The sequence below is a fragment of the Microchirus variegatus genome (genome assembly GCF_963457635.1).
Source record: "Microchirus variegatus genome assembly, chromosome: 10".
Taxonomy (NCBI): Eukaryota; Metazoa; Chordata; class Actinopteri; order Pleuronectiformes; family Soleidae; genus Microchirus; species Microchirus variegatus.
In genome coordinates, this window is record NC_139811.1 from 8530320 (window position 1) to 8602408 (window position 72089).

General features: G+C 43.0%; 3 protein-coding genes across 3 annotated transcripts; 1 reads left to right on the plus strand and 2 right to left on the minus strand.

Moving 5' to 3' along the window:
- The first annotated feature begins 10492 nt into the window (after positions 1 to 10492).
- Positions 10493 to 15865, plus strand: LOC310932607 (epithelial membrane protein 1). The gene is made up of 5 exons (XM_083895932.1): positions 10493 to 10591; positions 12213 to 12300; positions 13376 to 13487; positions 14043 to 14183; positions 15291 to 15865. Exons 2-5 carry the CDS (start codon positions 12223 to 12225, stop codon positions 15449 to 15451), a joined length of 492 nt encoding a protein of 163 aa, XP_083752058.1. The 5' UTR covers positions 10493 to 10591; positions 12213 to 12222; the 3' UTR covers positions 15452 to 15865.
- Positions 15866 to 18018: 2153 nt separating this feature from the next.
- gsg1 (germ cell associated 1) lies at positions 18019 to 24870 on the minus strand (the record flags this gene model as incomplete). Its single annotated transcript, XM_083896536.1, has 5 exons — positions 18019 to 18487; positions 19708 to 19819; positions 20920 to 21084; positions 21192 to 21239; positions 24576 to 24870. The coding sequence occupies 5 exons, from the start codon at positions 24868 to 24870 to the stop codon at positions 18019 to 18021; spliced, it is 1089 nt and encodes a 362-aa protein (XP_083752662.1).
- Positions 24871 to 30658: 5788 nt separating this feature from the next.
- tcf20 (transcription factor 20) lies at positions 30659 to 40273 on the minus strand (the record flags this gene model as incomplete). The annotated part of the gene is made up of 5 exons (XM_083897028.1): positions 30659 to 30883; positions 32445 to 32545; positions 32657 to 32720; positions 32804 to 32897; positions 33089 to 40273. 5 exons carry the CDS (start codon positions 40271 to 40273, stop codon positions 30831 to 30833), a joined length of 7497 nt encoding a protein of 2498 aa, XP_083753154.1. The 3' UTR covers positions 30659 to 30830.
- Positions 40274 to 72089: the final 31816 nt, after the last annotated feature.

Sequence of the window (72089 nt, forward strand, 5' to 3'; positions counted from 1 at the left end):
AGAGGAGTGCAGAGATATGGGATTATTAACCACACACATGCACTGTTTGATTGGTTGAAGTACACTTAAAAAAAAAAAGAGAGAGAAATAAAGAGTATGGGGGGGGGGGGGGGGTTAGGTGGGGGCGTGTGATCAGTTGATGATGGGTGCGGCAGTGGGATGACTCATATTTGGAGTTGCCTAGCTACAAGCCAGGAGTTGTTTTCTTTGTACCCTGAGTGTGAGCACAGTGTGCATGTCTGGATTTCATTGAGACAGAGAGCGAGCGAGAGAGAAAGGCATTGTGGGGGCAGCTTAAATGCAGGGGTGGCTCTGAGCAGGAAACAGGAGGAGCAGAGAAATGTTCCCAAAGAAGACAAGAAATCACGTGGAGAGAAACCAAATGTAGTAATGTCAGCGAGGGAGGGAGGGAGGGAGGGAGAGAAAAGTGAGATCTACAAAAGACTGCTTCGAGTGAGGAAGTGAGTCAAGAATGAAAACCCGTGGCCAGTAACCATGGAAACGGGTTGGCTCGACTTAATATGAGGAATTCTTTTTTTTTTTTTTTTTTATTATTGAATGTAAACGGTGGCTAGGGCTCCACAACTGACTCAACTGTACAAGAGTAAATGTGGGCAGAAGTGCTGTCAGACAAACGGGCACGCGGCCAACAGGACACATGCAAATACTTTGAGAGGAATTCTCTCAGCTCTGTGCTCGGCATATTCTTTCATCTCTTTAATTTAATTTTCATCTCCCCCCCTTCACTCCCCGCTTATCTCTGCCGGCTTGTTTTGTGGCGTTGCATTCAGCCCAATTATACGTGTTATTCAAACATGTATCAACATATCATAAAAGTTTAATTTACAGTTTGTATACACGACCGTTCAAAAGTTTGGGCTCACTTAGAAATGTACTTATTTTTGAAGGAAAATCACTTTTTTTTCAACATTAAATTAATCAGAAATACACTCTATACATTGTTAATGTGGTAAATGACTATTCTAGCTGCAAACGTCTGGTTCTTAATTGAATATGTACATAGGTGTACAACATTGCGCGAGTAAAGTGAGACGGCTGCAATTACAGAAGTTTGGAGTACGACTGAAAACACAGAAGAAGAAGAAGAAGAGCCAACAAAAAGTTTCAGGAGTGAATTCTACTACACAAAAAAACTGTTTTTTGGCACTGCTAGTGTATACACACAAATACATCCTCTGTCAGGTCTGATAGTATTGCTGGACAGAGTCACTTAGAAATGTCCTTAATTTTGAAGGAAAATCACTTTTTTTTTTTCAATTAATATAACATTAAATGAATCACAAATACACTCTATTCATTATTCTAGCTGCAAACGTCTGGTTTTTAATGGAATATGTACATAGGTGTATAGAGGCCCATTTCCTGTGTTCTAATGGTACATTGTGTTTGCTAATCATGTTAGAAGGCTATTGGATGATTAGAAAACCCTTGTGCAATGATGTTAGCACAGCTGAAAACAGTTTTGCTGGTTCTTTTACGAAAAAGGGCAAATGTATTATTTTTAATAAAAATCATTATTTCTAATCTTGTCAATGTCTTTACTATAATTTTCTTTTCGTTTTGCAACTCTTTTGATGAATAAAAGTGTGACTTTTAATGCAAAACACAAAACAAATTGTATAGGTGAGCCCAAACTTTTGAACGCAGCAGGATACTATATTTGAGAACTTTAAAAACTTAATTTTACAATATGTATAGCTCTGTGTCATCTGTATATGTGTAAACATTGTGGTGTGTTTTTGTGCAACTTCCCAAGAATAAAAACACACACACACACACAAACCCAAGAGGACCAAGTATAGCGCCCAGGGGGACACCCTTTGTAATGTGGGTCATAGGTAATCCTAAATATAATTTATGACTTATGACTTATAATTTATGGCAGCAGCACAAAAATAATGACTGCGATGTTCCTCGTAGAGCTGTGACAGAACAACTTACCATGCTAATAAAGATTCAATGAAATTACACCGAGGTTGACTTGAAAGAGCTGTAGGACACGGGGTGGGTGGGTTATCCTTTCCTGGAAAAACACAACAAAAACAACAACAACTGATAATCGACTCAACCATAAGCAGCAGACAGTGCGACATGGACATGTTGTTTTCTTTCTTTCTTTCTTTCTTTCTTCAGTGCCTGTGGCTAAGTGTCACTCCCTTTGAGGTTGATGAGTTTGCAGAATATGTAAATGTGTGTTTGTTCATGTCAAATGAAGTGGGGCCAAGTGTCACTACTATGTTCCATGTAAGAATGTGACTTCATACTCTACTCACCAAAAAGGTTTTGGATTCAATTTCAAAATCCACCTAAAATGTACATAAGTTAAACTTCTCTAAATCCTTGAATGCACTTGTTGTCTAATTGTTCAACGTTTCAGTAATTATTGAATTACATGCCGTTCTCTAACAAGGTGATTAACCGCAAAAAATCACAACAACCGTCTGATGTAGTGGTTCAATTGTTGTTATTGAACCACTAAAAGTTCTGGTTCAATGACAACTTGTGTTCAAACAGTCGTCTTCATCGTGACGTTCAAATGTTGACGTCATGAGACCAAGACAACACTTTCAAATTGATCAAGTTATTGAGACATTGAGATGTTTTGTTGTGGTATTAGTGAGTGTTTGAGATAAAGAAATGACCATTGCGTCCTTCTAAAATGCCCTGCTTTCACGGTACACCCTTATAAATAAAAGTGCTAAGTAGAACCATATATGGTTCTTCTGCTTGTCCTCATAGGAGAACCCTTTTTTGTTCCACCCTTAGTGTTACCAAGAACCCTTTTAAAACCCTTTATTTGGTGAAGGGTTTTTCAGAAGCAAATGGTTCCAGGTAGAACCTCAGAACCTTGCAGAAGGACACGTTTGGAACCCTTATTTCTAAGAGTGTGCTTCCAGTGTCACTGGGCTGGTTTTGACGATAAGACAAAGTTAGACACACACACACACACACACACACACACACACACACACACACACACACACACACACACACACACACTACTCACACAAAGTTAGGGATATTGGACAAGAATATCACCATGAAAAGTTCATGCTCCAGTGATATTCTACACTCTTAGAAATAAGGGTTTCAAAAGTGTTCTTCTACAAGGGCTGATGTTCTGCCTGAAACCATTTGTTTTTCAATGGTTCTTAGTAACACTAATGGTTCCAGTAAGAACCATTTTGATCCAGAGAACCCTTTAAAACCACTTTCCTGTATAAAGTGTTTTAAAAGGGTTCTTGGTGGAACCCTCCAAAAGGGTTCCAGGTGGAACCTTCTACCTGGAGCCAAAAAGGATGAGGACAAGCGGAAGAACCTTACATGGTTCTACTCAGCACTTTTAAGAGTGCAGAGACACACGGCTGATGGACAACTTTTCCAATTAGTCAACGTTAGCCTGGAGTCAGGTGAGAGTTCAGCACCAACAATGGCTGCTTTTGTTTGCTCATCATTTAAACTCACAATCTAAAGTCTTTGAACTTACTCAACCCCCCCCCCCCCACCCTGTATGTGTGTGGGAGAGTACACTCCGCCCTGGCTGTTTTCGTTGTAGACGTTAAGAAATCCCAGGGCAGGGTGCTAACGTTGTGTAAGACAGGGGACGGAATGAGCCGAGCGAGACAGGCATCCTCAGACAGAGAGCTTTACTATTGTGTAAAAGCAGCAGCAGCAGCGACTCAGGCTGCGGTCAGGCTCACTCCTCTGGCATGTGGGCACACTGCGCTCTGCAGGGCTTATAGTTTCACACAGTCATGTTGAAATCACTCCTCCTCATAAACACCTTAATTAGGAAATTACTCGACACAAAAATAGCAGCCTTTCCTGCCGCATGAGCCTTGTTTGTCTATTTAGGTCAAATTCATGTTCGTGTTCGCTGATGCTCTTTTCCGCGCCGACCAAACACACGTCAAGGAGATTGATGACGGTATTGATATCGCCAATTTAAACATCCAGTCATTATGGTCGGGAGAGTCGGTGCCGTCGCTTTAAGACAAACTGTGACGGAGTGAACTATTTTGGAAAAGTTACTTGCCGATTCAGCTGGGCTTTTAACGATCGCACTGTGCAACTGGAACAAAGTGAACCACCCTGAACTGGCAGCATTTTTGAAATAATCATGATTAATACGAGTGCATAAAAGCCCTTGGCGTTCCAGACAATGTCACGACTGTTCCAAGTGATCCTTTATGACTCTGGTTTTTCCAGTAGTGATCAGCGATGGCAGCAGGACAAAGATATGATTGTTGAGCAAGCCTCGCTATTGGTCTTCTTCAGCGGTTGTACAAACATGTGATTTGTAGACTTGGGTTTTGGATTCAAAAAAACATGTCGTAGCTGTGGCCACGCCCCCACCACTGCTACACAGAGCGGTAAAGACAGGGCTGTGGCCAAAACACCCACTGAGTTTTTACTCTGAGACAAAAAAAACGATAGCTGACTAATGAACGACTCATGCTATTTCCTCTGCTGAAAATAAAAATCTTGCCTGGCACATACAAAAGTCTGGGGTCACTGAGAAACGTCCTTATTTCAATGAATATAACATTAAATTAATCAGAAATACACTCTATACATTGTGGTAAACGACTATTCTAGCTGCAAACGTCTGGTTTTTAATGGAATATGTACATAGGTGTTACATTGCGCAACATTGCGTGAGTAAAGTGAGACGGCTGCAAATACAGTAGGTTGGAGTACGGCTGAAAACACAGAAGAGAAAAAGCCAACAAAAAACAACCCTGTTTTTTGGCACTGCTGGTGGATCCACACAAATGCTTCCTCTGTCAGGTCTGATAGTATTGCAGGACAGAGTCACTTTGAAATGTCCTTATTTTTGAAGGAAAAGCAATCGTTAATGTGGTAAACGACTATTCTAGCTGCAAACGTCTGGTTTTTAATGGAATATGTACATAGGTGTATAGAGGCCTATTTCCAGTGTTCTAATGGTACATTGTGTTTGCTAATGGCGTTAGAAGACTATTGGATGATTAGAAAACCCTTGTGCAATGATGTTAGCACAGCTGAAAACAGTTTTGCTGGTTCTTTGACGAAAGGGCATAATAATTATTTCTAATCTTGTCAATCTCTTGACTATATTTTCTATTCATGTTGCAACTCTTGATGAATAAAAGTGCAACTTTTAATGGAAAAAACACAAAAAAAAACCTCAAACTTTTGAACGGTAGTGTAACTGAAGTAGTTTTTTTTTTGCAGCGCACTTTAGTTGCTGCTGTAGAAGGAGTGCCGTATAAACCTGAATGGTATAGTACAAACTCTGGCTCAGCTCAGGTGCCAGGTGGGGGAAAGAGGACACGCCCCAGAGTAGAATCAGGTCCATCCACATTCTCCGTTCATCACATCTTTATTTTTCTCTCACTGTCTTCTCCTCTCTTGTGTTCCCTCCACATTTGCACATGCATCACTGGCTGTTTGTGTTTGAAATGTCGCGTCACATTGTTCAGGTCCTGATGTGAGCACACACACACACACACACACACACACACACACACACACACACACACACACACACACACACACACACACACACACACACCCTTTAACGCTGAGCTGTGTGAGATGGTGAAAGATTTCTGGCTCCTATGACCAGATGCAGTGTTGCTTCAGAGAGAGAAGGTTAAATAATCATAATCCAAACCTGATTTTTTTTTAATTTAGAATATTACAATGGGCACACGTTCTTTCCCATGAGGAATTGGGGCGTGACACGAAGGAGTTAAGTCGTACGATCGGGGTGTGGCGTCTGAAATTCAGACGATTGAATTTTGAAAATGAGTGGATGAACAGAGGCGGTTCTACAGTCTGTAGGGGCCCTTAGCTAAAAAAATTCACGGGGGGCCCTTCCTTTCAACCAGTGCTCATCACCATTATGTTTCAAATAATCTGACACCAACGAAAAATGTATGAGTTCAAAATATTTTTTTTTTCCCCCGAATTGAATGAAATAACATGGAAAAACCTTGTAATTAAAAAGAATGTGAAAATATAAATGTAAAGAACAATAAAATACTGTAAATAGCTTTTAAAAAACTATATAAACTTAGTAAAAAAAAAACATTACACTGTAAAGAACCCACATTATAAAACAATATAGAACAATAAAATACTGTAAATAACTGAAAAAAACATATGTAAACTGAGTAAAAAAAGATATGCATTACACTGTAAATAATCCTCTTCATTTTCCAACTTGCAGAATGATAACTTCACACAGGTTAAAGTGAGGTGGGGCCCCTTTAGGGAGGTTTACTACTGAGATGTCATTGCAAATCGCCCATTGTTGTTTAAGGGGGACGGGGATGTAAAACAGCCCTCAGGCTCCGAGTGTCGGGGGCCCCCTATCAGCTCGGGGGCCCCAAGCAGTTGCCTGTTCACAAGCTGCGCCTCTGTATATGAACACTATGTCAGTGCTTCAAACACAGGTTGTGTGTATTTACTCCGGCTGCCATGGAGATGGATAGCGTTGCCATGTCAACGGGGAAACCAGAAGTTTCCGACATTGCTCATCTCAACAGTGCGGCTGTTTAGCATTCCGTCTGTCTGAGTCCGTCTGTCAACGTGTGTTATTTACCATGAGAACAGTATTTAAATACACGCGGCATTGTTCTCCGCTTTCATCAAAGAAGTCGGGGCCCTCGTGGCATTTCATTCTGGGCAGAGATTGTCAGGTTTGGTCTGCGTATGTGTTTACATGTGAGTAACCCTAACCTCATGAATGTGGCCCGGCTATAAACACGGGCAGGTTCTGTGGTCTGCGTATTGGCAGCTTTAATCGCCCTGTTATTATCCTGCCGGCTCACACCTGAGGCTGAGGCAGGCTGACATGATACTGACCAGGTAGTTTTTTAAAATCGCACCAAAGCAAAAACAAGTGAGCTCAGTCTCCATGTCAGCAGTCAGTATTTGTGTGATGATGCACACTCATCTGCTCTGTATTTATTGTCATTATTCTACTTCCTCTTTATCTAGATGCTTCTTTTGTGTGTGTGTGTGTGTGTGTGTGAGAGAGAGGCTGTCACTTCCTCCTTCTGTTTCCTAGAGATTCAGACATTCAAACTTCACAGTGTCGGCTCATCAGAGACATCTGTGCACCTCGTGAGATTTTTCTCTTTTTTTTTTGGGAAGAATGAACAAGAATGCCGTGTCCACATTTGAAACTCAGCGACAGACATTTAGTTCCACATTTTAAACAGCATTCATATGAGTCCATAGCTGTCTGTTTGTGGGCAGCATCATTTAAACAGTAAAGGGACGACATGTGAAGCTAATTATTAGAATTTGGATTCAGGAATTGGGAAAAAAAGTATATATATATATATATATAAAGTATTTTGTACTTATTTAGTTTTTTTGTAGTATGTCACTCCCATGTCATGTAATTTAATTTCTATTTCTACATTTTTTTGTTATTTATTTCTTATGTGAGCAATATTAGCATGGATGATATTATATGTATGTAAAATGTGTATTTTTATTTGACTCAAAAGCCCTACGAGGAACAAGTGTTGTGAATTAGCTTTAGCTAAAAACACTATGATGCATCAGATGACTGTTCAAACTTGTCTATGTTTTTGTATCTGTCCCTATCTAAATAAACCTTATTAATATTATTAATAATAATAATAATAATAATAATAATAATAATAATAATAATAATAATAATATGTGTATTTGATTTGCTTTGTCTTATTGTATGAACGAGAAGGGAACATTAAAAAGTGTGTATGTGTATATATATACATATACATATATACACACACACATATATATATATATATATATATATATATATTATTATTATTAATTTTTAAAGGAAGAATTACATTCATGATGTTTGGCTTCATTATTTGACATATTTAAATGTTTTTTTTTCCCACCTGATAATTCAGATTATATTACATTTACACTATTACTAATTACTAATTTGATAGTTTAAAGCTTAAACTTCAAGATGAAATATGTGCTAAAGGGTTGTTTTGTTCTATGCGATGGATCAGGAACTATTTTGGGTGGGTATACCTTGTTTTGCAGTGTGATAGTGATGGGCGGAGTGATATGGAAAGGAAATATTATTATGGCTGTTATAAAATTAAAAAGGTCAATGCCACCATTCACATTTTCAGCACTTCCACTTCCACTAAAAGTCCACTCACTTCAACCTATATTAGCGTTTCACTTCTACATTTCATCTGAGAATTACAGTTTAAAAAAAAAAAAAAAAAAAAGGAGTTAATCATCTTCGAGTAAACCCTTCAACACCTACACATACGTATGTGAGCTGAGCTTTTAAGTGTTTTCAGTCATTAAAAATAACCTGGCACGGCGTGTGCTTCACATTTAGAGCTGACACTTCCTCTGCAACGACTACTGACACACACACTCTAACAGTGAGTTTTACTACTTATTATACACTACTTATAGTGATTTAATATTAATATTAATATGGTGCTTATAGTACACTGCTGTTCAAAAGTTTGGGGTCACCTATACAATTTTTTTTTGGTTTTTTTCCATTAAAAGTCACACTTTTATTCCTCAAAAGAGTTGCAAAATGAATAGAAAATATAGACAAGACATTGACAAGATTAGAAATAATGATTTTTATCCAAAATAATAATTTCACACTTTCATCAAAGAACCAGATAAAACTGTTTTCAGCTGGTTTTCAAGGGTTTTCTAATCATCCAATAGCCTTCTAACACAATTAGCAAACACAATGTACCACTAGAACACTGGAAATGGGCCTCTATACACCTATGTACATATTCCATTAAAAACCAGACGTTTGCAGCTAGAATAGTCGTTTACCACATTAACAATGTGTAGAGTGTATTTATGGTTAATTTAATGTTATATTCATTTAAAAAAGTGCTTTTCCTTCAAAAATAAGGACATATCTATTATTTTATGCTGCGTCCTTCCTCTGGAAACAGGATCTGTCCAGCAATACTATCAGACCTGACCAGAGGAAGCATTTATACACCAGCAGTGTCCAAAAACAGTGTTTTTTTGTGTGCAGTAGAATTCACTCCTGAAACTTTTCTGTCGCACTCCAGCCTACTGTATTTGCAGCCGTCTCACTTTGCTCGCGCAATGTTGCTGTCGCTCCCTTATCTGTCTTGATATAGAGATCCACCAGCTATACTGAAAAACGTCATGAACTTGTTTGACAACAGTTTGAACGTTTTAGATTCCAAACTTACATACTACGGTTTTAAAAGCACCGTCACATAGTAAAACTTTAACTGTGGGTGAAACGCGTCCTCGTGTGCCGCGTTTAACCGACTGCATCCGTGCCCTTGTGTCGACGGGAGACACTTTTCTGTGGCCTCCTCCTCGCTCTCTGAAGACAGATCTGTTAAAAAAACACTTCAGCTCAGTCGTAATCGATCGAGCAAACATCGACGCGCGTTCTTATGACGGCGATAGCGTCGGATTAAAGGTCCGATGAGCCGCCAAAAGCTCCCTCTAAACACATGAGAGCGATCTGCTTCAGATAGCAGATTCCTTTGACTCACTGGAGCCTTCAGGGTCGCGGCAATGAAACAATGACGCTGAGTAATAATCAGTGAACTCACAGCACCATGAAATGTCTCCAACACACACACACACACACACACACACACACACACACACACACACACACACACACACACACACACACACACACACGCACACACACACACACACACCCCTCCTCCTTCAAAACCTGCCAAATTCCTTTCTCTCTACCTTTGTGTCTCTTTCCATCTTCCCTCCCTCTCTCCCTCCCTCCTTCTCCTCTCCACTCGTGCTATGACTTGTACTCGTTTGCCCCCTCCCTCCTTCTCCCTCCTTCTCCCTCCTTTTCCCTCCTTCTCCCTCCTTCTCCCTCGCCACCATAACATTCCTTCATCCGGTCTCTGTAACAAAAGCGGGAAAAGACTTGGGGGCGGCGACGGCGATGATGATGATGATGATGATGAGGAGTAAGAAGAAACTTTGCTGCACTGGTGCTGCTCATGTGTGTGTGTTTATACTGTAAATATATACATATGTGTGTGTGATTGTGAGGTCTGTCTCCATGGCAGCATGCGTGTGTGTGTGTGTGTGTAGGGCGACTGTCAGTGAGGTCCAGTGTTGTGGGAGTTTCCCTCCTCAAACACCAGTGAGTCATCAGCGTCTCTGCTGCCCTCGTCGTCCCCACAGAGACTCGCCATCATCAGCTGAGTGACAAAGACGTGACTCCCTCCCCACACCCACACCCACACCCACACCCACCCTCTGCCCACAGGAGCTGTTGAAATGAAAATGTGTAAAGTAAACATACAGAATGAGAGGGTGGGACGAGGAAAAGAGGAGGAGGAGGAGGAGAAAAGAGCAGAGAGAGGCAGAATGAGGAGAACAAGCCCCCGTGAGAGAGAGGTTTGTCTGGGGTGTGGACTTTGAAAAAAGAGGGCAGGGTAAAAGTGGGCGGACTGGTTGTTTCTGGAGTTTGAGCATTTAGACTCTTGTATCATAGAGAGAAGGAGGAATTACACTTGAAGAGACAAACGGACGACAGGCAACAGTAAGTCAAAGACTCTTTTTTTTTCTTTTCCCCTTTCTACTTTTTTCATATAGTATTTTATCTTTGTTTGCAACTTTAAATAAGTTAGAAAAGCAGTCTATGATGATGTGTTTTTTGGGGGGTGTAGGAGTCTCACTCATACTTTACTGAATAACAATAACTTCTAAATGATGCTGGTCATATTCTGGAGTAGTTTGTGTTCTGAGGTCACTCAACTGAATATTAAACTGTGGAAAAATGGGCTTTTTCTTCCTTTTTTTGGTGTCTATGGCCACGTGTTGTCTGTTACACGTCATGGAAATGATATGCCACATCCAGGCCGAGGGCTTTTTTCATTTTGATGCATGTTTTAAATTAAAGCCTTGGAACCTTGCTCGGCACACTCACTTGTGTTATTTTTGTTCCCCCGTCCACAAGTTGTTGGTTTAAAAAAAAATGTGGGCAAAAAAAAACACTTCAGGCAAAAAGTGAAGGAAATATTGACAAAGCGCTGCTGAAGCAGAGGGAAGCAGGTTGAGCTGTGTGTCAGGTATAGGGTCACGTGTGTGAGTGTGGTTGCGTGTGAGAGAGAGAGCTGGCTAGTGTGTGTGTGTGTGTGTGTGTGTGTGTGTGTGTGTGTGTGTGTGTGTGTGTGTGTGGACCCAGCCCTTGACCACTCCTTCACCATGGAGAGAGAGAGAGAACCAGCACATTCCAGATGTGCCTCTTCCTCAGTTCACACCCAGTGCAGCCTCCGCACATACTTTAAACCTACTTAAACTCAGACACACACTTTTGATCCACGCCAAAGTGCGATTCCAAACCTCTGACCTCTGACCTCAGAGCCGCTCAGAACCATCGTACTTTAGGAGTTTATTTGAAGAGATTTGAGTTATATGAGAGAGAGAGAGAGAGAGAGAGATAGAGAGATAGAGAGAGAGAGAGATAGAGAGAGAGAGAGGTGAACCAGCGAGACAAGAGGAGCAGGTATTCGCTTCAGTTAAGGAGTGGCGGCTTTCTCGGAGGCACAAGACAAGCCCCAACTCATCTGCCTGCCGCGAACAAAACACTCTCAGCTCAGTATCTTCTCACGTATAAAGTGATCAAATTCACAGCTTAGAGAGAGAGACACAGAGACACACACACACAAACACACACACACACACACACACACACACACACACACACACACACACACACACACATAGCGACGCCTCTGTGTTTGCCTTACGCATTTTCTATTTGCAGCCTTTTCGCTGGGGCAGCGTGAACAGTAACTCTGAGTAATTAGAAGTTGAGAAGCCACACCCTGAGTGGGTGCCAGGTTTTGGCCACGTTTTGAGTGTGTTTATGAAGATTTGTGTGTGTGTGTGTGTGTGTGTGTGTGTGTGTGCTGGAGGCAGTCATTAATGACTCCCTCTGTGCAAAACCAAGCAGGAAGTGCCTTTGTTTTAGGTCTCATTTATTATTATTTTGTTCTTGTATGTGTGTGTGTGTGTGTGTGTGTGTGTGTGTGTGTGTGTGTGTGTGTGTGTGTGTGTGTGTGTGTGTGTTTAAGGCTTGAATGTGTGGCTTAGTTCCTCAGTCGTATGAAAAGTGTGGAAAGTGGTGTAACAAGTTCTCTCTCTTTCTCTCCCTGCAGCACAGTCATCATGCTGATTCTCCTCGCTGCCATCTTTGCCCTCCACATCCTCGGCGTCATCCTCCTCCTGGTGGCCACTATCGACAATGTAAGCCACACACACACACACACACACGCACACACACATTCTTGTACTTGCTGCATACTGAGGACCGGGTATAAGTGCTGACAAAGTGAGGACCAGTGTTTCCACTTTATAAATCAACACAATTACAAATATCCACTTCATGAATGACATTCAATACAATAAAGAACTACTGGGTGCAGTACCATAAAATGTCTGCAGGTGGAGCGAAAAGTGTGTGACAAAGTGAGGACCGGCCAAAATGTCCTCACTTCGTAAAAACGACCTCACTTTGTTGTTTAAAAACCCTCACTGGTCCTCACTATGCTGCAAGTACAAGAACACAAACGTACACACACACAAATTCTTGTACTTGCTGCACACTGAGGACCGGGTATAAGTGCTGACAAAGTGAGGACCAGCGTTTCCACTTTATAAATCAACACAATAACAAATATCTACTTCATGAATGACATCTATAAGGAACTACTGGGTGCAGTACCATAACATGTCTGCAGGTGGAGCAAAAAGTGTGTGAATCCACAAAAAGGGTTTTTTTCTACCAAATTGAGGACCTCCGTTAAAATAACAGTGTATAGCATGTTTACAACCTAAGGATGTGATTTCAATGAAGACAAAGTGAGGAACGGCCAAAATGTCCTCACTTCGTAAAAACGACCTCACTCTGTTGGTTAAAAACCCTCACTGGTCCTCTCTCACACACACACACACACACACACACACACACACACACACACACACACACAAACAAGGCAATAAAAAGCTGCAACTGCCCGAGGGCAAAGCTCCACTCCAACTTCCTGACTGTTAAATAAAATGACAGCGAGGACGAGCTCACCTGTCTTTCATCAGTCAGACTCCGTTCCTCCTCCTCTGTTCGCGTCCACATGTTTGACATTTCTCGGTGACAGATGAACCGGCCTGTAGAAGACAATGCAGGCGAGGCGTCAGTGTGACATGTGGCGTGCTGCACACTCTTACGTTGAAATATGTGACATTCTTGCATGCCGATCCTCTGCGTACGCAGATGGACGATGGTTTGAAAAGTAAAACTTTTTAAACCCCTTCTCCTCTCCAGGCCTGGTGGGTGACTGACACCGTCTCCACCGACGTGTGGGCTCGGTGGATACTGCAGAGCAACGGAGTGTGGAACTACACTGACCTCCCCACAGGCTCGCATTATCCGGAAGGTAAGGAAGTGTGTTTTTTTAAACGTTACAAAATCGGCGTTAAAAACAAATATTTGGTGGGTGCAGTTTGTTTAAGATCAAGTGCTCAAATCCTCTCGAGGCAAATCTGCCTCTCGTCAGGTGCCCTTGTGGTGGGTGTGGTTCAACAGATTTTGACAGCACAGAATAACAATGCAGCAGCTGCCTGTGATTCTGATTCGAACCGACTAATAAAGAACCTGATTGGTGTGAGTCAGATCTCCAGACACAGTTATGCACACAAACACCTTCAAGTGACCATAAGAAGTTTGTAATCATCTTCAAATGAAGTGTGTTTATCTCCAGAGCTTCCACGTCTACAACAAAAATCCTAAAATGTTTGGAATATTTGAGCGGCGCATTCTTGCCTGTTCAGAGAGAGAGAGAGAGAGAGAGAGGTGCAACTGCCTTACCTGATTTTCTAAAGTGTAAAAACCAAAGTGTTTCCTGTGGGCGTGTCAGCTGTGTGTGTGATGTTTGGCCAGGACCATGCACAGTCACTCACACTCATTGTTTCTGCTCTGGCTCCCCCTGCAGATTACCTCCAGGCAGTGCAGGCCAGCTCCATCCTGGCGTGCATCTTCTCCATCCTCGGCATCTTTGTGTTCGTGGCTCAGCTCTTCACCCTGGAAAAGGGCCAGAGGTTCACCATCTCCGGGATCTTCCAGTTTCTCGCCTGTGAGTTGTGTTTTATTTTATGCTGATTTAATTTACCGGTCAAAATATACACATTTTTTGTGTGTGTTTTCCATTAAAAGTCACACTTTTATTCATCAAAAGAGTCGCAAAAAGAAGAGAAAAATACAGTCAAGACATTGACAAGATTAGAAATAATGATTTCTAACATCACTGCACAAGGGTTTTCTAATCATCCAATAGTCTTCTAACGCGATTAGCAAACACAATGTACCATTAGAACACTGGAAATGGGCCTCTATACACCTATGTACATATTCCATTAAAAACCAGACGCTTGCAGCTAGAATAGTTGTTAAAAGTGACACGTTAGGGTTTGATTTGGTGCAACGAAGAGTTGAAGAATTCTACACTAGCTGTCAAAAGTTTGGGGTCACCCATACACTTTTTTTAGTCACATTTTTATTCATCAAAAGAGTTGCAAAATGAATAGAAAATAATGTCAAGACAATGACAAGACAATTCAAAATAATAATTTTGCCCTTCAAACAAAACTTTTTTCATTGCACAAGGCTTTTCAAGGGTTTTCTTATCATCCAATAGTCTTCTAACGCGATTAGCAAACACAATGTACCATCAGAACACTGGAAATGGGCCTCTATACACCTATGTACATATTCCATTAAAAACCAGACGTTTGCAACTAGAATAGTCGTTTACCACATTAACAATGTATAGAGTGTATTTATGATTCATTTAATAATGTATTCATTCATTCAAAAAAAGCGCTTTTCCTTCAAAAATAAGGACATTTCTAAGTGACTCTGTCCAGCAATACTATCAGACCTGACAGAGGAAGCATTTGTGTGTATACACCAGCAGTGCCGAAAAACAGTAAAATTCACTCCTGACACGTTTTGTTGGCTCGTCTTCTTCTTCTTCTTCTGTGTTTTCAGTCGTACTCACTTTACTCGCGCAATGTTTTCTTCAAAAAACAAGGACATTTCATTTCAAGTGACCCCAAACTTTTGTGGGCAAATTGGACACTCTCTTAATGGACCCCAGCATCCACTGTGTACCCCCTAGTGTCTGTTTTTTTTCATATATCTTCCTAAATCTTCATTCATTCTTTTCCCGTTTCCCCCGCAGGCTTGTGCATCATGATCGCGGCCTCCATCTACACAGACCGCTTCCACATCAACGAGCAGTTCGGCTGGTACGGTCACTGCTTCATCCTGGCGTGGATCTCCTTCGCGCTCACGTTCATCTCCTCCATCATTTACTTTGTGCTACGCAAGAAGACGGCGTGAGAAGGACACTAGAGAGCTCACTAACCCCATCACCACCACCCACCACCCACTGTCCGGCCCATCGTCTCCATCTGGATCCACTCCCTTCAGCTCAGAATCTTAAATTACAGTTCATGTTCTTTGTGTATTGAACGTTAGATCCGAGCTGCCCGCCGACCCCCACACACCTCCCTCAAATACATTACTTGCGTTTAATTGTGTCGGCTTCGAAATGATCAGGATTCCACCGTGTGTGTGTGTGTGTGTGTGTGTGTGTGTGTGGAGTCAGTAAAAGGGCAAACTCAATCAATCACTGCTGTATTTGCGTGGAGGTTTTGGCCTGGATGGATTAACTGTGGGCATCTAAAGGATAAAGATTATTTTTTTGTAGTTATCTGTCTAAATAAAATAAAAAAAAATAAAAAAAATAAAAAATGAAGACCTAAAGGTTTAAATAAGATATGATAAATTAAGATCTAACGTTGTGTCTGACAAAAGCGGAAAGAGGAAAATGTGTGGTCTTTTTTTGTTGTTGTTGTGATGTACATTTATATATGAATATGAAAGTTGGATAAAAAAAACGGTGTGAGTTAATAATTTTAGTACATTGTTTTTTTTATATATATATATATATTATTATTATTATTATTTTGTTCCCTGCTTTGTTCTGATTTTATATGATAATGACAACAATGTTCACCGTGCTGAGTGAAAATCATCTGTTTAAACTTCAAAAGTCCATTTGACATGTCACACGTGCGTGTGTGTGTGTGTGTGTGTGTGTGTATTCTACAGATAAGAGTATGCAACGACATCGTGATAATGTTTAATTTACTGGTGATAAGGTAAACCCGTTCTTTTATTTTATTTTTTATCATTTTAATACAATGTCAAATGATATACTATATAAACTAGGAACTATTACACTAATAAAGTGATATAAAGAGGAACTTTGTGTCACATTCACAGGTGGATATTTTTCATTTGCACTCATTAACTCATCATTTAACGTCATACAACGAATCAAACGTGGATTTAAATCCAAAACCATAAACCAGTCATATACCCATCCTTCATATATATATACTTTAAAGTCTGATTTTACATGTAAATATGTCTCTTTTTAACCTTCTTATGATTCATTTTCACCCCTTTAAAAAAAAAAAAAAAAAATTCTCAGTATGGACAACAATGACTTTTACAATATTAAAACTTGACTATTTTTAAACAGTAACTGAAGCAACTGTTTGTTTCTTTTTCCTTTTGCCAAATCTGCATCACGTTCTATGTTCAGTAAATATAAAGGAGATTTCCAGTTCGTCCAGTAAGGTTTTCATTTTTTTCAGCCATTTTAGTCAGCACATTTAATGAGTCTTTACTCACCTTGGGCGATAGGCAGGGTATACATTGGGCGATAGGCGGGGTACACCCTGGACAGTTCGCCAGTCCATCGCAGGGCCACACATAGAGACAAACAACCATTCACTCACACACTCACACCTACGGTCAATTTAGAGTGAACAATTCACCTAATCCCCATATCGCATGTTTTTGGACTGTGGGAGGAAGCTGGAGAACCCGGAGAAAACCCACGCACACACGGGGAGAACATGCAAACTCCTTGCAGAAAGGCCCTTGTTCCAAAGTTGTTCCAAACGGGGCTCGAACCCAGGTGCTGCAAAGGCAAGAGTGCTAACCACTACACCAACCATGGGCCCATTATAACTTCATTTAAAACCATCAATAACAACAGACTCAGTTTTCTAACTTATTAGCTTTATGATTTGGAAAATAATAAATGTCCTTTTTAAGTACATGCTATGATCATATAGTGCAATATAGAAAGTACACTACACTCTTAGAAATAAAAGTGCTAAGTAGAACCATATAAGGTTCTTCGGTTTGTCCATCCATTAGTGTTACCAAGAACCCTTGAAAAACTATTTCTTCAGGAAAAGGGTTTTTCAGAAGCAAATGGTTCCAGGCAGAACCTCAGCCCTTGTAGAAGAACCCTTTTGGAACCCTTATTTCTAAGAGTGTACCATATTGGGACTGAAAATGAAGGTAATACCATATTTTTTCCTATTTACCTATCCAATTTTTGTTGGTTGTTTTTCATTAAAAGTCACACTTTTATTCATCAAAAGAGTTGCAAAATGAATAGAAAATATAGTCAAGACATTGACAAGATTAGAAATAATGATTTTTCTTTTGTCAAAGAACCAGCAAAACAAAGGTTCAAGGGTTTTCTAATCATCCAATAGCCTTCTAACACGATTAGCAAACACAATGTACCATTAGAACACTGGAAATGGGCCTCTATACACCTATGTACATATTTCATTAAATAACAGACGTTTGCAGCTAGAATAGTCGTTTACCACATTAACAATGTATAGAGTGTATTTCTGATTCATTTAATGTTATATTCATTGAAAAAATAGTGCTTTTCCTTCAAAAATAATGACATTTCTAAGTGAGCCCAAACTTTTGAACAGTAGTGTATAGTATAGTTTAGTATATAGAGTGAAAATTGGACTGATCCAGATCACGTTACAAAAACATTGACCTGCCGTGCACAGCATGGTTCACAGTGGGCTGTAGTCGTCCTCCGACTCAAAGTGGTCCTCCTGGTGTCCCAGAGGACTCGCGTGGCCAGAGACGGACGGTGTGGGCGAATCAGACGGAGAGGGAAGGGACAGGCGGTGGTGAGGGGACGCAGGAGCTGGACGACAGGGGGGAGGAGCAGGGAAGAAGTCAGAATCGGGGAGAGGCAGAGAATGCGAGTGCGTGAGCCTCCGTACCTTCGCTGGTGGGGGCTCGTAGTAGGGAGACAGGTGGGAGATCCGCGGGGGAGACGGGGGACGGGCCAGGGTGAAGGCGGTGGTGTTCGGAGGCGTGTAGTACGGAGCCGGAGGCAGGAAGCCCACGATGTTGAAGCTGCAGGCGTTGAGGCCGGAGTTCTGCCTCGGCCCAACCATCAACACTTTCTTGGTGTAGTTGTTCAGAGTGGAGACGCCGGCCGACATGCAGACGGTGAAGGCGAACCACGCCACGCTGACGACACAGAGACAGAGAGAGGAGGAAGATCCACACAGTTTCTTCTTAAAGGTGCCATATGTAAGAATGTGGCCAAAAACGGTTACTACACTCAAATTCAAAATACAGAGGTCTTTTAGGTTTTGTTTTCTGACGTAACTGGCAACCCGTGGTTGCTCGGCAGCTGAGACTCTACTGACTGCAATGATTGGTAGACGGCGGTAGGTGGCGCCACATACCAAAACATGATTTCAAAACATAAACATGATTTGCAGTCTGCAAAATATTTTTTTTTATGCAAATATTTTGTCTGTACTGTTGTTGTTGGTGAGTTCAGTTTGTTATATGAACATTATTCCTGAGTCTCTGTGACATATTAGGAGGATTTTATGGCCAGTTGATTTAGATTTATTACATAATGCACCTTTAATTGTTTGTGAATTTGATTTAAAGCCATTTTACAAAACACTTTTTTCCCCTTCCTTTTTTAAATAAAAATATTTGAAAACCTCTTAAAGGAGGATCCGCCCTGGTCCATCTTACCAACATGAGGAGACACTGAACTATACTTACTATACTATACTAAACCACTGGAATTTGTCAATCTGGATTAAGTAAAAATTAGATTTTGCGTTCTTATCTTATATTGTAATTTTTGCAATTTTTTGCAATTTTGGAGCAACCTGGAACAAGAATTTCCTTTGGGATTAATAAAGTTCTCTCTTAATTTATCTTATCTTAAACATTTATTACATAAGCCCAAACTGTCATCTTCTGTTATGCTCTCTCGTTCTCGTCTTGCTTTTTGTAAAACAACAAATAAATATCAAATAAATATCAAATAAATATAGAAATAATGTTTTTCTCCAAGGTAAATCTGACATGAGCTCTCCTACACTGGGCTCTCAGCAGTTGTGGGCGGAGCTTTGACAAAAGAGCAGGATTTTTTTGTGTGTCGCCTTTTCCTGACCCCTAACTCCTGGATTAGAAGAGGATTTGCACAAATTACATAAAAAAGAATTGACTTTTTTTCACTTGACCGGCCCCCGACTGACCAAACCAGTGGCCCCCAGGTCATTCGGGTTAAAGGAAGGAAGGAAGGAATTATCACGCCCCCAAACTGCTGAGCGTGTTTTCAGTCATACTTAACCCTGTTTACCAGCTCAACGCTAACGACTGCTAACGGCTCATATCAGGACAACATGACAATAGGAACAAACTGAGGTCGCTAAACTCACTAAAAAGCCCAGGAGTAGCCGTAGCTGTGAGGTTTGAAATCCTCCGGTCCCATCGAGACCGTGGTCTGAAACACCTGCATGAACATCATGTGACCCACCATGCCGAGCAGACCTGAGAAGACACAAAGATGGAAAATGGTTGCTTACACTAAGGGGGCCACTAAAAAATGACTGAGTCATAGTTTTTCACACTTTGGGGACTGGTATGGCCTCCAGAGTCCCACATATAAGTATTTAAATTATTAAAATTGATAAAGTTGATTTTGCATAATATGTCCACTTTAAAGGTGCCATATGTAAGAATGTGGGCAAAAACGGTTGCTACACTCAAATTCAAAATACCGAGGTCTTTTACGTTTGGTTTTCTGACGTAACTGGCAACCCGTGGTTGCTCGGCAGCTGAGACTCTACTGACTGCAATGATTGGTAGACGGCGGTAGGTGGCGCCACATGCCAAAACATGATTTCAAAACATAAACATGATTTGCAGTCTGCAAAAAAATGCAAATATTTTGTCTGTACTGTTGTTGTTGGTGAGTTCAGTTTGTTATATGAACATTATTCCTGAGTCTCTGTGACATATTAGGAGGATTTTGTGGCCAAGTTGCTTTAAATTTATTATATAATGCACCTTTAAGCTGTAGTTTTTGTTGTTTGTGTCATTATTTTTTGCCTCTGTTTGGTCTTCGTAAAACAGAAAATATGTAGTATTATTTATATGCTGTGTCTCTCTGAAAACAGGATGTGTCAGGCAATACTATCAGACCTGACCGAGGGAGCGGTAAAAGTAGCTTTTATCTCGTTCAACTGATAAATGAGATGAAAAAAAAAAAATTTTGGAGCAGAATTTACTTCTGAACCATTTTGTGGGCAGCCTTACTTTACTTTACGTCTGTCTTGATATAAATACATATATAAATTCTTGAATAAATCATCTTTTGCATGCACAGATGAATAATTTCTATGAAACCATGAGTCAGATCCTTTCAGTGTGCATCCACTGTGGCATCAAGATGAAAATATCTCAACTTTTTGGAACGACTTTTGATACTTTGATACCAAAGGAGTAGATGAAACTGGTGCTTGTTGACCCTGAAAATACTCTGAACCTCCATCATGCAACAAAGGAGAGGATTCGCAGACATGGAAATCAGCATTGTGTGAACTCATTGAACAATGGTTTGACTGTTACAGAGATTTGAGGTGCAGTACCTCCCAGGACTGTGAAGACGGCAGCGAACGCGTTGAGGAGCTGACCGCAGCGTTGAGTGGAGGGAAACCAGGCGCTGATGCACAGCTGCACAGACAGCAGCGTGCAGCTGATCAACAGCAGGCCGACGTACATGAGCTCCAACGACAGCGACAGCCACATCATTGCTGCAGAGGGAGGAAGAGAAGAAGAAGGAGAAGAAGAAGAAGAAGAAGAAGGTGAGGTGATGTGGAAGAGCTGTGCCCACAGAAGTGGTAAATTAATCCACTAATACCTTTTTCCGATCCAGGAGTCAAAGTGTAAAACCCTCGACACTTCTCCTCTGCAAATCAAAAGACAAGATTGTCAAGGGTGGAATAAGCTCATTTGACGAGACAGCAGTCTAAGGACTAAATGTTATATTTATTTGCAATGGAACGGCTGAGGTGAAGACCTCAGCTGGTGGTGATATGTGAAAGATTGCAGTGATATTTAGCGATGCAGGGGCAGCATCATGAGAAAGGTCAGTGTTGTACATTTAAAAAAACACTGACTGTTTTCATTTTACTCATTACTTTCCACATTTAGGTTTTTTTTGTTTTCACCACAACATCATTTTTTTTTACTCCTAAGAGAAAGCCGGCAGCAGCAGCAGCAGCAGCAGCAGGAAAACAACAATCTGTTGTGCAGCCTGTTTAAGCTTCTTTGTGGCTTGTTTACCAGTGTGTTTACATGACAGCTGCAATAAACAAACGTATTTTGGCTCTGAATTACCGAGGTTGAGAAGGCTCCAGAAGCTGTGACATTCAAATGCTAGTGGAGCAAAACGAGAAAATAAATGGCAAAAAAACAACAAAAAGACACCCGTCAACAATAAGTAAACTCAACAAAAATATAAACTCACAAACTTGAAATGGTGAACAAAAATAGAACGTCATGACATTTGCTCTGATTCTCGATGCTTGATTTGTTTATGGAATGATTTGTTTTGCTCAAACCCAGTAGTCCAGTGTCACTTGGCCACTCCTATTGACGGTAATCTCAGATTGAGTATTTCAACTCATGGAGCATGGCAGAGTGGTGGTCAATATGTGTGACCACAGGACACAGACACTCCTTATTGTGTGGTCAATAAAAGGGCACACCAAAATGTGGACTTTTGTCACTTGTCAAATACGTCACAGATGTCACAAATCACGAGGGAGCGATGACTGTCGCTGTGCTCGTTCTGCAAACACTAATCTGTCAACGTCAGCACGCTTGTAGCTTAATCTACATCAGAAGGACTATTTTAACAAACACACCTTTAATATACTCTGCCCAAAAATTTTTGTCATGTCATTTTTTGTGATTTCATTTCATGGATGCTAACATTATTTTGAATTGAACAATTTTATAATATAGAGTACAGTTTTTCGTGAGTGATTCCCTTTATATCCCTGAAATGTATATATATATATATATATATAATTTTTTTTTTTTGAATGAGCAAAGACGAGGACGAGGATAATGGACGAAGCAGCAGCGCAGGCGTCTGAAAAGCACAGGGAGCTGAAGGACAGTGCAGCAGGTTGCTATGGAAGCAGGTCCAACTCCACACAACCTGACACACTGCTTCATTTAGTCGAGCCAGTATTAAAAAAAAATTTTTTAAACAACATTTTGTATTAAACTATTAGATTTTTTTTTGCAAGTAGCCGTATAATAAGCAAGATATTGTCGCATTTTGCGTACAATGATTCAACGTTAGTGTAAAACATTTTACAGTATTTGTCATTATCCACTATAAAATACAATCTCTTAGCAACTACATTTCTTTTTTTAGTCCCGTCACAAAAAAAGTGAGACATGATACCATTAATCACACAAGGTTAACTGGAGCATAGAAGTATAATGTTGTCTGAAGAACTTCAGTGTCATTTAGTGTCAATCCTTAAAATCAGCTGCATATGAGACGTTGAAACCCCAGCTGATGTTTGTGAATCCTATTAACCTTTCCTCTCTCTCTCTCTGGGTTCCTAATCCATAATTAAGTCCTGCTGTTGAAGTCTAAATCTCAGCGAGCTGTACACACACACACACGCACGCACACACACACACACACGGATAATAATCCTCTTTGGACTGAGAGCGTGTACGCACACACACACACACGTCTATGACCACAGTTCATATTAACAATTTCCTCCCCTCTCGTGACCTATGTTTCAGTTGTGTTGATCTCATGTCACCTTGGGTTCACCCTTCAGCACCTTTGTATAGTTATGTCACTGCTTCTGTTCTCAATGAGTCAGAAAAACAACAACAACAACAACAACAACAACAACAACAACAACAACAACACTGCAGGCCTCCCTCTGGTGAAAAACCTGTTAATCGTGCGTTTATCACTCGCGATCGCTTCAGGAATTTGTAATTTTCCAGCTCACGTTCACTCACGGTTTCACCTTTTATTGAACAACTGCAACTTAACGTAAAATATAAAAGCACACGATGTTGTCCACTGGGTGTAGGAATTAGCGACACCTAGTGGTGAGACTGTATAGGCCCTGGTATACTTGTGCGCCAGGGTTCCTGTAGTATCAGTGGTCAGATATCATCGCTATTATGGCTCATACATATTGTGATATACTGTAACTTTAGCCGTATTCATATTGAAATCAATAAAGCTAGAGCGTACCACTGTTGTGTATTGTACTGTATATTGTTTGTGTATGTTTTACCTGGATACAGATTGACGTTATGCTAGGCTAACAAGGTAAGCTATCGTTGCTAGCCTGCACGGGGATCTTGCTCACAATTTTTGGAGAATGGAAAATCTCCTCACTTCTTCAAACATCGCAGTAAGTTAGTTTTTTCTCCGCTCTCATCCTCAGTTTGCTTTCTTTTGGTTACTAGCTTAATGTTAGCGTGGTGCCAGGCTAGATGTTTGGTTAAATTACTTATGTGCTATTTTGCGAGGTTGACAGATCTTTTGGTTTCGCAAACAGTGAACATGAACATGTTTCTCTTTAAAAAAAAAAAAAAAAAAGTAAAATGAAACTTAAGGGACAGGAAATGACATCGACATCGATCAGCCACAATGGCTACTGTGAGCTAACAGCAGTTAGCATTTGGAAAAGCGATCATTTGCAGGCACATTGCCGTCATATATAACATGTATCCACTGGACAGATAAATCCTCTGAGGCTGGAAGTTTTGTGTAGAACTCTGTGCTGCACTGTGGAGCCAAGAATACTTGTGTGTTTTACGCACAACAATTCCAGGAATTTAGCGCATTGTGACGTCCCAAGAAGCGCGGAAGTCAACATCATGCATTTTATCTCCTGTACTTAGACTGAGGAGGACCACAAAAACATGACTGATATATTATATACACTTTACCGACTGATAGGACCTCCTGAGTCCCAAATATATGGATTTAAACGATTAAAAAGTTGATTTAGCATAATATGGGACCTTTAACTATAATGTTCTTCATATCCTTGTCTCTGATGAGCTGAGAATAATTGAGCGTATGTCCATCTCGCGAATGTAGAGTCTTAATATTGCGGGGTTAGGCATTACTGAGATCTGACATTACCTCGTTATGGCAAAAGGTAATGCATTATAGTAATTATTCAATATATTAGCAACATAATTGCTAACGGTTCGACGTATTTTCCTCGTCGTCTCTCACCCCACGTGTCCGTGTAGATGTTTTCCTCACAGGTGACGAAGAGGCCGGTGTGAAACGTCGGGAAGACGAATCGGTCGTCGCCCGTCTCCCAGGAGAACAGGATGCTGGAGGAGTTGGAGATGCCGGGCACGGGGATGCAGTTGCTGTGCTTGGTGGGCGAACAGAGCGGCTTGGGCACCTTTTGTTTACCCACGCACCAGTGGGAGGACATGAGGGCCAGGCCGCCCAGGAAGAGGGAGCCCACCGTCTGGAGGAAAGAGAGGCGAGGGGAACGCATCTGCTGCAGGAACGCCATCATCGGAAAAAAGAAAGGCTTTGGGTTTCTGGTGGAGGAGAAGGAGAGACTTTTAGAAATGTTCATTATATTACACCAGTGTCTTTCAAGATGTGTCCCTTCTCCAGCACACATGATTCAAATGTTCAGCTCGTCACACAAGCTCTACAAACGACCCATTTATTTAAATCAGGTGTGTTGGAGCAGGGCAACATCTAAAACATGGCAGGGCTAGTGTTCCCTGAGGACCAGGAGTGGGGGAAACACTGTACTGGAGGATACAAAATAACGTGCCACTGTTTCTGTATAATAACGACAACAGAATTCAGCAAAGGTCGTGTACTGCAGCGTCAAGTATATGAAATGTCAGGAGGATGAGTAACTTATGGTTTTCCCGTGTTAATCTACTTGACTTTGGCTACACCTACGCTCTCTGATGTCACTAAAAATACCAGCGGCTTGTTATTAGTTTCCAAGGAGAAGCAGCGATGATTAGTGAGACGTTTGAAGGAGAAATTGCAGAGGAGTCAGCCATTTACAGATTTTTTAAAAAAAGGCAGAAAAAGTGACAGAAAAGCAGCCACACTGGTGTTAATTGGGGGAAGAATGACAGACAGACAAATAAGAGGAGTCTTGAATGAATGGATAAATTAAAATAAATAAAAATAATAATAATAATACAAATAAAGAGCACTCACCCCCTCAGCTTCTTACTTCTCACTCTGCTCCCTCATCAAGTCAAGTGAGCTGAAGGTGAAAATAACATTGGAGTCCTGCACCTCTACAGTCTGTGTCACAAGGATTTTGGCCGTCGGTGTGCGATTGTCAGCCTTCATGATCCAACCCCTGAAACACAAGTGTGAGCACACACGCACGCACGCATGCACGCACGCATGCACGCACGCACGCACGCACGCACGCACACACACACACCCCTCCTTAATCCAATCCGTATAAATCCAAAACAAAATAAATCCGTTCCATCTGTTTTCATTTCCATTCCTACACTTCTTTTTTGATATCATCATCCCCTCTTCCTCCTCCTCCTCCTCCTCCTCCTCCTCCTCCTCCCTCACACAAAATCATCCAGTCGATGCCAACACAAATCTCTTTGTTTCAGTGTGTAAACGACACCCACTTGACCTTGACCTGGTGAATAATGGCGACAGGTGCACACGACTCTGTTACACCATGGAACGTCTGCAGCTCCATACATGCAGAGAGCGCTCGACCCTTGACCTCTGCGTTCAATTTAATAACTGCAACGCTTTTAAGTTTAAGTTTTTTTTTTATCACTTAAATAACTTTAACTGAAGTGTAATTAGGGCTAAATGACTTTGGGGGGGAAATATACAATAGCTATTACAATAGCACAATCAAACAATGTGATTTGCTTATTGCGTTATTTAAATTCAGTATGAAAATGATGTATTTGCGTATTTTAATTAGTTATTTTAATGCTAAAGACCATTATCACAAATCACTTTCCAACCATTTCTTCTGCTAGCCATTTTAAACTGCAATTTTTTCCCCCCACAGACGATAATAAAAAAAAAAAAGGCACCATCATGTATTTCCTGCACATTACAAAATAAAAGTAATACAACTCTTTTTGTGATACATTCTCATACATATACAGACAATACTGTATATAAAAAGCTTAATCTGGAAACTATTAATGGACTTCATGGCTCTGTGCCACAGACTTCATGCACTTACAGCGATTACCTCTCACGACTCCGCTCCGCTTTTTATTCCTCACTCTTTTTCGAATCACTTTATTAGAGCCGTACATCATTTTGAAGCAATTTAGTCGCGACTTTAGACGACATACTCGATGTAATAACCTTTCTGTACAAGTGTTTAATTATGCAGCGTTTCTTCATCCTGCTCCGGCACACCTGATTCTAACCATCCGCTCATTAGCCATTCACTTGAATCAGGTACAGGGGAAACATGTAAAACGTGGCATGGCAGTGGGTCAGCAGGATCGGGATTGAGAAATCCTGGCTTCATGGATGTACAGTATTTACAAATCTGCTGTTTTTGCACCAAATTGTACTTCAAGGATCGACTACATACAATCGTCTCTTTCCACCATCCTCACGCAGAAGTAGCCTCAGTTTACCCTACCAGTCAAAAGTTTGGGGTCACTCAGAAATATCCTTATTTTTGAAGGAAAAGTACTTTTTTTTCTGGTTTTTAACGGAATATGTACATAGGTGTACAACATTGCGCGAGTAAAGCGAGACGGCTGCAGAAGACGACACTCTCCTCAGAAGACGACACTCTCCTCCATCGCCGGTGTGCATCCAGGAAAAGGACATAGAGATGGTGACATCTTACAAATACCTGGGTGTTCACCTTAACAATAAACTGGACTGGTCTGATCATGCTGCTGCGCTCTACAGGAAGGGTCAGAGCAGACTCTACCTGTTGAGGAAACTAAGGTCTTTTGGAGTTCAGGGAGAACTCCTGAAGACCTTCTACGACTCAGTAGTGGCATCAGCCATTTTTTACGCAGTGGTCTGCTGGGGCAGTGGCATCACAGCCGCAGACAGGAAGAGGCTGGACAGGCTGATTAAGAAAGCCAGCTCTGTCCTTGGATGTCCCCTGGAACCAGTGGAGGTGGTGGGAGAGAGGAGAATGGCTACCAAGCTATCATCTCTGATGGACAACCTCTCCCACCCCCTGCAGAACACCATCGCAGCACTGGGCAGCTCCTTCAGTCACAGACTAAAACATCCAAAATGTCTGAAGGAGCGTTATCGCAGGTCGTTCCTCCCTGCAGCTGTTAGACTGTACAACAAGTACTGCTCTAAGTAGACCCCACACACACACACACACACACACACAAACACTACACTCTCCATGTGCAATATACTGTTAACTCTCATTGGTGTAATATACTGTATATATTTTTTCATAATGTAAATTTTTTTTTTTTTTTTTTTTGAAGTGCAATATATTGTCATTTTTCATTTTTTTTTTATACTGTAGTTTTCTCATCAGTGCAATATCCTTATCCTTATTTATTATCCTTATTTAATAGCTCAGCCTTGTTTCCTTACACTATAAATACCATGTGCATACTGTGTATATTCTGCAGACCGGTTGTAATGTACATTCTATTTTTAAACCTATTTTTATAGTCAGTGTTAATATCTTTATATATTGTACTTTATATATTCTATTTCTTTTTGGTAATGCATGTTTATTATTTATTATCCTTATCCTTACTGTCTTGCTGCTGAAACACTGTAAATTTCCCCACTGCGGGACGAATAAAGGACTTCTTATCTTATCTTATCTTAATTACAGTAGTTTGGAGTACAGCTGAAAACACAGAAGAAGAGCCAACAAAACGTTTCAGGGGTGAATTCTACTGCACAAAAAAACAGTTTTTCGGCACTGCTGGTGTATACACACAAATACTCCCTCTGTCAAGTCTGATAGTATTGCTGGACTGTTTTTAAGGAAAATCACTTTCAAAAAAAAAAATTATTAATATAGCATTAAATGAATCAGAAATACACTCTATACATTGTTAATGTGGTAAATGGTACGTAATATGTACAGTGTTCTAATGGTACATTGTGTTTGCTAATCGTGTTAGAAGGCTATTGGATGATTAGAAAACCCTTGAAAACCCTTGTGCAATGATGTTAGCACAGCTGAAAACAGTTTTGTTTGAAGGGCAAAATTATTATGTGGAAAAAAATTCATTATTCCTAATCTTGTCAATGTCTTGACTATATTTTCAATTCATTTTGCAACTCTTTTGATGAATAAAAGTGTGACTTACAATGGAAAAAACACACAAAAAAACCTATAGGTGACCCCAAACTTTTGACCGGTAGTGTAGAATCCCTGTCTTCGTTGCACCAAATCAAATCCTAAAATGAGTCACTTTTACATCTGAAAATAAGGACGTTATGTAAGACATTTAAACGTTCACTTTAAGAGAAATCAAAAATTACATTTGAATGATTTGTTAAGCTGCTCAGGATATTTAAAAGTCCACTTCTTGACAGTTTGACGTGTTTTTAAAAATGCGTACCGACAGAGACATCGAACCCTTGACCTGGTCCAATTTCTTTTAGAGTGAAGATAATGCAGAATGGTGTTAAACTGCACTCTATTCATAGTAAAAAGAGGACACGTGCATTTAAGAGATTGAACCTGCCTAACATGCACAAACTCCACTGACCACGAACATGAAAAAGGTTCTTTTTAAGAAGTCAAAAGAGTACAAAAAACGGTTTCAGAAATAAGAAAAAAGGGGAGCATCGTTGAAGCATTTTTGATGTGTATTCATAATTCATATACATATTGACAGGTTTCTAATACAGCATGGTTTTTGATAGTGTAACTTTTCTTCTCAGCTTTTTTTTAAGTTTTTTTTTTTACAAGAATAACAATAAAAAAAATGATAAAGACGACACCATGTATGACTCACTTTTTTTTGTTTGTTTGTTTGTTTAAATTTTATGGCAATGCTTCTTTTGAATGGATTTTCACATCTCCCGATCACACACACACACACACACACACACACACACACTCTCACGCTGCTGCTGCTGCTGTCACTTACAAATGGAACCATTCAAAAGTACTTGGTTAGAATCTTGCGCTCCACTGGCCAGTGCAGATGGCCGATCACAGACTCTTGTATCGACACTTTCTCTCCTGGGTTTTCAAGATCCCAAAAAAAAAAAAAAAAATCATCATCACTGTCTGAGGGACCGACAGTCAAATGCAACTTCCTATGCAGAACATTCACACTCGTGCACCCAGTACACGAAAACTCTTCAGCGTCCGCCTCTTTTCTCTACAGATAAAGACGGCAGACGCGCATTCGTCCATAGTGTTATCTCCTCTTCTTACAAGGCTGTCCTTCTCTTTGTACATTACAAACAATTTCTTTGTACTTGAAAAATAAGACCGTCCATCTGATTTTTCATGAATACTATACTGTACCGTAAAAATCCCCAAGTTGATGAAAAATAAGAACACTTTTCAAAAAGGACCAAAATGGAATCAAAGACTCAGATATTGGCTATTTCTTTTTTTTTTTTTTTCATTTTCTCTCTCACGCTCGCACATACAGACGCGCAACTTCGCACACATACACGTGACTTTTTGAAAAAAGGCAACAGATGTCCGTTCTCTTCAAGGCAATAATGTCTTTGTGGCAAACTCCACCCCGACAATCCAAACACTCTGGCTCCTTCCTCCCTCTCCAGAAATGGGAGAGGAAGAAAAAAAAAGAAAGAAGAAGAAATAATCCAATTCATGTGCTGGTTAACTCAAGTAAAATACATCCATTTCATTTTGATGAGTAAATACAAAAGGAGGATACAAAATAATAATAATAATAATAATAATGATGATGAGGATTAAAAGAATAATTGTGACCATCCTTATATCGTGAGATAAAATACTAGACGCGAGAGGATACAACGTTCTCGCCTCGTCTTTTCTGGACGAGCTTGCTCCCAATGTTATGCAGCTTCAAAGCGAACAAAAGAAAACCTGGAAAAACCTTTTTTTTTCTCTTGAATTAAAAAAAAAAAAAAAAGGTAAACAATAATAAAGACGATGATAAACAAGTGTTTAACACTTTGATGGCGTCGCAAGAAAATCAAAGTAAGCCCAGAGAGTTTGCTTCCTTTGTTGTTTTAACGTTCCTTTAGTTCCTCCATCAGTCATGACATCTCTTTTTATTCCACTTTGACCTTTGTAGTTGTTGTTTTTTTTGTATTATATTTTCTTGTAGCTCTTCCTGTGTTGCATGTTCATGTTTTTTCTTCTTTGTTTTTTTTGTTTGTTTTTAAGAGCAATTATTTTCTCCAAAAAAAAAAAAAAAAAAAAGGGAGTTAATTTTCCGCCATTGTCTTAAATGTAAATAATGCTGATTCCTGTGGAGAAATTGTACATTCCCTTTCGTTGTTCTCCATCACAGATGCCAGTCCTGTCCTTTACATGTACGGAGCCGCATCAGGATTCTCAGTCTTCCACTGTCCAAAATAGCCTTTGGCAAGAAACACAACAAAAACAGAGAAGCATCATCATCGACATCCACGTATAACAGTTTCTTCAGCAGAGAAACAATAATAATAGCTTTGACACACATCCACCGGAAACCTATGAAAGTTTAGCGTACTATTGTACCGAGACAAATTTGTACAAAGGGGGTCAAACAAAGTAGTGCTGGCGTTCTGACATTTTGATACGATAACCGTCTCTCTTGTTTCCGAAATCCGCAATTTTTTACTAATAAAATTGACTCTACGACTCAGCACTTCACTAGCGTCCACGGGAAATCACAACGACAACACGACCTACCGGCAGCCACTTGTGAACAGGGAAGGCAGGCAACTGCTTGGGGCCCCGAGCTGATAGGGGGCCCCCCGACACTCGGAGCCTGAGGGCTGTTTTTACTGAAATGTGCAGTGACCAGTCGCCTCCCCGTCCCCCTTAAAAAACAATGGGCCGATTTGCAATGACATCTCAGTAGGAAACCTCCCTAAAGGGGCCCCACCTCACTTTAACCTGTGTGAAGTTATCGTTCTGCAAGTTGGAAAATGAAGAGGATTATTTACAGTGTCATGCATATCTTTAAGTTTATATAGTTTTTTTTTTTTTTAAAAGCTTTTTACAGTATTTTATTGTTCTTTACAATTATATTTACACATACTTTTTAACTACAGGGTTTTTCCATGTTAATTCATTCATTTCGGGGGAAAATGTTTTTGTTGGTGTCAGATTATTTATAACATAATGGTGATGAACACTGGTTGGAAGGGGCCCCTGGGAATTTTTGCTTGGGGCCCCTATAGACTGTAGAAATGCCTCTGAGCCTACCCTGTATCTAAATTACTCATCTGTGACATTTAAGGGAAAGGCTAAACGACATGTACTGAAAACTCTGCAGGACACCCACTGTAATCTGCTGTAATCTTAATTAAACTGAATCAAAAAATCAGCCACATGGCAACACATTACTGTCCATTTTCTGCAACCAAATAATGATGGAGAACGTTGTTTTCTATATTCAAATATATTTCTGGTCACTGAACAAGCTGGCATTACATTCAGGCTACCATTTAATGAGGAAAGTGATGTTTTTCCAGTCCAGAATTTAGTATGTGTGGGACAGAGAAGAATATAATAAACAACAAAATTAAATGCACAGTATGTCATTTCAGCCACTTGGGGTCCCGCAATGAAAACAATAACTAGTTTGAGGACGTTGGGAAGCAGCATGGCATCATGGGAACTGCTGATTTGTCTGGGTTTCCTGTGTGTTTGCGCTTTAGCAATTAGGCTGTTGTGATGAGTGACAAATAGAAAACAGTGAGATAAAAACAAAAACAGCACACTGGCTAACTAGTAGCACCAAATATTAGCCTCGGGTGTTATAGCAGAGACAGCAAAGTGGATGAAATGAATATAAATACACAGTTCTATTCTCTTGTACACAAAACAAACTGTATAGCGGTTGTCTTGTTGTCTTAATTGAATAAAGTGCTATTCCAATCCACACAAAAAGAACATACACAAAAGAAAAGTACAGCTGAGTGTAAACTTACAGCTCCCAGACTCCTGCATCTGTTCCTCCTCTTCATGTCTCTCAGCCTCTCTCTGACTGCTCCAGGTACACTGACTTGGCTGTCCGGATGCTCTGGGTAGACTGTGACAGAGAATATTGCCGGGGTTTACTAAGCCGCGTTTGATTAGGTGGTGAAAACAAAACAAAAAGTCGCACCAAATTTTTGAAAAAAGAAACAATACGGAAACGAACCTCTCCTTCTTTACCTTGTGCTTCGGACACCGCAGTGAGAAGTTGTCTTCATTCAGAGAGCAATCTGAGGGAAAGAAAGAAACTCTAAACACTGCACACTCACACAGACTCACACCAGTAGTGTCTGTAGTTAATGCATGCGCTCACCTGCTTCCATAGCACACATGTAGTGATATCGAAGTGTGCAGCCTTTACTGTAACAGCCCAGCGTTGAGCCGACCACCTCACAGTACGAGCAGCTCTGAGTCAGAATGAGAGAGAAGAAGAAATCAATACGTCTTAGAAACTGTATGACAGGGTGAAGGAGAGCTGAGGGCCTCGGAAAATCATAATCAATTAACTCTTTATTTTAAACCACTGTCAGACACAAGCTGCATTTCAAGCTATTAAATCAAGAGCAGAAAATGAGAAGCTGTAAATCTAAACACTCACTGTTTCCCTGGCGCCATCTAGTGCCTCCTGGAGGCCGTACAGCCTCCCGTTGACGAGGTACACCCCACTGGTCCACACGATGCATCCTTCGTGGACCCACAGCTCCTCTGGGTCCAGGGGCATCTGCGGAAGCTGAGCGAGTTGTGCCAAGGGTCCCAGAGAGTCCAGGGCCGGAGGAGGGGGCTGGAAGGGCAGCGACGCTTTGCTGTTGGACGGCACCATCCTGGGAGAATCCTCGCTGGATTTGTGTCTCCTCTTGAAGCGGGGATGCGAGGTCAGCTTTCTGTGTTGAGGTCGTTGTTGAGCTTCGTCTGTGGGCGTCTGCAGCTGCTTCTGCAGCTCCTGCTGGTCAGTCTCGTGGTCCGGCTCTCTCTTGAGCTCAGGAATGGGTCGTATATCTAGATTCATGTCCCAGGTAAGAGACGTTGCTTTACTGGTGGTGGTGGTCGCAATGGAGGAGAAGGAGGAGGAGGAGGAGGAGGAAGAGGAGGTGGTGTGACTGAGATGGCCAGCCACATGCATCATTAAATACTCTCTTCCACTTGGGGAAGCTGTTCGAAGTGGAGTGCTCAGCGATGTCGTGTTTGAATCGAGGCTGACTGCATAGTCGCTCTCGGTTGAAGGCTTGTTAAATTGAACCTCTTGAGGTTGTGAATCTTGGACAGAGCTCAGAGCGTTTGAGTTGGCGTCTGAATTTGGTCCCGTTTTAATTGCGCCTGTGGGTGCTTGACACTGTCTGACCTGAGGCTGATTCTTGGGGAGCTTTGCCGCATATTCAGCGGGATAGAAAGGTCCGTAGAGATCTCCAAGGTGTTTGTAATTTGCCCATTTCTGACAGAGGCAACAAAGCAGGCGGCCAGAGTGATTGGTCTCTGTGATCACAGGCCCCGAAACAACATAGCCGGATGAAGGAAGTGCTTTTCCTGACTCAAGTGTAGTTTCCACCTCATCGGAGTTCCTTTGCTCAGATTCTCTGTCTCTCCTTGATAACTGAGAGGAAAAAGCTGAGGTCAGGAGAGAATCAATTCCACTTGCGCCTGCTGCTTTCCCCCCGACTGCACTACGCTCTCCTTTCATTTTCTCCTCTTCAGCATTTACAATGGTGCACACTGCTCCAATCTCTGGTACTTTTTTTTCCACATGTATGTGGGGAACAAACAAGCCTTTTCTACTTGGATCCAAGAAAGCTCTGTTTGGGCGCAGACTGCTACCTCCCGCCAACGGTGTATCTGGGTCGTCTTTAGCCACTGATATTGCTGCTGCTGTTGTGCCTCTTCTTCTACGTCTCTGACGCCCTCTCGCTTCTAGTGGCTCATCTTCATCTTTGACACCTCTGCGCCTCCGCCGTATAGGTTTGACCTCAGTCTCTGGCTGCGTGTCCTCACTCTCAACGTCCACTTTGACAACCTGGGTTAAAATGGGTGGAGCCAGCAGGGGAGGGTCTTTATCATCCATCAGTGGAGTTACTGAAGGTGTTGGTGAGTTGCTGGTAGAATGCACCATCTGTGGAGTTGGAGCAGTGGCTGGAGTGGGTGTGGCTGGACTAACACCCATAGAAGTCGTGTTCTGTGTCTGGACTTGAGTCTGGGTCGGAGACTGTGTCTGGGATTGGCTCTGGGCCCGTTTTTGTTTATTCACGCTCCCTACAGGCCTGCCCTTTTTCTTACCAGATGGGAAATAGCCTTTAGGCACAAGATCAGAGGATTTTAAATCTTGTGGAGACAGACTGGACCTTCCAGAGGACATCTGGTGTCTGTTCAGCATGTGTCCTTGAGTCTGGCTATGGTGGGGTGGAGTGGTTCCATAGTAGTCGCTACCAGGATAGTCCTCGAATCCCATGCCAGATTCTTGAAGTTTCTGTCGGAGAAGGTTAGCAGCAGACTGCTCTCCCCGTCTTGTCTCGAGCTGCTGATAAGTGTTGGTGAAATGCTGAATATCTGACAAGGCTGAAGAGGACGGAGGAGGGGAACCCTGGACTGGGCGAGGAACAGGAGGAGGTGGTGGTAAAGGTCCGAGTAAAGCAAAGTCCTCCTTGTCATCAGATGCAGATGCCACAGCGGCACCTAATCCAAAGTCAAAATCTTGTTTGTGGGTTTGAGATGTCTGAAGGGGATCACATGGGTAAGCAGACGGAGGTAAAGGTCCAGTCTCATCAACTCCTCTGAAGGGAATCATGCTGCTCAATGAATGACTGTCATCCATGTAACCATCACTCCCTCCTGCAACTCGGGGGAAATGTGCAAGGTCTTGGTCCTGTGAATCATTAAAAGTTGGTATTTCTGGGTGAGAGAAACCAGAGTAACTATTTGAATCATCGTCAGCATGACCTGGTGGCTTTTTATTATTTGGGGTGATTTTCTGCACGATCGCCTCCAGTTTCAAGCCTCGCCCTTTCCTGGGAGCCAAAACCTTGGAATTACCACTTGATGGAGATAAAGCTTGTGAATATGCGTTTTCTCCATGCATGGGGGAAGACAGCCTGGGACAGGGAATATCTGAACTGGTAGAGTCCTCTTCACTGTGATGGCTGATGTCAGTCTGAGCCCCAGGGGAGTGATGGGAGTTTGTGGCAGCCCTTTGCTGAGATGCATCCTGCAGCTGCCTTTTGGCGGGAATAGGGGAGATAAAAGAACGAACTCTCCTCCTCAGTATTAGTGGATTTGTGTCTCCAGAACCTCCTGCTTTTGTCTGACGCACCTGTGGCACAGTAGAGTTCATGTCAGCTGGAGGCTTGATGGAACTGGTTGTGGGAGGAGGGCGGGGATGTTTGGTTTCCTCTGTGGATCCTCGGGCACCCTCAGGTTCAGCAGCATTTTGGCCTTGAATCATCTGTGAGGGAGCAGGGCCTACTGGAGCTACTGGGGCAGGAGGAGGGGGAGGTGGTGGGGGCTGTGTTCTGAAGTAGGAGTCTCCTTCCATTATTCTTGGAGCTTCTCTGCCTGGGTGCGTCGACTCCCACATTTTCATATCAAAGTAAGGGCTTTGATGATGCAGCGATGTTTTGGTTGAATGCTGTTCACCGGGCATTTCAGTTTGGGAGATCATCCTCTGTCTCTGCTCTGATGGGTTGGCCTTGTGTCTTCCTGGAGAGATGGGCTGCATCATCATGTCCTTCGATGGCCTGTTCATTGCTTTCACCCAGTCGCTCATCTCATGCGAGTGATGAGGGAGACCACGAGGGTGAGGATACATTTGAAGCTTATTTGCGGCTTGAGCCTGGTGGGACATGTTGTGGTATGGATGGTGAGGGGGGAAATGGGGGCTACTGCGTGGCATTATGTTACCATCTCTTGTATCTCCATATCGATATCCAGGAAAACTGCTGCCACTGCCAGTTGATAAATCAACAGTGTGAAGATAGGACTGGTGCCTTGAAGGTGAAGATAAAGGATTAGAGCTCATAGGATGAGAAGACAAGGGGGGCATGTCCACATTTCCTCGCCTATAGGGGTCAGCGTTCATTACAACAGACGGATGAACGGACCTGGGATGATATTCCATATCGACGTCGTTAGCTCCACCACTGCCATGATGATCAGTTTGTGAATTTACATCTTGGTCGATCTCTTTTGATATCATTTCCATTTTCACTTGTTTCTCTCCTGTATCTTTTTTACTCAGATCACTGGCTGCTGTTGGAGAGGAAAATGGCTGTTGAATCACGGAGGCGCCACTCTGACTTTTTTCCCGCTCTCTCTCTCTGTCGCACTCTCGGTCCCTTTCTGGTGTGCTGCGTCGGTTTGGCGATACATCACAGATGACAGAGCGTCGCTCTGATGGGGCTAATATAGAGGCTGATGGTTTTTGAGTCTCAGTTTGACCAGTGCTACCTGTGAGCGGCTCTGGCTCTTGCAAAAGCAGCTGCTGAACAGCAGACGATGGAGTAGACGCACTAGATAAAACTTTTCTCTGTGGCAGAGTATAGTCGGCTAAGTTTATATGTTTGGTTGGGGGTTGCTGAGACTCCGTAGCCTGTGGTAAATGACTCTGGGACACAGCCAAGTCAGGTTTGTCAGCATTTGATACTTCCGACTTAACTGAAGCCTGAGGTTCTGTGGTGACAAAATCAGGCTCACTTCCATGTCTCAGGTTTGGATGCGAGGGCTTTGCAGAGCTGCCCATTTGGGCAGAATGACCTGAAGCTTCAATTAATCCACTTTGCATCCTCATATTCTCAGGCATGCCATATGGGTGTCTGGTTTGAAACTGTTGTTGGACTTGGAGATGAGTAGGAAAGGCCTGCTCTGGTCTGCTATAACGTCTATCTAAATTATAACCTTGAAGAACCTCTTGTAACAGACTGGGAAACTGTTGCATCTGTGAGTTGTCCTCATGAACTTTACCCCCTGCCCCTTGCCCTCTCTTTACCAACGCCTCTGCTACGGAACCAATGTCTTTTGGATTCACTGGGCCATAAGCTGTTTGTGACTGTTGATATCCCAAGTATCTGGAATTTGATTCCATTACAGTCGCAGCACCAGTCCTCCCCCTCTTCTTCATTGACAAATCTGAGCCATATGTTGATTCTGGGTAGCCATATTTATGCGGTCCAGACTGAGGAGGATTTTGAGGCCGTCCAAAGTTTGATTTCTGGTGGTGGGAGGAATACAGACTCAAATCTATTCCTTCCTCTCCATTATGACTGTTTGACTCTCTCAAATAAGAGTGTGACTGTTTCTCTTCATTAACGTTGTCTTGAGGGTGCTTGCCTTTTTCAGCATGACTCCCCTCAGATCGAGCTGAAACAATGACGCCAACACCACTTGCAGTTAGCTGTTCTTCAGAGGCATGCTTTTCCTCCCTCTCATTATTGTGTAATCTAGATGAAGTGAGCAACTTATTTTCTTTCTCCTGACAATTTTGAGTATTGACCTCTGTATCTTGCCGCATTCGGCTTCTGCCTTTCTCTGGTTTTCCAACAGGGCACTCACTTTCATTTTTGATGACTTCGTTTTTAACCTCCGTTGCCATCCTGTGGCCACCTCTGTTGTCGTTATACGTTAACCCAGGCTCGGGGAAACGGTTTGGCTGGAGAGGCGGAACACTGGAGGAGGTGGATGAAGGGGATGATGAAACTGCTGGAGTTGAATGTGAAATGGGTCCAGCCTCTGATGACTGACATCCAAAGGACGGAGACGATAAAGAACAAGGATCATGAGCTGCGTTTGTTTTTGCTTCGGAAACACTTGGTTCTTTTGATAGTGCGCCCGTGTTGGCTGTTTTCACACTGGATGCTTGTTCAGCGTGAGGTTGGGTTTGACTGTGGTGATAACCAGCTCCTTCAGATCCACTGCTTGCACCACTTATCTGCCTCACTCTGCCGTGTTCCCCCTCAGAAAACTGTTCCTCACGCTCCATCTTGGTACCCAACGATCCTCCAACTGACACCAAGGTGGAGTCCTCATCGGCACCGGCATCTAAGCTGGCACCATCAGCACTCCCCACTGCACTTCCATCTTTGACTGTGCTCGTACTCGAGGCTGCACTTGCATTTCGACTCCGTGGCTGTGAAACGGACATGCCATGTATTGCCTGTTGCATCAGCGCACCATCTTTTTTCTTCTGCGAAAGCACTGTGTCCGTGAGGAGCATATGCTGAATTGTGTTTGGTAAATTGGCTACTTGTGAGCTCAAGGCATTGAGACTATTCAGGCCTGCATCATGGATTTTATCAAGAGGAGAAGATGTATAAACGTCTTCTCGGGTTCCCATTCCTGCACCTAGACCCATTTTGTTGCGGCCTGTCGGAAGGAGACTGCTCCCTCCTACTGAATTCATGCTGTGAGCTTTATGACTGCCACTGCTTCCACAACTACTTATGCTGCTATTCGAGTTGGGTGTGGGACTTAACTGAGGCATCGTCTGCAGTAATCTGCCATGACCATGGCTGCTACGGGGGTTTGATGTCGGAGGATTTGAAGGACCATGACCTGAGGGGTTTCCATGTGCCTCTGGAACACTCATCAAAGGGGACGGTGAGGAGCTACAGCTGGGAGAATGCACTGCTGAGGCAGCTGGAGATGGGTTTGAGATTGGGCTAAAGTTTTGGTTGATTTGGGTTTGTTGAGCATTGGGGTGCATTGGGGATTTGGCTATTTCTTGAGAGGCTGCTTGAGGTATACTTTGATTGGAGGCTTGATGATGTTTAGTGTACAGAGACCCTGGAGAAGGGCCCTGGTGCTGCATCTTGAGAGAATTGTCATAACCTACCCCTAAATTGTGCTGTGAGTTGCGGTGCTGTAGTGTGGCCTGTTTATGAAGAGAATGTGTCTGTGGGGAATATCCAGGATAATTTGAAGCATGGTAACTCTGTTGTACATTCTCCATTGGCCCCACATTGTTAGCAGCAAGTGAACTGGAGACAGAGTTTGAACTGGAGTTGAGACTGGGAGAACTGTTGACTTTGGATTCGAATCCAGTGCTAGCTGCCCCATCAAGATATCTCTGTGGTGGGGGGCTGTACATTCCTGATGCCCCCGAGGATGCTCCACTCTGTGGGGAGTAGTGTGGGTACGGTAGGGTCATTCTGTGCCCGGAGTGGGGATAGGTCCTATGCTGCTGACCATGGTGGACAGTTGGGAAGTTTTGCCCATGCTGACGATGCTGCATTTGAGAACCTGGCACTGACTGCATTGCAGGGTTCTGACTCATGTTGTACTGATGAGTAGGTGAAAAGGCTCCAGCACCAGCACCTCCACCTGAAACACTACCAGAACCATACTCTACTGGATATGGAGACATCAGGCCAGATGATGGCGCAGAGCCAGATCCAGCATGGCGGTAGTGGTGAGGTATATGTCCATCAATATTGGGGTACCCAAAGCCAGCCCCGTAAGCCATACCTCCCCTTCTGTGCCTGTCCTTTCCACCCATTGAAAAATAATAATCCACAGCGTCCTTTCTGTAGGGGTTGTTGCTATTACCACTGTGAATGTTACCCTGTGTTGGTGGTGCCTCTATGGGTCCTCTGTTTCTCGCAGTGTAAGAAAGCATGTGGCTGGCTTGACTGGGGTGGTGGTGGCCTCTGTGCAGACTCTGTTGTTGCATCCCTGCATAATCATCCGTTATCCGTGGGGAGATCTGGGGGTCTGCTGGCTGAGGGGGATATGGAGCCCCCCCTCCGCCCCTCCCACTGAACCCATGGGGTAGAGATGTGGGAGCTGGACTGTTAGGAAAATTCTGCATTTTTTCCCCCAAAGTCTGTATTAAAAAGTGAAATTTCTGTCAAAGAAATTGTCTAAATCAGGGAATGTTTCTGATCAGGAGCTGGAAGGCTTATGGCAGTAACCATAAATGAAAAAGAGAGTCTATGACCTGGCAGTAAAACAAGAAAATGCTTTTGAGATCCTCAAAAGAGCTACAGCAGATATTACAGATGTTGTAATCATGCTTTTGTAGCAGAACGTTGAACAGATAATGCTTTTTTTTCCTCCTCAATATATAAAAAGGCCAAATGGCACAACTCGGTGTGATGGTTGTTTTCACTTAAAAATGTTTGCTTATAGATGGGTCTCAAAAAAACAAAATTAGTAAAAGAATAAGTAGCGAAGCGAGTTCCTACTGCAGATATGTAGAAAATTAGAAGTGTGAAGTCATCCCACAAAGCTAAAGCGGTTTGGCACTGAGCAGGCACACCACCATACGAGATGCTCAACACAGCAAATGTCTTTACACGTGTATGCTCTGCTGTAATAGCAGCTCAAGCAAGCACATCTATGCTTGGATTAAAAAGACTAATAATCCAATAGCATTTTGAACAACAACAACAAAAAAAATAAAAAATCTCAAAACCATTGAGACTGTGTTCCGTCACAGTAGTCCTTCACTTCCTCAAAATGTTTGACCTGACTCACACCTCTGTGAGGCAAAAACTGCATAAACAGAATCAAGAGGGCTGAACACAGCCCCTTACTTAACACTCCCGGAGGCAAACACTCCATTGATATTCTCATTACTTGTGGATGCTAAGTGTAATGCTTTTAGAGACGTCCTCTTTCTTGTTCATTCCTTTTTCAAATGCTGCTTTCTTTCAGCTGCTGCTGCATGCATTCATTTGGACTGCAGAGGTCTTTGGTCCCCGTTTAAATAATTGTTCTTTTCTCAAGTCGCCATTCAGATTCTTCTTGGTGCTCTCCTGTGTTGAATCTTCAGCACACAGCCATCTTATCTTGGTTTTTTGCTGTAAACCATAATTTAATTCTACCTAGTTCCATGGCAACAATTTTCTTAAAGGAGGGTAATCCATTTATTCCACTTCAAGTTCAGTCCGTTCAAGCTCCAATTCTCTGCTTCTTCTCAGTATTTCCATGTGGATCGGTTCGTTTTCCAGGATTTCCTGACCAGATGACTTGAAACTCTGCAAACACAAAGGATAAATCAAAAGGGTTAGCATCAAATAATGAAAGAGCAACATTTGTTGACTACCTCCTGTGCCAAAGTTCCTTCTGTCGTAATTAAATACAAAAAAAACGAGCGGTCACATAATACTCCTCAAATTCATTCTGGGCTGAAGACAGTTTGATATTTAATCATTCAGGTTGCTCTTTATTCGTCAATTTAATTCAGTTTTGTGGTAAATGTGAAACAATTACCAAATGCAGGCTCAAACTATATTGATGAAATTAGATCTGAGCCTTTGCTTTCATTTCAAAACTGCTGAAGCTGCACTCGTGGCAAAAAGAAAAACAACAAGGATCACCAATTACATCTGTATTTACAATTCAGTGGATCGTCTCATATAATGCACCAAAAGATAATTCCACAGGTCTATCACAAATAGATAACCCTACAGTCATGTTAACATTCCTTGTGGCACATACGATCCACTCGGCACTCCTCAGTTCACTGTGTAAAAGGCTGGTAGCGTCATCTCGACACTCCTGTTTTAATATGCACTGAGGGTACAGCCTTTACTGTGGCTGGCGCTTTTACATGCCTAAGCTGTCTCTGCTGGCAGATAACAAACAGAGCTGATGGAGAGAAAAGTGGGTTGGCAACAGCACAACATTAACAACAAAGCAGCATGAGACAAAGTCACAGACACATGTAAACAAACAGAACTGTGGAGCCAAGACAGAGGCCCTGCATCTCCCACGTCTTTACAAGGACACTAAACGCCTTCAACTGTCGGGGTGTTTAACTCGTTTTAACGGCCTTTAATTATTAGGGGTTGAAACTTAAAAAGGGATGATGCCACGTTTATGGGGTCAGAACACATCGTTACCACGTGTGACACACGGTTCTATTGTTTGTTTCAAATACACTGTAAAACGGTTAATTAGCCAACAAATTAGAGCGACTTTACGCGCAAGCGTAGACTCAACCTGAGCCTCGTGGCTTAGAATTCTGGCAATCCGTTCAATTTTGTTATTTATAATTAATCCTGATCGGTTTTCACTGTGCAGGCAAATCCCTATTTTTTTTTTTTGCTCAAATTAAATCAAGCAATCTGAATTACAAGTGAGCAAATTGGTTTTCTGTGTCCACACATTACAAACCAATGTGCATGGGTTGCTTTGGCAACAACATAGGCATGGCTACATTAGTGGTGCAGCTTTCAAACATTAACGCAAGAAAAATGGAGGTGCATCATCTCACTCTCCAAACACAAAAGTGCCCTGTAGAGTCCCAGTGCAGAAGAACAACAACATATATTATATATATATTGCAACCAGCTTTGCTTTGCTGTGCTCTGCAGCACCGGTTTGACATTGTCATGTGTCACATGAGGAGTGACGCAAAAGACGATTTGAGCAGCCTTTTTGAGCAGCCACGGTGTTTCATAGTGAGACTTAGCTGTGGAAATCTGATTTAAATCACCTCCTCCAAATGTGGTTTGAATCTGATTTGGAGAAAATCTTGTTTTTGCTGCCCAGACTTTCAAAAGCCAATGTCAATAACAAGCTGACATGCAAAAAAAGGGAGTAAATAAATAAATAAATAATAATAATAATAATAATAAAGGTCAGTGAACTTTGTCTCTAACAGTTAGCCAAACTGTTATTAGTGATCATTAACTGTGTTTGTGCATCATTGACGTGATGGAGGAACTCTGCAAACCGCATTATCACACACAGATCTGTGTCACAGTGTCACACTGAAGGGTCAAATCAGCAAACACTGCACTGATGCCGAACATAAAGTTAGGAGGAGAGTATTCATCTCCATCCGCTGATTAATCCATAATCTGATTACTAATTAATCACAGCAGCTCACTGTGCACGAACCACGCAGCAGCAGCAGCATCAGCAGCAGCATTAACAATACACACAACAGTGCAGCAGCATTAATGAAATCTGACTCGATGCAGTCTGTCTGAGAGTCAATCAGCTGCACGGCTGCCTAATTGATTGGCGCATATACGCAACGTTTTATCCGATAATGATAAAAACGCACGCTGCGTTTCATTTGTCTAACCGTGTCACACTGTCATTAACACAACACTGGCTTCTGTACAATAGCTTTAGCGGCTACGTTAGCCAATAGCGAGGTATACGCATTACAGTTAGCCCTGGAGAGCTGCATGTCTTAGCTCTGGCAGCGTTAGCGCTAGCAAGAATACCTCACACTGCAAATTGAATGTGCCAGCTAGTAGTTGCATGTGTTGGCAGCTAGCTAAGCTAAGAACGCCAGTTAGCATTTTTTTTTAAAAAGCAAGCCAGCTTATTTGCAGGAACAACACGGGTTCGAGGACGTGAATGAGGCGACAGCTCGGGCTAAAGACACGGAGCAGCGGCTAGCTACAAAAGAGAGGTGATTAGGTGCAGATGTTTCCCCCCCTCATACACAGCCAAAAAGGACTCTCGGTTAATGGGATAGCTAGCATAAATAACGCACACACTAGACACACTCTGCATCGGACGATTATCGTTACGCAGAACTGACATTTTCCCTCGAACACACGCAGCAAATGTTTGCCAGCGAGAGCCGAGCAAGACAGATCGGAGACAGATGGGGCTAGCTAACAACACTGGTGTGTGTGCATACCTGAAAACGGCAGCGATACAAGGCCCCTCGAAGAGTGAAAGGCTGTTTTGTGACAATCCCGCTGCTGTGGCAGGAAACCCCAGGCTCGAGTCGACTGCTCCGCCGCCTTCTCCCTCACCCAGCTTTGAGTCCAGACAACCCCGACCAGCGGCGGCGAAGTCGGGGGGCCGTCACGACACTCAGATCCCGGGCCTTTCTTCCGATGCCCCCCTCTTTTCTTTTGTCCTCACCTCCAAAAATGATGAGAGCGGAGCACAATCGGGGAGCCTGTGGGTCCCGTCGGCAGTGAGGTCCATACACCCCCGCCCCCTCCGCTCTCCTCCGTCCCCCCCTCTCTCCCTTTCTCTCTCTCTCTCTCTCCCCCTCTTTCACACACAGCTGAGGTGATTCCTCCACCTTTCTCCAACTAAAATTACACGCATCTCCACGATCACGCGAAGACCTCGGGCGTCACTTTCCGTTACTAAATTGCATTTGCATGTCTTCATCAGGAGCTCGACCTCTTCGTTTTCCTGTTAGACTACTGTGTGTGTGTGTGTGTGTGTGTGTGTGTGTTTTTCTTGCAACAGAAAGACCGCCTTGAAAATGCATACACACTCATATTCCTGCACCCCCTCCCTCATCTCTCTCCATCACATCCCGCCATCTCCCCTCCCTCTCTGCTGAAGCTTTTGCTATTTCACAGATTTTTTTTAATTCACCTATATTTCACCCCCCCCAAAAAAAAATCCAACATAGACTAAAATAAAAAAATAAAAAAATATTATTATTATTATTTATTTTTTTTTTAATGTCTTAGTGTTTGGTGGACACATCTCCTTTGTTCTTATTTAATCTGAAGAGAAAGTGACTAAGAGCAGCCTGGATGGAGGGTATAGGCAATATGGACAGGAGGCAAGGCTGAAAAGGCAATTTTAGCTTATGGCAGAAATGAATGAGTCCAGCAAAGATAAAGGGCAATTTGAGACTAAATAGTTGTTACGGCATCAGAGGAAGATTGTAGTGAAATGCTGAAATCCACACACGAGAGGCCACCGAAACCATTCCACTAATACGCAGCCGCTGGTTAATGTTTGACACGCCGCGCTCGCAAAACATCATCATGACCACGACAACAATAGACGTGCTACAAACGCAATCCTTTTCCCATTAAAACGTATTGTGTTCATCTGATGCTAAAGCTTATCTGCGTTCACACGGGGGGCCAGGGAATGCGGCGCAGGCCCACTCCCACTCTCCTATCATCGTAATGATGTGCCCTATGCCCCCCCATCCATGGAGCTGCACTTTTAATGCACTGCAGTGTGTCACACACACACACACACTGTGTCAGCAAACAAGCACACACACACACACACATCTGTATGCAATCTCTTACTTTAGCTGTCAATCACGAGAGTAAAATCGCTCTCAGTCTCCAAACAACAGTTCAATACATTTCATTCCTGAGCAGATACGTCTATTTCTATCATAGTTGCCATAGCAACTGCATCACAGAGCCTTAACTGTGGATAATTTTTAGGCTACGTGTCTACACTTGCTTTTTCATGTGTAATTTCATACCCGACAATCTCGTGCGCGCGTGTGTGTGTGTGTGTGTGTGTGTGTGTCGCTGTAAAAACCTTGCAGTGCGCAAGCGGTTGTGTACCTGTTATTGCGGGGCCAAGTAGAAGTGAAAGAGCTGAGAGGTGAGATAAAAGGCAATGATACTGTGGGGCCAGCAAGTCAGCCAGCCAGGCTTGTCCAATCAACAGGAACGCCTGCTGGGATACACACACACACAGACTGCTCTCTATCACAGACAAGGTCACAAAATCTTCTACAGACGAAGCTCAAAGTCCACAGCTGTTCATAGAGAGAGAGAGAGAGCGGCCCCTGGTTTTCCAACGCAAGCAATGTCCTCCACGACATGCACACAATCCATTATAGACCCACGCACACAATCAAGCAGCCACCGGCTCCTGTTGTGATTCCAATTAGCACTTCCTTTACCTTCACGAACATGTAGCATCTGATTGCACAGTTTGCGTCTATTTATCTTTTCTTCTCAGTCAGAATAAAGCAGTTAAATGTATGCAAATCAAAAACGCAATGTGAATTATATTGTATTATTCTAGCTCCCATACGTCTCTGTAGGCTACTGTACTAAAAAAATACACATCCTTACATCCTTGAATGAACGACTTTATATAAAAAACACGTTCATATTTACCGAGACGAAAAATAATGTGCGAGGAGAGCACAGTGCGTCTTTATTTTGACACGTCTACCTCTCCAGATCTCTGAGAACGTGTCTGCACTCGGCGCTGAGAGTGGATAAGTAAGCTCTCTCCATGTGTCCTTGACATGCCACGACTAAAGAGGACATTTTGCACCAGTACAAACATTTACATTGAATTCATTGGTAACGTGTTGAATATGCCTGCAGTGGGCGAGCGGATTCTTATTTTTTTTTAAAAGGTCCGAGACAGTGATGGCGCTATATATATATATATATATATATGTGTGTGTGTGTGTGTCACTCAGGCAAAAGAATGGGCAATTAAAACTCCCATGGATCATGGAACATTGTTTTATAACCTGAGTGCACTGACAGTGAAAGGCCTGGATAAGAGGCAGCGATGTGTTCCCGCTGCTCTCCACGGATACAATCCATTCTTAAGAGTGGTTTTAATGTGAAGGTGTGAGGGCTGGAGGACTTGTTATATCACTGATGATGCCTGTGAATATATATAAAATAGAAAAAGCTGTAATAAATCCATTCTGAGAGCTGATGGCTGGATAACATTTTTAAGAAAGAATGTGGCATTTAAAGGTGGAATAACGATAATAAAAAAAATCTATTTTATTGAGCCATAAAAGGACCGTGTTATGTCCTGAGACATTGAGGGAACATGATGACAACGGTGCAGTCAAACAGTATGTTTTAGTCCAACATAACCAGGCTGCAGCTATAAAAAGCCTCAGTATCCCTCTCAAAAATGTCTCAACCAGAGGACAGAGGATAGATACGCTAGTGTGGGTGAGTTTCTCCTGGACAGAGAGGTATATTTAACCTATATAATTTACCTATATAGGTTAAATAAAGGGACCTAAACCTATATAAAGTTTGTACGGTCCATCATGCAGCAGACACACGCTCACTTTCATTCCCAGTCTGTTGCTTTTTACAGTAATCCCAACATTCTGTTGTCGGTACATTGTGTTTTTCCATGAAAATACTTAACTATGTTTTAATTATGGCTAAATCTATAGTTAGGTGGCCATAGGGGGCGTTACAGCAGTCTGTGCTTATTTCTTCAGTTCATTGAGTCCCTTTTGAACACATTCAATTCTATTTTATTCATATAGCCCAAGATCTGACATTTGCCATGAAGGGTTTTACAGTCTGTACATCAAGTGACTCAGTCTATCCTTAGACCCTCTGTCCTTAGACTCTCTGTCCTTAGACCCTCTGTCCTTAGACTCTCTGTCCTTAGACCCTCTGTCTTTAGACCCTCTGTCCTTAGACCCTCTGTCCTTAGACTCTCTGTCCTCAGACCCTCTGTCCTTAAACCTTCTGTCCTTAGACTCTCTATCCTTAGACTCTCTGTCCTTAGACCTTCTGTCCTTAGACTCTCTATCCTTAGACTCTCTGTCCTTGGACCCTCTGTCCTTAGACTCTCTGTCCTTAGACTCTCTGTCCTTAGACCTTCTGTCCTTAGACTCTCTATCCTTAGACTCTCTATCCTTAGACCCTCTGTCCTTAGACTCTATCCTTAGACCCTCTGTCCTTAGACTCTATCCTTAGACCCACAGTATTTAAACTCTCTATCCTTAGACCCACAGTATTTAGACTCTCTCTCCTTAGACCCTCTGTTCTTAGACCCTCTGTCCTAACACTCTATCCTTAGACCCTCTGCCCTTAGAGCCTCTGTCCTTAGACCCTCACACGAGTGAGGAAAAGGACATACATTCACATGTCCAGCAGATTACAAACACATATTTACAAAGAGTGGAAACAGAAATAGAGAATGTGAAATATAGCAGCTCATAGAGAGACAGATGGTTACAATATCTGTGACATCACTTTTAAGATTATCACTGGTTTCACTGCAGCTCTGAGGTGGATGTTTTTGATATATCGATAAAAATAACCATGTTGAGATAAGCCTCATGTCGTTTAATACTGCATATAAACTCACACTGTTAAAGTTCTATATAGGTAAAAAGGATGAAATACTAGGCCAGACAACATCAGTATGCTGCAGCATTCTGTTCCTGTAGCAACAGCCAGTGAGATAAAAAAAAAAGCTGTGATTTGCAGTTTCCATGATGACCACAGGGAGTCAGAGTCATACAACAAACACAGAGCTGTGATCAAGATGCTCACAATCTGCTCTGGCATTACAGACATGACAAATAGCCCCTATTTTATTTCAGAAAATAACACCAGGGCCTTTGAAGTGTCTGCTATTAAAGTTATCTCTCAGTCTTTTATCCGTCTGCTCCTGGAGCGTCCTTCAAATATCAATATTAGCGTCCAGTCGACATGAAAAGTGTTAAATCAGCAGAATGGGCTGCAGCTTTGAAAACTGAAAAAATGAGATGATGAACTTTGATTGTTGCAGGCGCGATGTCCCACTCACAGTCTCAGTGGAACTCGTCCAGATCAAAGAACGAGAGCATCTAAATCTGTGACTGACGAGAAACGCGAAGATGCACAAAAGTCATTGAGTTGTCTTCAGATAAAGATGTGTCTGTTTCCTCAAAGGGACATCATCGCTTTTCACTCTGTTCACCACCATTAGAGGGGACTGACCAAATATGGTCATCAAAACACACACACAAACAACAACACTGCACAACCCTTAATGTCTCTGTCCTTCTTAAAAACAAACACATACACACTCACCTCTGTGTGATCCTTCTGCTTGACATTTGATTTGATTTTTTTGGTGGACATGTCCAGTATCTGCCAGCAGGGAGCACTCTCTCCTAATGTCCTGTCATATACAACTTTCTCTGCTACTGAGTCCTGCTGCTGCCACACTCCTGCTTGTCTCCTAGCAACCTCAGAACCCTGCCTCCAATCACTACGGATACCGGGAGGGATGGAGGGAGAGTGCAAAAGAGGTAGAGGAGGAGGAGGAGGAGGAGGAGGAGGCTGTCTATAGGCTTCGGCATCAGCATCCAAAACAGCAGGGATGAAAGTGTTGAAACACGCTGATCCAAGGGTTAGATGGAGAGGTGGATCGTGTTGAGTGGGACACGAGAGAATCGTGGTGCCAAGGTTCTCAGGCACACATATTGTGATCATCATTCACATCAGCTGTATAACGGAATGTGAAATGGTAAAGAGCGCCCCCTCTGCTTTGCCTCCCCCTCAGCAGCTCCTCCACTCCTCTCCTCTCCCACTCCCACTCTCACCCAGCCTCTTACCTTCAGCCCATTAAATTTGATGGTACCATCATCAGCTCTGTTCTGTCCTTGTGACTCATGGCGGACCCCGGTGCTTTATTACTCCACTCTTCCTTGGGGGTCTGCACTCCCTCTGCCTCTCTCTCTCTCTCTCTCTCTCTCCAGTAATATGTCACACAGTATAGAATGTGTACATATACTGTGTGACATCACACACACACACACATACATGTACAACAAGCCTGTTTAATACGGCCCCCTGTATACACAGTGTGTCATGCAAAGAAAACGCAGACGTCACTCACAGTTACTACATCCACATGCTCCTCATGTGATCGGACAGTGAACTCAGACACTCTGTCGTCTTCTCCCTCTGTGCCAACCATACACACACACACACACACACACACACCATAATGCACATAGACTATAGTCCTTTTTCTCTGTTTTACTTTTCCTTAATCCCTTGCTTGTTTTGTGTCGTCTAATATTGCTGTCTGCACACGTCGGTCTTCACAGTTTTTTTTTTGCTGCTGTAACAAGTGAATTTCCCCTTTGTGGGATAAGTAAAGTTTATCTTAGTGTATCGTATCGTATCGTAATGTATCAAATTTTTATCGTATGGTAATGTTTCGTAATGTATCGCATCGTATCATATCGTATTGTAATGTAGCGTATCACATCGTATCGTATAATGTATCATATCGCATCGTAATGTATCGTATCGCATTGTAACGTAGCGTAGCGTATCGTATTGTATTGTATCGTAATGTATCATATCGTATCATATTGTAATGTATCGTGTCGTAATGTCGTGTTTCGTATTGTATCGTAATGTACCGTATCGTATCGCATCGTATTGTAATGTATCGCATCGTATCGTAATATATCGTATCGTATCGTAATGTATTGTAATGTATCGTATCGTAATGTATCGTATCGTATCGTATCGTATCGTATCGTATCGTATCGTATCGTATCGTATCGTATCGTATCGTACTGAGTACTTATTGAGTAGGCGTGTGATTTTCTGTAACTAAGTTTGATCCTTATGAACAGAAGTAATAGTCAAATTATTTGTATGCTGCGTCCTTCACGTGAAAAAAAAAAAACTCTGGAAAGTAAAACTATCAGACCTGACCGAGGGAGTCTTTGTGTGAATACAGCAGCAGCGCAAACTGCTAAATAACTGGGTTTATTGAGCGGTAAAAATTCACTTTTTAACCTTTTTTTGTAGGCACTGCTGCTTTGTGCTTTCAGTCAATCACCCATGTGCCAATCCCAAGTGAGCAGAAATTCCAGCAATCCATAAGCAATTAATACAATTTGCAATACCTACATGTATGGCTCCTACATTGAGATTAAAAAAAATCTCCTTTTCAAGTGTGTTCTGGACAAGACAACAGCACAGTTACAAACAGTCAGCAGCCATTAATATACTACACAAAAACATCAAATAATCAAAACCCCACAGAATCATAAAAAACAACCCCATAAATCAGCGAGAATCTGCCTCCAGGTCGTCCAGCGTTCTCCTAAAAAAAACATCCAGTTAGCTCATGCTTTTAAGTTGAAAATCTTTCTGCATCTCATTCCAGGCAAAGGAAAGGAATCGGCAACTGCTTTGAATGTGTAAGTCCAGTGTGAAGCCTGCTGTAACTCATAATGTATAATATTAAACTGGAAAGAGGACATCGTAACCTACAATACTCCATTTAACATTTAATTTGATCTCGGACACAAAATTGTGACGAGAAAATGAATTTAATAACTTTAAAGTTGTGAACATGATGATAATATATATGACAATCCTGGACAAAAACCGACCAGGACAGTGTTTAATATGACGTGACTCTGCTGCATGGTGAAAGTCATGGTTTGAAACACCTGATATTTCACAGCAGCAGCATCAGACAAACACATCATTCCTTTGAAGAGAAATCTATTCTCGGAACAGCGGCTGCGCTAATATACGATTCCATAACTGTATCTCTGTGCCACAGAGGAGATGGAGGAGGGCGAGGGAGGGAGGGAGGGAGGGGAAGAGATGACAACATGTGTACGTGGATGTACAGTAAGTGTGAATGTGTGTGTGTGTGTGTGTGTGTGTGCATGCAAGAGGGATTGATTAAAAAAAAAAAAAGAGAGAGAGAGAAAATGTTGGCTGCTGTTGCTGAGGCAACCATCTTTCTACCCTCTTCTCTTTAACCCTTTAATCGTCAGCACTTCATTTTCACCTCCCATCTTTTGCCGTAGCTGTGTTCTAACACTTGTTGCTGTCCTGTCACTCCATCTGTCCCAATGTGCAGCACCGTGTGTGTGTGTGTGTGTGTGTGTCTGAAACTATTCAGTCTCATTATACGTCCTTGTTATGACGACACACACACACACACACACACACACACACACACACACACACACACACACACACACACACACGTGTGCTTTGTGAACTCTGAATCATCCAGCGCTACAGAGAACAATGACGACGTGTGTTAAACTGTGCGTTATTGTCTCCCCACAGGTGTAATTTCATGATTTGAAAGCTTTGATTTGACGTTTTGGAATTTTTTACGCCACTTCAGATTGCTAATGACTGTCTGCACTAAGTGATTAGAAGATAATGAAAAGAAACTGTGCTCTTATGCCATTTATTTATGACGTCAGTGTTCTTCAAATATGTCGTGTTGTTGGTGAGATTCACGCAGCTGAAGGGAAATGATACGCAACAAGTTGTTTCAAACTAAATTCTGATTCATGCAGATCATCATGTTCTTTGATAAAATTAAAAAAAAAGTGTTTAAAGGTCACATAGAGTGGTCCTGCTGCACATATATGTTAGTTATGAAGGTCTACTTACATATATTATGTTACGATTCCACCTGCACCTTCTCCTCAATTTTATTATTAGTGTTGTTTTTGTGGCTGCTGCTCTTTCCCTCTCCTCTGACTCTGCAGGGGGCGTGGCTGACCCAGTTCCCAGACACCGGTGATCATTGGCACCTGCGCGGCTCCTCCTCACCTGCACCAGATGTGTAATCAGCGGGGCTTAAAGGCGGAGCCATTTCTCCTCACCGGTGTCAGATCGTTTTCGAACGTACATGGGTAAAGTCATGCGGCTAGCTCTCTCGCTGTACTTACCTCACAAAGATACTTACCCGTTCGTCTCCGCTCCAGGTCGTCACGTCTCCTGCTGGTCTTCAACCCCTTGGCTGTTCCGGTCTCCCTATCCTCCTGGGATCTCCTGTACCACGTTCGTGAGTTGTTTCCACTCTGGATTTCCGCCGACCTGCCGAGTCGCCCCGCAGTAGCTGCAAAGACAATTTTCCTCCTATCCCTCCATCTATCCCCTATCGCTTCCCACTTCTGGGAAGTCGTTTTTTGTTATACCTTTTGTAAATAAATTTATATTGTTTTGAAATAGCCACCTCCGTCTCCGTCTGCTTTCGGGTCCACGCCACTAAGCATTACATAATGATCTGACCAACATGGACCCGGCGGACTTTGACGCATTAAAACAGGCTATTTCCGCCCAGGGCGCACTCATCGGGCGCCATAGTCAGATGCTTGCCGAAATCTCTCTTTCACTCCGCGAACTTTCGGCTAATGCTGCTAGGTCGGCTAACCCTCCCGTAGCCTCCGCCACGTCCGTTTCCGCTAGCGCGGAGCGGGTAGTTGCGGCTAGTAGCGCTGACTTAGCCACTTCCGCTAGTTCGCCGCGGGAACCTTTTGTCCCCATCCCCGAACGATTCTCCGGGGAGATTGGTAAATGCACAAGCTTCCTTTTTCAATGCTCGCTAGTCTTTAGCCTTCAACCACGCACCTACCCCGATGACAACGCCAAGATAGCCTTCGTGGTAAATTTGTTGTCGGGGCGAGCCGCTCAGTGGGCAACGGCCACGCTATCGCACGCAGCCCCCGCTTCCGTTAGCTACTCGTCGTTCACCACCCAGTTGTGCAAGGTTTTCGATCACTCTCCTCAGGAGTCCGACATCTCCACCAAATTAATCAACACTGAACAGGGCAATTCGTCGGTGGCCGATTTTTCTATTCAGTTCCGCATTCACGCTGCGGAGAGTTCGTGGAACGACGCGGCGCTGCGCGCTATGTTCGTTAGAAATCTGAATAGAGAAATACGCGATGACTAGCAACACGGAACGACGCCCACGATTTAGATTCACTCATTGCCTTGTGTATCATGCTCGATAATCGCATCCAGGAGAGGGATCGAGAGAGAACGGCGAGTAGCCGGCGCGTCACTAGCCACTCACGTCCCCACAATCCGGTTCCCATTCCTCTGCCTCCTTTTTCTACCCTTCCTGGTTCACCTGAACCGATGCAGCTGGGGCGTACTCGACTCACCTCCGCGGAGCGGACGGTGAGGGTGAGAAGCGGGGCCTGCCTCTCCTGCGGCGAACTGGGCCATCAACGGGCAAACTGTCCAGTACGGCCAAAAGACTAAGTCCGCCAACACACGCAGGAGTGTTGGCGGGCGGTGCCGTTTCCTGTCCCGCAAAGAAGCGCGTGATCCTCCCTGGTCAACTCCGGTGGGACCAGAAGTCGGTCACGCTTCCCTGTCTGGTCGATTCAGGCGCGGACGACTGTTTCCTGGACTTAGACACTGCCCTCCAGGCCGGGATCCCCACGATCCCGCTCGAGACTCCGAAGGAGATCCACGACCTCGACGGCAAGATCCTGGCCACAGTCACTCATCGCACCAGACCCATCGCCCTGGTCCTGTCCGGCAACCACCACGAGCTGCTTCAATTGTTCCTGATTCCGTCGTCTTCCTCCCCGATCGTGCTGGGCCTGCCCTGGTTGGCGCTCCACAATCCCCGGTTCGACTGGTCGTCTGGGCAACTCTCCAGCTGGAGCGTTCCATGTCACTCCCGCTGCCTCCGCTCAGCACTGCCCGCTCCTTCGACCTCTCCGGTTCCGGTTCCCAAGCCACCAGATCTTTCCACGATTCCGGCGGCGTACCACGACCTCGGGGAGGTGTTCTCCAAGGACTTGGCTCTCTCACTTCCTCCCCATCGACCATACGACTGCGGCATTGACCTGCTTCCGGGGTCCACATTACCTTCCCGACGGCTGTATAACCTCTCCCAGACCGAACGCTCATGCATGGAGGAATACGTCAACCAGTCTCTGGCCGCTGGTCTCATTCGTCCCTCTTCATCCCCTGTCGGAGCCGGTTTCTTCTTTGTTCAGAAGAAAGATGGTACCCTGCGCCCGTGTATCGACTATCGTGGTCTCAATGAGATCACGGTCCACAACAAATACGCGCTTCCGCTTATGGACGCTGCCTTCAGCCCTCTGTGCAAGGCTAAAGTATTCTCCAAACTCGACCTTCGCAACGCGTACCATCTGGTTCGCATCAGAGAGGGCGATGAATGGAAGACCGCCTTCAACACGCCAATGGGACATTTTGAATACCTTGTCATGCCTTTTGGATTAACGAACGCTCCAGCAGTCTTTCAGCACCTAGTCAACGACATTCTGCGTGACATGCTGGACAAATTCCTGTTCGTGTATTTGGATGACATCCTCATCTTCTCGGAGTCCGAGCAGGAACACGTCCAGCATGTCCGCATGGTGCTGCAAAGACTGCTGGAGAACAAACTGTATGCCAAGGCAGAGAAGTGCGTCTTCCACGCTTCATCAGTTCCTTTCCTTGGCTTCATTATCGACCAGGGTAAGCTGTCTCCAGATCCGGCCAAGATCAGCGCGGTGAGGGACTGGCCGACCCCCTCCAACCGGAAGCAGCTGCAGCGATTCCTGGGTTTCGCGAACTTCTACCGGCGATTCATCCGGGACTACAGCAAGGTGGCTGGACCCCTCACTCGACTCACCTCTCCGCTGCAACCATTCTGCTGGTCCGATGACGCCGAGAACTCCTTCCAGAGACTCAAGGTACTGTTCACATCTGCACCTATCCTCTCCCACCCTGACTCTTCCCTACAGTTTGTTGTCGAGGTCGACGCCTCCGACACTGGAGTTGGAGCCGTTCTCTCACAACGCTCGCCTGCCGACCAAAAGCTGCACCCATGCGCTTTCTTCAGCCGACGCCTTTCTCCGGCCGAGGCGAACTATGACGTGGGGAACAGGGAGCTGTTGGCGGTCGTGCTGGCACTCCAAGAGTGGCGGCACTGGTTGGAAGGTGCGTCTTTTCCTTTTATCGTTTGGACAGACCATAAAAACTTATCTTATTTACGAGACGCTAAACGTCTCAACTCCAGGCAGGCACGTTGGGCCCTGTTCCTGGGGAGATTTGTTTTTACCCTTACCTTCCGACCTGGGTCAAGGAACGTTAAACCAGACGCATCTCGACTATTCTCACCTGATCCACCTTCTCTGTCTCCCGAGCCGATCATTCCCCCAGCTTGCATCGTGGGAGCCGCTTCCTGGCCGGTGGAGGAGAGGGTTCGTCTGGCCCAAGGAGAGGAACCAGACCCAGGGGACGGCCCTCCCAATCGGCTCTTCGTCCCGGGCGCGGCACGATCGGAGGTGTTACAGTGGGCACATGGCTCTAAGCTCACATGTCATCCCGGCCTCAATCGCACTCTCCGGTTCCTCCGCCAGCGATTTTGGTGGTCCTCCATGCCTCAGGACACTGCCGAGTTCGTCCGAGCCTGTCCCGTCTGTGCCCGAGGGAAGACCTCGAACCGCCCTCCAGCTGGTCTCCTGCAGCCGCTCTCCATCCCACGTCGTCCCTGGTCCCACATTGCGGTGGACTTCGTTACCGGTCTACCACCGTCTCGCCTAAACACCACGGTCCTGACGGTGGTGGACCGGTTTTCGAAGTCCGTCCACTATATACCGCTCACCAAGCTCCCAACTGCCATCGAGACGGGGGACCTCCTAGTCGAACACGTCTTCAGACTCCACGGGTTCCCGCAGGACATCGTCTCGGACAGAGGGCCTCAGTTCACCTCCCAGGTCTGGAAGGCGTTCTGCTCGGCGTTGGGGGCGTCCACCAGCCTCACGTCGGGCTATCACCCCCAGTCTAACGGCCAAACAGAACGGGCCAACCAGAGCATGGAGAGTGCCCTCCGTTGTGTCGCCGCCCGCCACCCCGCCTCCTGGAGTTCCATGCTTCCATGGGTGGAATACGCGCACAATTCCCTGGTCTCCGCATCTACCGGCATCTCTCCATTCATGGCGACCCTGGGCTACCAACCACCCCTCTTCGACTTCCAGGAGGAGGAGGTCGCCGTTCCTTCTGTCCAGACCTACCTTCGCCGGTGCCACGCGGTGTGGAGACAGGTCCGGTCATCCCTTCAACGATCTTCCATCCAGAGCCAGAGGCAGGCCAATCGCCACCGCATCCCGGCTCCAGACTATCGCCCGGGACAAAAGGTATGGCTGTCATCTAAAGACCTTCCCCTACAGGTCGAGTCCCGGAAGTTGGCGCCTCGGTTCATTGGGCCGTTCGTCATCGAGCGGATGGTCAACAAGTCCGCCGCCCGCCTGAAGCTTCCTAGAGCTCTACGAGTCCACCCGACCTTCCACGTCTCACTCCTTAAACCAGTGGAGGAGTCGGACCTGGTCCCACCCTCCAACCCTCCTCCTCCACCCAGGTTTATCGACGGGGGGGAGGCCTACACAGCCAGGCGTATCCTGGACAGCCGACGCAGGGGCCGGGGTCACCAGTACCTCGTCGACTGGAAGGGGTACGGCCCGGAGGAGAGATCTTGGGTACCACGCCATTTCATCCTGGACAAAGATTTGCTGAGGGACTTCCATCGGTCCCATCCGGATAAGCCTGGCCTAGCGCCAGGAGGCGCTCTTTGAGGGGAGGTACTGTTACGATTCCACCTGCACCTTCTCCTCAATTTTATTATTAGTGTTGTTTTTGTGGCTGCTGCTCTTTCCCTCTCCTCTGACTCTGCAGGGGGCGTGGCTGACCCAGTTCCCAGACACCGGTGATCATTGGCACCTGCGCGGCTCCTCCTCACCTGCACCAGATGTGTAATCAGCGGGGCTTAAAGGCGGAGCCATTTCTCCTCACCGGTGTCAGATCGTTTTCGAACGTACATGGGTAAAGTCATGCTGCTAGCTCTCTCGCTGTACTTACCTCACAAAGATACTTACCCGTTCGTCTCCGCTCCAGGTCGTCACGTCTCCTGCTGGTCTTCAACCCCTTGGCTGTTCCGGTCTCCCTATCCTCCTGGGATCTCCTGTGCCACGTTCGTGAGTTGTTTCCACTCTGGATTTCCGCCGACCTGCCGAGTCGCCCCGCAGTAGCTGCAAAGACAATTTTCCTCCTATCCCTCCATCTATCCCCTATCGCTTCCCACTTCTGGGAAGTCGTTTTTTGTTATACCTTTTGTAAATAAATTTATATTGTTTTGAAATAGCCACCTCCGTCTCCGTCTGCTTTCGGGTCCACGCCACTAAGCATTACATATTAACTTGTTTTTATGGTCAAAAACCTCCTAGTTGCTGTGAACTAGCCGATAGAAATCCTCTTTTCTGACAGTGTTTTTCAGCCGCGATGTTTCAGAGTGAACTTTCACCCCCAGAAGACAGAGTCTTGTGATTGGCCAGTACTATCCAGCACATCTGTTCTCAGAAGCGCAGCGCCCCCCTCTGGAACGGCGGATGCACTGCTCTTCATTATCAAAACATTGTTTTAACAGTGTTTAAAAATAGCTTCGTCACGACTCCCCGCCGCAGTCCCTTTTATGACTTTGACCCAGAGTCAGAAGACACTGTTGCTCGTGAAACACCTCCACAACAGACGTTATTCTTCTTCTGCGGTTCAATGTACGTAACCGGATGTGCCGGGACTACCGCCCGGAGCAGGACGATCTGCTGTTCAGGAGAACCGCTGCTTACGTAACTATTACGGGATTTTCAGTGATCTCGTTGAGCCCCGAGATTACAATAAAACACAACGTTCTCAGCAATGGCTGAACTGTTTGTTTCGAACCGTCAGGGCTTCATAAAGAAGGTAATGACACAGATACACACCAAAAAAACAGCGATAATAGGAACTTCCGGTCTAGTTCCGCTTTAAAATACCATTTATCCATTAGATATGATTTGATTGATAATCCATTTGAATTGCAAGGAATAATTTTCTTATTATTTTTCCTTGATATAAATAAATGTTTCAGTGCAATGCCGACTATTATGATGATAAATTTCAAGTCATTCCGAGATACTTTTTGTTTTTCAGAAGAAAGTCAGCTCATTGTCAAAGTGCATCAGGGCAAATGGATCATTTCCTGAATTTCAAAAATTCATGAAAATTATTCCTTAAGAGATATGCAAATAGTTTCAACGCATCGTTGTTCAGGGCGATGACGACTATTATGATGGTAAATTTCAAGTGATTCTGAGATACTTTTTGTTTTCGAGAAGAAAGTCAGTTCACTGTCAAAGTGCATCAGGGCAAATGGATCATTTCCTGAATTTCAAAAATTCATGAAAATTATTCCTTGAGAGGTATGCAAATATTTTCAACGCATCCTTGTTCTGAGCGATGTCGCCTATTAATATTAAAAAATAAATTTCAAGTCATTCCGAGATACTTTCAGCTCATTGTCAAAGTGCATCAGAACAAAAAATAAAAAAGAGCAATCTGACTAACGGTCAGAGAGTTATGCCTGTCACAGACAGACCGACAGACAGATACACAGATGCAACTTGCTTTATAGATTGTAGTATAGTATTTTTTACTGCTATTGCTTTTTATTATACACATCCTGGTATTATTAATTTGTTGATTCATATAGTCATATATAGTATACGCAGGCATAACAATAAATCATTGTGGATCTCTGCCGTAGCTTGATTTGAATGATGTGACTGAAAGCCGCTCTTATATATATTAGCAAACCTGTATATCTTGTATCAATCTGGTGTAATTGACCTTCTTCACATGAAATAATGGGACAAACACAGGTTTAACCAGAGTCAGGGCCGTGTTATTGTTCAAGTGTGAATGGTCTGTATTTATATGGATCTTTTCTCGTCTTAATTACCACACAAAGCTGCTTTACACCACAGTTTCACTCACACTTTCATACAGCGTTTTGCCACACCATCACCACATGTAGACTAGCGGAGACAGGAATTGAACCCGCAACCTTTGAGTTGAAAGACAAATGTAGGTCATTAAATACTTGTCACTTTAACCTGTAGAAGCTGATTTAATTCAGGAAAAACTGTGTATGCTGTATATAATTTCATATAGACTCTTGCACTATGAGTCAAACACGAGTCAAAAATCGTCTTCCTTCCATTAGATCAAGAAGAATAAGGACTAATTTAAATCATTTCACTGATCCTTTCCTCACTTTTAATGACTACAATCATTTTATGGCGCGTTACCTACACTATAAATAATACACTCTGCGGCATTTTCACCGCTGCGTCAGAACCCGCTCCTCTTTGGTATTTGACATAATATATCTTGTTGCTAGGTAACTGTTAATTGTTCAACTGTAAGGTAGAGAAGGAGAAGGGACAGACAATGACAGATAAAAGTGAGCGTGAGGCAGACGGACAGAGCAGCAGCAGCAGTTAGACACAGACACACACACACACACACACACACAAAAAAGAAAAGCAGAGCAATTCCCTGCAAAACAAATGACTCTTTTAAGGTCACATGTTTCAAGGATATAGAGTGAGTGTGTCACTGAAATAGAAGTTTGCTTTGTTGGATTCATGGTACTGAAGCAGCACTGCAGCACTCTCTCTCTCTCTCTCTCTCTCTCTCTCTCTCTCCCCCCCGTCTTCTATAATCCAGTGAACTCTGATCCATAACTCACAGGGCCCTTTTTCTTTTATTACCGTGATCTATCGTGTCCCCTCCCACCCCCCCTCCACACACACACACACACACACACACGCGCCGCCATCCCAATAATTCAAGCTGATGCTCAATATAAGTGTCACAGTCTGCTCCTCAGCTCCCCTCGGCCTCTGTCTCCAGTCCCTGTTCACTCTGTGAGGCTGTGTTTATGCTCTCAGCGCCACACACACACACACGCACACATGCGTCATTCTCTGCTCAGCCACCAGATGTCCTCGGACTTTCTCTCTGTAGCTTTCAGTCCACTTCAGTCCACCTGACTCCTATTTATTCATATTGCAGTATCTTAAGCCCACCTGTTGCCAAATTCTCCATGACCTAAGTCACGATATATCTGCCTGTGTCTTTGTTTTAGTCGTCCCTCTGTGTTATTTTTACCTTGACAATAAAGTGTAAGCAATACCCATTAACCCTTTTCCCTTTTCCACAACGCCATTTGGAAACAAATTCATTAAAATACAAAATTACAAATACACTAATTTAGATTTTGTGTGGTTATAAAGCAGGGGTTCTCAAAGTTGTGATACCTGAGGGCCAATTTAGGAACCCAACATTGGACTGAGGGCCACCAAAGGGAAAAAAAAAGGAAAAAAGAGAGAAAGAAATACCATTTGTAATTATTATAATGACCAGATTGCAGTTCTACAGTTTACACTTATTGGTCTGTATCCAGTAATGTCCAATAAACATTTTACAAGCTTAGTAGCTCCTGGATCAAAACTATTAACTGTAATTCATTGCGGGCCACTAGAAATATTCTGTGGGCCGCCGTTGGCCCGCGGGCCGCACTTTGAGAACCCCTGTTAAAAGGATATGAAAACATGCAACCTGTATTATGTGTGTAGATGATATATGTAAAACTGAAATGACAAAACTCTTTAGTTACACTGTAACATGTTTACTAGTGGGAACCTTTAGTTGTAACTGTTGCATAAAAGCGATATCACGTATTGCATAAGTAACAAAAATAAAAGTGTCTCTTTATAAAAAGTAGAGCGTGGGACATTTTATATCGATTCTGAATCGTAGTAAAATAGAATCGCAATTCCAGACCCCCCTGTATTTGGCACAGTGAGTTAATAGCACAAACTTATCCAGGTCCAGGTCACAGGGGGGCAGCAGAAGCCACTTCCACCAGCTCCTCTGGAAAGATCTAGACATAATATATAATGTATAATTCTCTCCAGCGAGTCCTGGGTCTCCTCCTTGTCCAGGATGGATCCAGAGCAGTGGCTCTACTTTGAGCTCCTCACCTCATGTCTCTGAGGGTTGTAAACGTGAGATGCCCTGCGGCTCAAATCACTCTTTCTCTCTCTTTACCACAACAGACTGGTACAGCGACCACATCACAAGAACCCAGGAGATGAGACCAACGCTTCTCATCCCTGCTGATTCACACTCGGCTGGATGAAGCCAGCATGGACAACCGATCCTGAGGCCACCAAACCATCTCCATCTCTGCCAAATTAAATTTGCCATTATTGCCTTTTATTTGGCTGCTGCCTATCGTACACCATCAGGTTTCCGCAGCAACACACACCAGTCAGAGACTGTTTAGTTAGTGGTTTAAAAGTGAAAGACAACTATGCAAATGAAGAAGAAGAAGAATGGCTTTTTGGGAATACATCCTCTCTGATCATCTGAGGCCACCATAGTTCTCTGATGTGCTTCGGGAAGGGAGGGGGTGAGCAGTCGAGAAGTGAGCAGTTTGTTGCAGTCTGTCATTTAATTTATATGAACTGGACCTTTAACCTTCCAAGGGACGCACCAAGAAAAAAGCAAAGGAAAAATTATTTATTTGCATTTTGTATTATTTTATTTTATTTCCTTATGATAACAATAAATACATATATATATATATATATATTTTAATTAGGCCCTGATGCATTGATGCATTTTTCAATGAGATATAGTGACTTAAAGTGTGGTCGACCAAATGGTAGAGTAGTACCTTAAAGGGTTAACATGGGCGAAATAGGAGTTAAGCCGGGCCAGAGTTGGGAGGGAGTTTAGGTTTGAGTTCTCCATGTGTCAGGTGAGATGTTGAATTAGAGTTGTCAAAGGTTTAGATCCTGCTCCGACATTCAGATGATCCAACTCTCCAAACCAAATGAGAATTTCCATTCGGATAAATCTCGACAATAACAACAACAAAAAACCAACAACAACAAAAAGAGCAGCAGGGTGGAGGTGCTGTGCAGAGTCACACACGTGACTATCTCACTAATAAATCCCATCCTTTTTTGCTCACACCTCACTCCCACTATCAATAATTGAATAAGTCTTGGTTGCCAGTGTGACTGAAAAATTAATGTGAGCCAGGAGTGAGGTGCGTGTGTGTGTGTGTGTGTGTGTGTGTGTGTGTGTGTGTGTGTGTGTGTGTGTGTGTGTGTGTGTGTGTGTGTGTGTGTGTGTGTGTGTGCAGTTACAGGGATGATGGATGGGGAGGTGTGTGTCATCATTGGTAGGTGGGGGGGTGGTCTGACGGGCTGCTGCGTGCAGGTACGGGGAAAAAAAAGAGTATTACAGTTGCAGTAAAACTCACACTATCGTGAGTGTATATTGTGGTTTTAGGTCCTAAAAGGTCCTAAAAGTGACATATCCTCCTCCTTTCATGTCTCGTGCTTTTCTCCCCGTATGCCCACTTTTCCATTTCCCTCCACACAGGCGTCTCACATCCCTCTATAACCCCATCACTTATTAGTCACGTCGGCTCTCTGTGGCACCAAGAGCAGCTCGTAAGTGTCACCTTCGCTGTTCCCTCGCGTGACATCGAGCGAGTTGATTATTTTTTATTTTTTTTATCTTTCAGAGAAACGTCTGAACCACTGAGGACAGATAATCTTTCCTCCATCAACGCAAACGTGCGTCACAGTTTTCAAAATGACCTGTGGAGAAATCTCATCTACGAGCAGGGACCTGCTTCACACGTTCACGGCTCCCACAGGTGTTCTAGTGCCACCATGAGGCCTCGTCTTCAGATGTACGACGCTGGATATTCTCACTCTGAGGTGAGAGAGAATTTAGTTTTTCTTCTTTTTTGGAAATGCTTCGTTTTTGTTAAATTTACTGTTAGTTTTAGCTTGAAAAAGGTCATAATAAGTACTGTGTGTGTCATATCCCATTTCAAAAATGTATTAGGACAAATGAACAACCGTCTCTGAATCACTAAAGACGCATGTGAACATAACATAAATGATAATAAATAAGCCTCATGAGACACATCACATTGTTTGAGTCTGAGATCTGAGGTTTCAAACTGGCGGCCGCAGGCCACATGAGGCCCCACAATCGATTACATGCGGTCACTTGAAATCATGTTACTATGAAAACATGGCGTCGCTGAGGTGATAGAATAGAGAAAACACTAATTGTCAACATGTATAGATAAGCTTTTATGGTGTTTTGATTCACAGTTGTCCACGTTATTTGCTTTTCGATCGCGAGGTAAACGTCGTTCCATATCAAAACAAGCACTTTTACTTTGAAATTCTGTGAAATATCATCATGAAAATCCTTATTGTGTAATCATTTTTAAACCCGTATTGCCAACCCACTACTGAACTGTTGGTTTTTCTTTGTTTTTTCCTCTTGACCAGACTAGATGCTCATTGGCCCCCAGGTCATATGAGTTTGACACTCCTGAAGTCTTAGATGAACCAACTCAACCCAGTTAACTACATAACAAATGTTACGTTTAAAGGTGCCATATGTAAGAATGTGGCCAAAAACAGTTACTACATTCAAATTCAAAATACTGAGGTATTTTAGGTTTCGTTTCCTGACGTAACTGGCAACCCGTGGTTGCTCGGCAGCTGAGACTCTACTGACTGCAATGATTGGTAGACGGCGGTAGGTGGCGCCACATGCCAAAACATGATTTCAAAACATAAATATGATTTGCAGTCTGCAAAAAAAAATTTTTTATGCAAATATTTTGTCTGTACTGTTGTTGTTGGTGAGTTCAGTTTGTTATATGAACATTATTCCTGAGTCTCTGTTACAAATTGTGACAGTTGCTTTAGATTTATTACATAATGCACCTTTAACTTGCACAGACTAATCTTGCAAATTTAAAACATTTTATTTATATATTATATATTATTGTATTTTCAAAATTGCCGGCAGAGAAAAAATAAAAACTTAAAAGCTGACATATGAAATAAATACAAACAAAGATGAAAACTAAGCACATTGTCACTACAATTTTAGTGAGTTTTATAAACACGCAATGCAGTTTCTGTTCGTTATCGCTTTTATTTCAGTTAAAGGTGCATTATGTAATAAATCTAAAGCAACTGGCCATAAAATCCTCCTAATATGTCACAGAGACTCAGGAATAATGTTCATATAACAAACTGAACTCACCAACAACAACAGTACAGACAAAATATTTGCATTAAAAAAAAATCTTTTGCAGACTGCAAATCATGTTTATGTTCTGAAATCATGTTTTGGCATGTGGCGCCACCTACCAATCATTGCAGTCAGTAGAGTCTCAGCTGCCGAGGAACCACGGGTTGCCAGTTACGTCAGAAAACGAAACCTAAAAGACCTCTGTATTTTGAATTTGAATGTAGTGACCGTTTTTGGCCACATTCTTACATATGGCACCTTTAACTATCATTAAAAATAAGACCAGATCCTAACTTGAAGCACAAAACATCATCACAACTATCTGTGAGTCTTCACGTAGAGGAAGAGGAAGGAGAGCTGAACGTCTCATCACTCATTACCTGGCAAAGTCATTGGCATCGATCAACAACTCATCAAAGCCCTGCATATATACTGTAATCATTCTGTACTTATATGGGGCTGTAAATAAATCTCAATCCATCTTTAAGTCACTCCAGATAAGTTGTGCTTGTTAAAATGCCAGGATGTTAAATTTACAGCCGGCACAAAATGATTCAGAGGAGAAAAATAAAAATAAAAAACCCCAACAAACTACAGAGCAGTTCTTTGGATTTGAGGCATTATTTTTTTTTTTTGTGATGTGATAGGTCAAAAAAGCAGCATCATGAGCACAGATAATCACACGCCTACAATACAATTTGCATGTCGAACCTTGCTCTCCATCTCCGCATGAGACATTAGGATTCAGCAAACCTGTTGCGTTGCGTGAATAACTCACACAAATCTGCATAGAAAAACTTTTCCCGCCCACTGATATCATCATAGCCTTAGAACGTTTCTGTGATTTTTCCATGGGAGTTTTTTTTCCTCCCGCTGTATCATCCTTTAGAGAACGACCTGCTCTGAATCCATACATTTAAATACATTTGCACACGCAGCTCAGCACACGCATATATAATTGACCTTCGGAGGCTGAGACAGCTGGAAGACCAACGTCCTTCACGGCGACCGTTTGACGGCAATCGCTGAGACAAGTGTGGGCTTTTTATTTTCATTAATACCACGATTCTGATTCTGCAAACCTGACCTCAGATCATCAAAGACAGACGTCCTCAATCAAACACTGACACTGTGAATCCAATCACTTCCTGTGTGCAGCGTGGGAATGTTGCCTGGCAACAACAGATCCAAACACTACACTGATTTTGATCATCGATTATTGGGTTTGAAGCTTTTTTTCATGATTAAAACAAAATTTCTGGTTGTTTTAGCTTCTTAAATGTGAATATTTTCGTCGTTTCTTTGCTCCACATAACAAAGAAATCATTAGAACTGAATCATTTTGGTTTGTGGACAAAACAAGACATTCGAGAACATCGTCATTTCCAGGTTTTCAGGTTCCAACAATTTTTTTTTTTTACATTTTCTGGACCAAACAATGACAAAAATAACTGTTAATTGCAGCTCTAGTGATAAAAAGAGCAGTAAGGTGTTTGAGACTATACTCTTAGAAATAAAACTGCTAAGTAGAACCATAAAAGTTTCTTCCGTAGAACCCTTTAGCCCTTTTGGTTCCACCAAGAACCCTTTTAAAATCCTTTTATTCAGGAAAGGGCTTTTAAAGGGTTCTCTGGATCAAAATGGTTCTTACTGGAACCATTAGTGTTACCAAGAACCCTTGAAAAACCCTCTCTTCAGGAAAGGGTTTTTCAGAAGCAAATGGTTCCAGGTAGAACCTCAGCCCTTGTAGAAGAACACTTTTGGAACCCTTATTTCTAAGAGTGTAGTTTGTGAAACAGGGACCAGACTAAAGCTCTATTTCATGTTGGAGCACACAGCACTGGTGCTAAAGGTCAAAGGAGAAGAGTATAATATCTTATTCGACAAGGTCTCAGGCAGACTTTAACATTCTGCCGTACAATGCAGTCTCTGAATTTCTCAGGCAGACCTCTCTCCTCTCTTTCCTCTCCTCTCTTTCCTCTCCTCTCTTTGTCGTCTCCAAGGAATTCCTGCCAGTCAGGAGCGACAGAGCCAGATCATGTGTGACTGTGAGATGACATGTTTGAGAGGACAATGGACACACATGCGAAAGAAAGAGAGAGCGAGTGTAGAAAAGACTCCATGAAGTGAGAGTAAAAGAAAGTGTTATTGGTGGACAGACACAAGAGAGAGACGTGTACACAAACTTCAGATCGGGACGCAAATGATTGCCTTTCTATCAGGAAACTTTGAGAAAGGTACCAAATATGGTGTGTTTCCACCAAGTGGAACGGTTTGGTTTGGTTTGGTACAGTATGTATATATTTTTTTGCATTTCCATTAAGAATGCAAAAAAATTAAGTACCAAAACAATCAGCCCAGACTGTTCCATTTTTCAGCATCCTCCCCTTGGGGTTACCAGAGTAATGGTATGGTACGATACAGGTAGAGCTCTGGGCGACAGAAAAAACGTCAATCCCTTGCGACCGGTGTTTATTCCACAACCACAGTCTATTCCTCATACAAAGCTTTTGACGTTTTGTTGAGACAAACGGCAACAAACCGAGCAGGGGGGATTAAACCCCCCCCCCCCCCCCCAAAAAAAACGAGCTGCTGGATGTCCTCCTTTGTTGTCTCTTGTGTCACATTTGATGTCGTTTTGTATCTCGTTGACTTATCTTGCTATCTAGCTCACACCCATGCCCTGCCCAGAGGCGATTCTAGAGTATGTAGAGGCCCTAAGCAAAAATTCACAGGGGGCCCTTCCAACCATGGTTCATCACCATTATGTTAAAAATAATCTGACACCAACGAAAAATGTCAAAATGTTTTTTTTCCCGAAATGAATGAAATAACATGGGAAAACCTTGTAATTAAAAAGTATGTGAAACTATAAATGTAAAGAACAATAAAATACTGTAAATAGCTTTTAAAAAACTATATAAACTTAGTTTAAAATAATACATTACACTGTAAATAATCCTCTTCATTTTCCAACTTGCAGAACGATAACTTCACACAGGTTAAAGTGAGGTGGGGCCCCTTTAGGGAGGCTTCCTACTGAGATGTGATTGCAAATCGCCCATTGTTTTTCAAGGGGGACGGGGATGCTCCCTATCGGCTCAGGGGCCTCAAGCAGTTGCCTGCCTTGACTGTTCACAAACTGTTCTGTCGAAAATGCAAGCCCGACAGGCTTTACTGCTCCAAACCGAACTGTACCACTGAAGGGGGGGGGGGGGGTACTAAGCACAGTGATCCAGCTTCTAAAGGGTGGAGGTTGACACGCTGCATATCCACTGACTCGTTGAACCTTCTCTCGATCAAAGCTCGTCGTCTTGGGAAACCAAGACCTCTTGTCGAAAGGAAGGAACACAAAGCGTCTGCAGTCCTCCATGATCATGGCCTCTGTGTTTGCCGTCTTCTGCTTCTATTTCTTCATCAGACAATTACGACGTCACAATCTTTAGAAAGCGAAGCCCGATCACTGTGTGCTGGTGTTAAAAAGACTCGGTATGCCACGTGAGTGAAACTTATAGATTTTTATTATTAAGACTCAACACTTCATTTTTGTTCATCATGTACAAAGAGAAAAGAATAATCTTATTTGAGCACTTATAATTGCAGATATCAGTATTATCCTTATTAGAAGTACCTTAACGACGTTCTTTTTTTTGCAAGTGTGTCATGACGTGATTAATTTCTGTTATTGAGATTACTTTGATCATTTCCATACAAAAAAAAGAAGGTAAATGTTTCCCCGCCCGCCCCCAATACTCAGTATTTACACAACCTGTACAATTATTTGTTTTTGTGTGGTTTTTTTTTCTTCTGTTCGTATGGTGTAAAAATTTTGGTATTATTTCAAAGAAAGAAAAAAAAAAAGGGCCACAAAAAGAGAAAAAAGAATGGCCAAGAATAACATTATGTATATCATTATGTATACGATTCATATGTTACACGTTTAATCAACCCACAGTTTAATTTAATCAGGTTATGTTTCAGTGTTTCATCACTTCTGTGAAATACATTTAGGAGCAACCCCTTATGTCATTCATCCATTCACCACTCTCCGTAAATGGATGATAAATATGCACAATTTAATAGAAATGTGTCTGCATCAATATAAAGCGATATCAATACATATTAATACACACACACACACACACACACTCATAATTAACTTGGAATTTTACACGTCAGCTGTAATGGATTTTGGGTTTCAGTGCCCTTTTAAAAACAAATCAAATTCACAGTATAAATCTTCCCGTCCGCATGAGACTAAATCACACATGTGACTCATTGATGTAAAAAGAAACTTTTATCATCAGCAGCAGCAGCAGCAGCAGCAGAAGCAGCAGCAGCAGCAGCAGCACCCACTCCAGTCACTAAATGTTAGAAACGGCGTCACGGAAAACAAAACTGGTCAGAAACCAAATGCAAAAAAAACCTTTTCCGTTTTTTTGACGAGCGGAGGTTTTTACATGGAGCCTGCAGCCGAGCGAGCGTCACGCTGTTATTTGGTCCCACGTGTCAGCGCTTCCCGACACAAAAACACAACGTCGGCTGAGGCCATATTTACATCCTCCAACAACCGCACTAACTCGCCACAACAACCGTCTTGTATCTGTATAAAGAAAAAGAAAAAAAAAAAGACGTGACGCCTTTGAACAAAAAAAACGTGTAGTGGCGCGTGCTCGTGTGCAGAGGAGGGAGGCAGGGGCCGCGTTTGGCCTTGGGGGAAATAAAGATTCCTGACGAGCTGTGCTTTACTCTGCATCGCTGATCAACCTGTGAAGGCCTGATGATGATGATGGTGGTGGTGGTGGTGGTGGTGGTGGTATGTTCACCACAGAATCAGACGCACCTCCACTTCTCCAAGGTGTGGGGGTGAAGTGGTAAGCGGAAAAAAAAGTGATATATTGGCACAAAGAGTAAGGGTGAATTCCAATTCCTTGCTTTTAACCCTCAATCTCAAAAATGCGCGCTCCCTCTAGTGCAAGTGCTGTCCTGATTCTCAATTAAGTTGAGGGGCAAGTTTAAGGGCTGCATCGCCCTCAATATTGAGATTTTTCCGAGACCACCCTTGGGAGCAAGGGCTACCCAGAATGCATTGCGTGTTTTGACATAACAAAGATGCGAAACGAGTACGCTACAAATTAAGTATTTTCTTTGATAATATAGATATAAAAACTATGAAAACCATTGTATTATCTTAGTTTAGGCCCATTTTATGGATTACTGACGTCATTGTTGCGTAACATTTATTTTTATTTTTTACGATCTTTTGTCAATAGCCGGCCGGTGCGCACACGCGATCGTTTGCTATGGTTTACTTTTCAATAAGCCGTGGTGTGTGGTAACTGTCAGCTGAATATGTCCGTGGTTGTGGTATTTGTATGAGTATCATCTTATAACTAACTGACAACCTAATAACTTGACTGACAAACGGATCGTAATAAATAATCGTGACGTAAATGTGTTCTTCTTCTTCTTCTTTTTTGGAGTTGACAGACTGGACGCAGCTTTCGCGTTATTCTGCCCCCTACAGTCTGAAGACGTATCTGCATTTAAGGGGTGTCCCATTTCTAAGTGACAAAATAACCCTCAACGTTTGGTTTTGAGGGCCAGTTAAGATTAAGGGTTAAGATAGGAATTGGAATTGGCCCTAAGTTTATCGCAGATGAGCAGGATATTTTACTGCAGGTTGTGGCTTGGATGAAAAATATGCAAATCGAACATGGTTTATGTGCGGGGGGGGGGGAAAGACACATTCTTCACTTTTCCATCAACCCTTTTTAGACATGAAAGCAGTCGAGAAGAAAAACAGCGGAGAGACGAATTTCTTCTCTCAAGGCTGCGGAGAGAGTATTAGAGAGACTTATTGGGAACAGTGGCACACAGAGGAAGAACAGGGAGGGGAATTATTTCTGACTGCAACGGGGACAAAACTGCATATGTACAACATAAATAATGTTTTTGTTTGTTTTTGTCTCATACAGAGAGAAAGAAGAGCGTTCGGAGCCGTCCATTAACACAGTGTAGTCTTACACTACGACGTGACAGAAGGAATCGTTCACCTTTTTCATAAGGGGTTGCACAAAAATGCATTTCACCTCCGAAATAGATTTCTCCACAAAGATAAAAACGACACCTGCTCCGGCGCTGAAATCATCGACAATATCAAGAACGTCAACACTGAGACGTCTCCGGTGTGTGTTTAAATGTGTGCGTGCATGTGTGTGTGTGTATTTTCCGTAACCACAGTGATGTCTATCCCAAACATAGAAAGGGAACAGGATAGGCCGGGCCGACGATGGCTCTAAATTCTGTGTGCAATCATCATTAGAGCCCAGGTCAAAAGAACGGGCGACAAAAAAAAAAAAAAAACAAGAATCGCTGCTTAAAAACCAAGGATCACAATATACTGCCTCTATATGCAAATATCATCTATGTATACATGTAATATTGTATTCCATAAATGTGTAGATAATTGACTTATTATCCCAAAAAGCATGAAGAAGAGAGAGAGAGAGCTTACCTTAAAAAAGAGAGATTCTAACACAAGTCAAGGAAAACTTAGCAAAGACTCCTAAAAACTAAACCCCCGTTTATCACCAAACGTCTACACCTACAATAAATTATCCTCAAAGTCCAACACTTTAGTGAAAATAAGAAAGGAAAAGAAAAAGCATCATTCTTAACATAATCAGTATACTGATCGGTAAACTATCGTAATGAAGTAAACATGAGATTGAAAGAAAATGAGGTTTCAATTATATCACTTATGATGATTAGTAATATTCGCGTTAATAATTATATTTTGCATATTTTTTGTTTGTGTGTTTTTTTTCCCGGTTTTTATGATTTTTTTTTCTTTTTTTAATATATATATTTACGGTTTTGTTTATTTCTTAAATTGCTGTAAAACATATTTAAAGTTACATCCTGTCTGTCTGTTTACTGTACAAAGTGAAAAGAGTTTGAAATATCGAATTATTTACAAGGAAAAAACGATTGAACGCACGTACTGACGCCGACACTGATTCGACCCCCCCGCCCTCCCCCCAAATGTCTCCTCCTTATTTCCTGGTTATTCTCTCCGTCCTGCATCATCTTGCTGATAATGATTGACCTGAAAACACTCGATTGTATAAAAAAATTCCAGAGATCCCAACGTATTTATCGGGAGAGTCGCTATAATAGGTTGGGCCGTCCCAACGGGGGGTGGGGGGGGAGTGACTCTTACGTCTTATTTAAGGCTAACTTTCTCCTATTTGTTCACAGGCTGTTTGAAATTTATGACGAGCGATCGGCGGATTGGTGGTTTTTAAAAAAATAGCTGTTGTCGGTCGTGATCTGCTTCCCTCCACACACACACACAGACACACACACACACAGCCATGCATTTAGATGAGGGGTAACTCGACACTCCAGGCCAGCACTTCCAGCACA

Excerpts from the sequence above, each read along its gene's own strand:
- LOC310932607 (XM_083895932.1), top strand. The coding sequence starts at position 12,223 with ATGCTGATTCTCCTCGCTGCCATCTTTGCCCTCCACATCCTCGGCGTC. Across the intron at positions 13,488-14,042 it reads AGGCTCGCATTATCCGGAAG|ATTACCTCCAGGCAGTGCAG; the intron begins GTAAGGAAGTGT and ends CTCCCCCTGCAG. Across the intron at positions 14,184-15,290 it reads GATCTTCCAGTTTCTCGCCT|GCTTGTGCATCATGATCGCG; the intron begins GTGAGTTGTGTT and ends TTTCCCCCGCAG.